Source organism: Nannobrachium achirus (genome assembly GCF_963921795.1).
Source record: "Nannobrachium achirus genome assembly, chromosome: 18".
Taxonomy (NCBI): Eukaryota; Metazoa; Chordata; class Actinopteri; order Myctophiformes; family Myctophidae; genus Nannobrachium; species Nannobrachium achirus.
This window is the reverse complement of record NC_137825.1, coordinates 11,820,924-11,893,012: the sequence shown is the minus strand read 5'-3', so window position 1 is coordinate 11,893,012 and position 72,089 is coordinate 11,820,924. Positions and strand designations below refer to the sequence as shown.

Below are 72,089 nucleotides of genomic sequence, written 5' to 3'. Positions count from 1 at the left end.
TCCTTTTGAATAAATGTACAATTCAAGCATTTAGCAGACACTGTCTTAACCCAGAGTGACTTACAATGAGCAAGGACAGCTAAAGGTAAAACTTCACATGCAGAGCAATAGTAATCTAGGACAGGGTTTCCCAAAGTGGGTGACGGGGCACCCTAGGGTGCTGTGATGTCAGTCCAGGGGTGCCTCAGAATACTTTGATCATATTTGGAATTCATCAATATCACTACATCAATATCACTACATCAATATCACTACATCAATATCACTTCACTGCGCTTAGTAAAACACACCTGATTTGCACTGTAGGCCTACTTGAGTTATTTTTCCATCTACGGTCAACTCTCTTCACCAAAAATAACAGATCTTCAAGTAGATCGGCGATTTTTGGTGAACCTTCCCCCCAGAATAATAATCGGTTCAGTTATCAAAATAAACTGACCAAAACCCCAAATAATGCACAAATCCCATAACCATGGGGGACCAGACAATGGAAGAGGTTGAGACATTTACATAAAGTAATTGACGGTGGGACAGAGGAGGATGTGAAGGCAAGAATAGGGAAAGCAAGAATCACATTCAACATATTAAATAAGATCTGGAAAACCTAAAACATCTCACTCAATACCAAGCTCAGCATCTTCAACTCCAATGTCAAATCCATACTGCTGTATGGATGTGAAACCTGGAGGACCACCAATAACATCGCCAATAAACTGCAGACATTCAAAACACTGCCTGAGACTCATCCTAAGGATCTTCTGGCCAAACCACATTAACAACATCTACCTGAGGGAATGCACCAAACAAGAACCAATAGAGGTACAGCTGTTGAGGAGAAAGTGGAGCTGGATTGGTCACACACTGAGGAAAAGCAAAACGTCAATAACCAAACAGGCTCTAAGGTGGAACTCACAAGGCAAGCGGAGCAGAGGAAGAGACAAAAACACCTGGAGAAGAAGCACAGAGCAGGAAGTGAAGGAGAAGGGACTGAGGTGGAAACAGCTGGAGAGGATTGATGGCCCAAGACAGACCAGGGTGGAAACCATTCATCAATGCTCTACGTTCTGAAAGAAATATAAAGGCCCAAGAAAAACTAAAACATTTCGGATGACTAAAATGTGACTAAAACTAAATATAATTATATTCAAAAAACTATGGCTAAAGTTAACACATATGGTGCCAACCCCGAGTTTCCCGAGTTTGTTTTCAAATAGACCGCTGTGCCAACCCCGAGTTTCCCGAGTTTGGCCTTAATTACTTAATTAGGTTAATTACACTCTCACCCATCTTGTGACAAAGTTTGTTGCTTCTGTGATAAAAAAATAAGTCAGAAATCACATATTCAACAAGTAATGTGACCAAAAACAAAGACAAATGCTTCCCATGAACCACAATATTGCTAAACCATGGCTCAAATGGCTCAAATATGAAATTCATAATAACTCGCTATGACGAAATGCTTTTCAGTGCGTCCAGGCCATAGAGTATATATAAAAGGTCCAGGCTAGTCAATTTCACCTTTATTACACACGATGGCGCCATTGTCAGATTAGTGTACCCCCTGCTGAAGTGAAACCAATGGACTGAAGCAAGCCAGCCAGGGTGTGTGTTTGTGACACACTATCTACTTGTGTTGTGATCATCACCCACCAACAACTCTAGTCTGCCTGCCTATCATTACATTATTCTGCAGCTTCATCATCACATCAAACAAACGAGTGGGTCGCTGTAATTTCTACTTCACCATCAAAGATGGCGACGCTGCGCTACAACAGCAGCGGGACTATCCATTTTACTCATCATCATCATGATCACCGTTTGAGCGCTGCTCAATCAACTCCAACGGTGCAGACTGCTCCAAACGGCAAACGGTGATAGTTCGCTGGGTAAGTGGCTCAAACGTGCTGGCTGCGGTGCCGCCGCCGCGTCGCCGGGCCGGTTCTCCCCGTCCCCGATCAACTCCAAACGGGCAGTCTTCTCCAAGCGGCGTCGCGGTGCCGGGCCGGTTCGGTTCTCTAGACGCCGATCAACTCCAAGCGGGCAGGCTCTTCCAAACGGTGACGCGGAGCCGGGCCGGTTCGGTTCCAAACGCCGTGATACGGCTCCTTCGCGGGTCGCCGTCAAGTCGTCCTGGTCAACGTACCACGATGTCCCGATCACGCACCGTGATGTCCCGGTCCTCACGCTGCTTAGCCGTCGGCCGGACCGATTGTCCGCACGCCGTGATGTCCTGGTTCCTCCTGGTCCACTCCAAACGATTGTGGTTCATCATCACCTCAGTAACCTTACCTCAGTAACTAAAAACCTGCCCACGCTAGCCGGAACAGCGGCCCGTCGGGATAGTGAGCGGACCCCCACAAGAATTAGTCGGTCGCGGTGACAAACAACATATTCTTCATCATCATCATCATCATCATCATCATCATCATCACAACACACTCTAGTCTATCACGGGCTGCTGTGAATGTCCTGTTAGTGGGTCACTGTGACAAAAAAACGTGTTCTATTTCATTACAACAATGTCACCTCCTTCAAAGACGGTGGCGCTAACAACAGCAGCTGGTCGCGGTGGTGCGCGGAACCAGTCGCTAACGCGAGTCCATTCAGCTCTCAGAAGTCGCAGTCTAAAACAGCCGATCTACAAGCACACAACGCCAGCCGATCTACAAGCACACAACGCCTCGCATGGGGAGGCGTTGTGTAGTCCCCTGACTGACTCGGTGAAGAGTGGAAACCACAGCGAGATCGAAGGCACACATCCCATTCCCAGAGACCCAGACCACAACTTTCCAGTGAGTTTGTATTTTATATATATATAGCCTATATAATCGTCAGATGAATCAATTTATTTTTTATAATCTAAATCGCTCTGGGTAGGATAAATGTGTCTGCTAAAACTTTTAGGCTAAAGGTGTAAATTGATTTGTGTTTTTTTTCCTCCCATCTGGGAGGGGGAGAGAGAGAGAGGGCTGGAGGGATAGATAAATGTGTTTATTGTGTGTGTGTGTGTGTGTGTGTGTGTGTGTGTGTGTGTGTGTGTGTGTGTGTGTGTGTGTGTGTGTGAGTGAGAGAGAGAAAGAAAGAAAGGGAGGGAGGATAAAGCTCCATTGAATTGACTGTGTGATTGATTGTGTGAGAGAGAGGGTTAGAGAGAAATGTATTGTGTGTGTGTGTGTGTGTGTGTGTGTGTGTGTGTGTGTGTGTGTGTGTGTGTGTGTGTGTGTGTGTGTGTGTGTGTGTGTGTGTGTGTGTGTGTGAGAGAGTGAGAATGTATTGTGTGTGAGAGAAAGAGGAAGGAGGAAGAGAGAGAGAGAAAAAGTATTTATTGTTGTGTGTGTGTGAGAGAGAGAGGGAGGGGAGAGAGAAATAGTGTGTGTGTGTGTGTGCGTGCGTGCGTGCGTGTGTGCGTGTGAGACACATTGTATTGTATTGTAAATGGATTTTATTTTTCTATATTTATAGGTAGTGGTTCGTGCAGAGGAGCCTGCTGACTTCCCTTTGGAGAACTGAAAACTTTCCTTGGCCTGCCTGCTGTTTCTGACCGGCCTCATCTCAACTCACACGTGCACGCACGCAGCCTCTGAACTGTGAACATGCACATGCACACGCACACGAGCATGCATGCAGACTCTGAACTGTGAACGTGCACACGTACAGGCGCACGCATGCACGCGCGCAGACACACAATGTGAGAAACAATGTGAACAAGCCAGAGAAACACTGAACTAGCAAGAATACACTTGATTGAAAACGGTAAAGAAACAAAATAAAAAACACTTATTTGTCTTATTCTTTTGTATTTCTTTGAAGGAAAAATACTGTAAATACAATATTGAAGTCATTGAAATCAAAGCTAAAAAGATCAAGTGAGTTTTCAGCCTGATACAGTATCATTCACTAAAAGCTGTTTTTCTCAAAACAAGGTCTAAAAAGGGGTCATTTTTGGCCGTTTTTTTTTTTTGTCTGGCCTATAAATACAGAAGCGAACATCGTAGAAACATGGTTCTTGGACCGGGTGAAACTAGAGAATCTCCTCTTTCATTCGATGTGTTGTGTGATTTTGTCACGATAAAACTGAATGCGGAGGCTGTCTTCGAAGTTGGTCAAAAACATGGCAAGAGCACAGTACAGACAGAAATAAGCCATGGCAACAGATGTGTTAATACAAAAATATTGTCAAAATTAACACTGCACCACAGTAGCCTATAAAAAAATGGGTGAAATAAAAGAGCTGAAGTTTTCTGTGACTTTGCTCCAGATGTGGAGTATAAACACACGTTCGCAAAAGCAAGATTCTCCCCTCTCTCATCACACATGCTGTGATGCTGTTAGCTTGATAGCTTCACCCTCTGAGTCTGTGAGTAACAAACAAACTGTTGCAGAAAAGATATCTTTCTGCTAATTTGCCAACTTTCCCTTGTTATGGAGGAAGGAACTCACCATCATGTCGTTGTCTCCACGGCATTTCCAGGCTAAGGAAATGTTAATCCATCCCAGGGAAAGTAAACATGCAGACTTTAATGAATGTAGCATTATATTGAAAAATGTGACTTATAGAATATCGTTACCCCAGGAGGAGCTGTTATAGGCTACACATGGTCACATATTTCTGCGTGACACACTACTCTTGACATGCATCTTCTATCTACACCTCTTTCTGCTGAATGAGTACAGAGTGACAGCATACGCGGTGCTTAGATCCAATAAAGATATATATTTTGTATGTTTTTATAAGTTGATAATATTTTTTTGTATTCTCCCTGTAAAATAATAATAATAATAATCAAATAAATTCGATATTCGAGCCAATTACTAAGACCAATATTCAAATTTAATTTCGGAGGAATGTTGACAGCTCTATAAACCTATATGTTAAACCACATAATGTTTTATAAACCAACAGTTGTATGTTAAATCACGCCGGTACAAACTAGGGATGCCCGGTTGACAGTGGTCAATATAAAATGTTGTAATTCCAGTACAGAACACATTGGTTTCAAATATGACCATTAGATGAGAACACATTGGGTTATTGATTTATTGAGTAAATAATCCATGGAAGATGAAGATGTACCATCATGGTAAAACCTAGCCACAAATTGCAACACTAGATTTTTTTTTGTTTTACTTTTTTAACCCAGCGTAGACATGTTATGAGCTACTTTATTTCAAGAAATTCAGTTCAAGTGATAATTTTTTTTCACTCGTGGGAGGTCACTCAACGGTCCTGTGTACCACCTGGTTCTAAATGTCACATAGCCTAATGCAGTAGGCAGCGGCTCATGCTGGTGTTATAGAAGACGAGCGCGAAAGAAAAAACATGTCTGCTCGGATTTATTAACAGATATAACTCATAAATGTCTACGCTGGTTTTTTCTGAAACAAACACTTTGCAGATAGAAAGAGGATTCTTCAAACTTTCCATACAGCCCCAATATTGGTGAGTTTGACGTCATTTAATACAATCAGATAGCAAAAAAACTGTTTTGATGCAATGGCTGCCTATGGGAGTTATTGCAACCCTAGATTCAGCCGATTTAAAAACATTCTAGTGTTGCAATTTGCAGCTAGGTACAACCATATTACCGGAATCTATTTCATTACATTTTCTTTCCTCCATTAGTTTCATTACAGTCACACAAATCAGTCAAACCAAGTAATTCAAACACAAATCTAATCTAAAGCTAAAGTTAAAATCACTCTTGATTAAATATACTGTAGTTGCTGCCAGGCTGAAACCTCATATCTTCATGTTTCAACTGTTTATCTTTTATGATTTTTTCATAAATGATTCTTCTCTTTGTCATACAAAATAATTGCAACAAAACAAGCCAAAATAGCTGATCTATAAGCTCATGACGTGTCACAATGCATAGTGTTATGAGCTTGTAGATTGGCTAATAGCGTGTGACTAAATAATGTAATTGGATCCATTGGAACACATGGTTCTCTATTACATCTCCTGAAAAGTAACAGTTTTGGACATATGAGGTTTCAACTGGACAGAGACAATATGTGAACCAATGCAGCAAATAAATGGTCTTTGGAAAGGTTTGGACGTTAAACGTGTTGTTTGTTTGTTTGTTTCATAGAAGTTGATGACAGGGACGTGCAGAGAATGTTAGAGAGGCAGGGGCTGACATTTGTAAAAGGGCCTTTTGATGAAAATATCGAAAATAGCAGACCTCCAAGCTCACAACGTGTCGCAGCACGATGCGTTGTGAGCTTGGAGGTCTAACCCAATAGCTGTGGTACTGTACAGTTTACAGTACTGTAGCCTACTGTACGTCTGAAATTCAGGGAAAACATTTATTCAACAAATGAATAATGGTGGATTTTTGCGATCTAAATATAATTTAAATTATCCATTTATGAAACAATATGAAAACACAATAATTTAAATGTGTGCTCTGGTTTGAGGGTAACTTATATATGTTTTTATTTCAGTTCAAATTAAAATATCCCCAATAATTCTGCCAGGTTCCTTCCAGTCTGACATGTTTAAACACCAACAGCTGCTCAATATATAAGGTAGGCGAGGCTAGACAAGCCTAGTGCTTCTCCTTAGGCCCTGTTAGGACACCTGGACAATGCTGCTGTAGCAGCATGTAAAAACACTGTAAATGTATTAAATGTAGGCTTAATTATTCATGTAATGTGTCCAATATCTGAAATAAAACTAAAATTAACTGAAGATTATTTTGTGATCAATTACACTATCTCTGTCCAGAGTTCAGTGCATTTAACCCTAACTTTAATCTCTGCTAAATAATAGATCATTCAATCTGAATTGATATTAATGCATTACTTTGTTTACGCAACTGTTTAAGTTCTCACTCACTTTTAGGTGAATGAATATTTGAATATTCAGAATGTGTGTTGAATTGATGTTTTTCTGTGTGATGACCATTTAGTTGCTGTGTTGGCTCACATATTGTACATTAAATAATAAAATGATTGCATGTTATAATGATTGCAACTCATAAACTCTCACACATGATAAATGATTACATATAAATGATTTATGGTCAATTAAAAGATATGACCCTTTCACAGACATGGCTGACTATGGCAGAGTACTTCCACTAACATTTAGATGTTTTTACTGTTAATGATTGTGTCTAGACCAGCCCTGGAATGAGGTGCCAACCGCTGATACCAAGTCTGCTTATTTACTGACTTTTGGCTTCTTTTGTTTTTGTTACGGGTAAAAATTTAGAACTGCGGCTTGCTTTAAAAAAGCAGTGGCTTCTTTGGCAAATCTAACCAGCCAAGTCTGGTGTCTGGTGGCTCTACTTATATAGCCCTGGCACAAGCATGTGTGTAATGTTATAATAAATAACCAAAACATAAATTATTATACATAGTAATTATACTGATTTATGCATCCAATCTTTTTTTGTTTGTTTGTTACTTTAGAAATAAGCCATATCGTTGGGCTTGTTTTGGCTTTTTTTCAAGGTGAAATTTGGCTTATTTCTCTCGCAAGATTTGGCTTTGTTTTTGGCTAGTTTTTGGAGGTGGTGGTTTGGCTTATTTCTCTCACAAGAGATGGCAACACAGGTGCTATCTCATTAGCCTGCTTCCAGACCGGAGACCCCGCCCACTCTCAGAGTGGACTCTTTCTCTGGTCTGGAGCTTAATACATGAATCGGTTTTTATTTTCGGCTGCTCCAATGAGCGCGCGGGGTGGGGGTGGGTCTAACGAATATCCAATCCGCGCAGCAGTTGAAACGATTCAAACGAAGTTCACACACACAGGCAGGCTGAGGAAGGCACACACACACACACACACACACACACACACGCACGAGCGCATTGATTTCACCAAGCTGTTAATGTTGATTACAAGTTTCTGGTCGCAGTTCTGTGTGGAAGCAGTCACTGGCACAGACCGAGACACACACACAATCACACACACACTCCCCGACGGTGCGTCGCGTCCACCGTGCGTTGTATTTGTTTTACTGAGAAGATTAGAAATATGTTGAGGTTTAGACATAGTTTTACTGAGGTTAAGGTTAGGAATAGGGTTAGGTTTTGGCACTGTTTTGGTGAGGTTAAGAATAAGGTTAGGTTAAACCGTTGAGGAATAGGTTTAGGTTTAGACATAGTTTTACTGAGGTTAAGGCGAGTGTGTTTTGCGGTGAGCATTCTTGTATTGGTATGAGATAGTAGCCTGATTTCAGACTCAGCTCACGCTTTAGTCTGAAACTGCTAGCGTGCACGCGCACGCTAGCAAAAATGTCCCTCCCCCGTAAATCGCTCAGAATAGGGCACAGTTTCAGACTAAAGCGTGAGCTGAGTCTGAAATCAGGCTACTATCTCATACCAATACAAGAATGCTCACCGCAAAACACACTCGCCTTAACCTCAGTAAAACTATGTCTAAACCTAAACCTATTCCTCAACGGTTTAACCTAACCTTATTCTTAACCTCACCAAAACAGTGCCAAAACCTAACCCTATTCCTAACCTTAACCTCAGTAAAACTATGTCTAAACCTCAACATATTTCTAATCTTCTCAGTAAAACAAATACAATAATACAAGAACCGCCACACCAAGCGTTATTTTTTTTTAATTTATTTTTTACCTCTACGAGACCCAAACTAGTGAAACTAGTAGATCTACAAGCACACAACACGTCGCCACTGCAAAGCACAACTATAGAATTTGATTCGATGAAGGGTCAAGTTGCAATGCAACATTTAGGTCTTTTAATGTAGGAAACGAAAAAAAAAGGACATATTTACTCGTGGCCCATAAAAATGTATGGGTTCCGAGGTCCGACCCCTGGTTTAGGAACCAGCAGAAAAGGGTTTTCTGTGTCTTAAAATGAAGTGACAAGAAAACAATGACGGTTGGATGATCATTGCTAAATGCAACGGTTGTGGATGGATTTTACTCAAAACAGTAGCATCCACAAAACAGCTTATAATCATGTTTTAACGTGTTATGAACGTCCATTTGAATATATTTCAAAATATATATATTTTTGTTTAAATGAGCGTTTGTTATTAGATTAGGCCTACTACAGTATATATGCACTCTTATTGGCATTGGTGCCACACACTCCTATTGCAACTAGTACGTAACCTGCCTCTCTAAATTGCATGATCTTTAAATTAAACTTTAATATCTGTTCTGTCTTAAGACTGAACATGCTGTTTTGGAATGATTTGTCTGAACATAGAAAATAGAATTATTTGGCTAAGAAAATAAAAGAAACACAGTAAGACACTGTAATGTTAGTTGTAGTGGAGACATAAATGCTATTCTGACTGACATGCTGTGTGTGTGGGCGTGCGCGCCCCAATAGGACCTCACCAGTCAACAAAGACTGGAGAAGCCACTTCACAGCACAACCATAGAATATGATTCTATGAATGGTCACAAACAGCAAAACCTCCACATTAATTACTGTTAGCTTTGGTTATCATTTGAGCGAGTTAGTTTTTTGTTTAGAATACACATCTGTGGAAAGGGTTAATTAGGCTCTAAAGGGTTAATTAGGGTCTAAAGGGTTAATAAGGGTCTTAAAGGTCATCTTTGTGCTGATGAATTTAAAAGTTGATTGAACAGACGTGCATTTCCTCCTGTCTCCACCTGGGGGCAGCAACGACTAGGCTGCATCCCTGAAAACACAAGCTTATGGTTAGAATGACAGAGAAAACATTTAGAACCAACGTGTACTAGTTTTAACACTCTTATAAATGTGTATTCGTTTTAACACTCTTATAAATGTGTGTATTATATAGTTATGGGTGGAGCATATTGATTCTGCCTCTCATAAAACACAACAGACAAGCAGGACGACCAATGAATGAGCCAGGACTGATTGATTGACATATACACACTGATAGACAGGCTACACTAAAGGACTTTGAATGACAGATTGACAGGCAGGAATTATTAGATCAAATGAACGTTCAATCTAATCTCATACTGAGGATTGTTGCTGAATAGAAATAATTATCTTTTTACACAATTTTAACATTAGTTTAAAAAATAAAACATAAAATAACTGCTTCACAACAACAGTGCTGCTGTAACTACGGCAACGGCTGCAAAAGTTATAATAGCTTCATGGATTACATTAAGTACATTAACATGAAATTCCACATTCCATTGATACTTTCATATTTCCTGCTATAGGTTAAGACTTGACTGGCTTGAGTTTGGTTTGGTTTGGTTTGGTTTGGTTTGGTTTGGTTTGGTGTCTGGTTTCTGCTGTCTGGAATAATTTCTAGTTCAAGAGCCTGCAGTTCATTGTAAAAGTCTTCAAACAGTGATATTGAATAAGCAGCCGTTTTATAAACATAATAACATGTTAGTGGAAAGGTGTGAAGAGTGTAAACATTGTCACCTTCAGTTGGTGGTGGTCGGCACCAGGATACGACCTGATAGAAGACAAACTGTTAAAGGATATAAAGAGCTGACAGACAGACAGACAGACAGACAGACAGACAGACAGACAGACAGACAGACAGACAGACAATTCATGGATATTTTTGAGTTTTTGTCACATTCCTAAGCCAATGATTTGTGTCTCCATAGGGAACAAATGAGGCGCTTTATGCCCATAGCACTTACCGTAGTACTTGCCTACCCCCCAATGACCATACATGAAAGCTCAATATCATTTCTTTTATATTAATTTTTTTAATGATTGGTCTACCTTCGTTATTTTTGTCTAGATTGACATTTCTATGCATTTGATGTATTGATGTTTATGTATTGATGTATTACCTTGCTTATTGTATTGATGTATTACCTTGCAGTCTAATTAAACTCTAGTAAACTCTACTCAGTCTAATTAAACTCTAGTCTAATTAAACTCAACCTAGCATTACATCAAGATCTAACCTTGTTTATTCCACTGGTGGCCATAATTAATTAAAGGTGTTAATTAAACATGTAAATAACCTCTTTTCTTCCACTGGAAGTAGATGAATCCAGTCAGGAACAAGACCAGACCCAGAACCAGACCTGATGCTCCGATGGCCAGCTTGTTCTTCACCTGCTCTGGCATGGAGTCATCTGACAATACAATACAATACAATACAATACAATACAATACAATACAATACAATACAATACAATACAGCAAAGCACAGCACAGCACAGTAACCTACATATGGGCCTTGGAGATTTTGTGATTGCACACTCACAATACTGTAATTCCCATACAGGGGAAAATAGATATATTTTTTAACTGTCGTCCCTAATTTAAGCATGTCATTAAAGGCACATGTCTTTTTAAATGTCATTTCCTCCATACATTTAAATAAAACAGTGAAAACAGCTGATCTATAAGATCACAACACAACACATCACATTAGAGTAAGTAGATTAACTGACCCCAGTGGGCAAATATGGGCGCGGTCAGGCCGGGGTGTTCCACCATGCATGAGATCTGCTCTCCTGATCTGTGACAGGAATGCACCCACGCACGCACACACGCGCGCGCACACACACACACACACACACACACACACACACACACACACACACACACACACACACACACACACACACACACACACACACACACACACACACACACACACAGTGTATTACATTACTTATTATGTCATTATAATGATCTGTCCCTCTGACTGAATTACAACTAAATAATGATATTAAAAGAATATAGAATGTTAATTACTTTACAAATTAAAAGCTAATTTCCTCTTCTACCACAGATTTGAACCCAGTTTCCTGCGCAAGTTCTGACATTTTTACCATTGAGCTAATAGAGCCTGCCTGCTTGCTCAGGGGATAAATTGAATCTCGACCATCAGGTTAGATCCTGTGTCTGTAAGTGTGACATGACCTTTGACATGATCTGAATGTCTCAATAGAAGAGCAGGGAGACAGAAGTTATATTGTATTACTCTACATACGGATTGTACAGTTAGTTATTGAATCAACATTACATTTATTCAGTAAAAATGTGAAGCGGTAAACTTGTGTTCTAGAGCTATGAACTCTGTGTTCTAGATCTATACATTCTTCCAATTCTGAATGAATGAATGATTTTATCTGGAGGGCCGAATTGTCATGTGAAGCTTGACCAATCCTCAAAGTATGATATGATAGTTACCTACTCCTCCCGCGAGGGAAATTCGGGTATCGCAGCCCAACCCAGCTGCTTTTTTTTTCCAGCTTAACCCAGCTGAACCCAGTGCAGCCCACAAGGAGCGCCCTGGAGCGGGGAATCGTACCTGCGACCTCTGGGGTCTCCGGAGTCCTAGGTATGGACACTAACCACTCAGCCATCACTGCTCCAAGTATGGTCTCATTGGACATTTTTAATCATCCAATCATCAGACCGGGACAGACATTACACACATATTCTGTACGTACGGGACAGATAAAACCTGTTCATTCTGGACTGAAATTACCATATATGGACATGAACGGGACACACATGTATTAGGTGTGTACCTGGGTGTGTACTCCAGATAGGAGTGGTACTGGTAGTACCAGTAGAGTTGTGTATTTCTATGTGTAGGTGACGGTGTCTATTAGGTGTGTACCTGGGTGTGTACTCTAGGAGTGGTACTGGTAGTACCAGTAGAGGTGTGTATTTATATGTGTAGGTGTCTATTAGTTGTGTACCTGGGTGTGTACTCCAGGTAGGAGTGGTACTGGTAGTACCAGTAGAGGTGTGTATTTCTATGTGTAGGTGTCTATTAGGTGTGTACCTGGGTGTGTACTCCAGGTAGGAGTGGTACTGGTAGTACCATAGAGGTGTGTATTTCTATGTATAGGTGTCTATTAGGTGTGTACCTGGGTGTGTACTCCAGGTAGGAGTGGTACTGGTAGTACCAGTCTCCATCAGGCAGCAGATCAGTAGAGGTCACACCAGAGGTGATTATTTCTTCTCCTCTCAGCCAGGTCACCAGGATCAGATTAGGGTAGAAGCGGTAGCTGCTGCATCTCAGCATGTGAGTGTGTCTACCGCCACCAGGGGGCGTCTCTGAGGCCAGTCTCACGTAGGGCACCACTGCAGGAACAAGATTATTATCATTACCCTGGCCTTATTATTATTATTGGTTCTAGAAGGTCTCAGATGTTCTAAGTATTCAATACAGAGACCTTTACTATTTTACATCATCATCACTATCAAAAGTACATTTCAGTACAAGAGGCTCTTTTTAAAATTCACTTATTTATTTATTATTATGTATATATGTTTTACCACCATTAATCATCTCTGAATAGCAATTATCTATTATGATTTCATGTTATTGTTTAAGAGGTGATGATGAGTGAGTAGTGCTGTTCTGAGATCAGCTCACCAGTCTTCTCCAGAACAATGCTGTAGTAGGTCTCAGCGTTGGGTTTGCAGTATCCTGCTGCCTGTGCTCTCATCTCAGCCAGGTATCCAGGTTGTTTATTATAGTAGTCTGCCTGCTTCATACCAACCTCAGTGTAGCCGACATGCTGCCCCACCCTGCTGTCAAACCTGTAGAGCTCCTGTTTGTTGTAATACCTTGATCTGATGAACTGTATGTCCTTCAGGTCAGTGGAGTTGAACACACACTCAGTGAGCTCATAGTTAAGAAATCCATCTGGTAATAGAAAAGTAGAAATATCACCAATCTGTCAACACAGACATCGTTCACTAATCGCCTGGTTCACTAATCTTGGGTACGCACAGATTTTAAACAAATATGCATGTTTCCACGACTGAGTCTGATTAATCATTATATTTGTCTGTGTTTTTTGGTGACAAGTACACTGAAACTGAGGCAGCAGTGCGTGCCATAAATCATGCGTATAGCTGATATTTGAATACCTTATTCTTATTACAATAGTGTTAAACCTTAAATAAAATGTCACAAGAAATTAACGTATGTGAAATTATTTATTGCTTAGATGCAAATGGGCTTGATCTCATGCACATTCATGTATTATTTCTTTCAGTTGACACATTTAGAGCTGAATATATAATATGTGTCCATTCCCAGTCCTGATGTAGAATACACTATAGGTGATTTCCCCTCAGTGATCAATAAAAACGATCCATAAGCTCTCAGCTAGCATTCCAATATACTCCTGGATTCTAGCATCATCTTAGTTTTTCCTTCTCTACCTCAGCAACAATGAGCAATTCTTGATACTTACACACTATAGTTTAAGAGCACATCAAATCAATGTTTTACACCAGTTTTCATGAATCGCATGTCAGACTTTAACAACTAAAATCTACAACAGACATTTACAAAGAAACGTGTGAATGAGGCCCAATATGTGCATTATTAAGTCATTAAATAAAATGTACCTGCTCCATGGAAAGAGATGAAACACAGTGAAACACAGAGCCAGAGATTAGTAGAAGTCATGATGAGTTGATATTTTTCAGAGTTTAGTTGACATGTTGATGAGTTGAGATGTTTCAGTGTTTAGTTGAAGTGTTGATGAGTTGAGATGTTTCAGAGTTTAGTTGAAGTGTTGATGAGTTGAAATGTTTCAGAGTTTAGTTGAAGTTGTGTACGTCGATGAATTCTGAAGTGGAAATGAACACTGACTCACTCCTCCACCATCAACGCTCTACAACAACCAATGAAAAAACACCATTCACGCTCATCACTTGTTACCAGGTAACTACACTAGATTGTTAGATCTAGTGTAGTTTAGATCTATCATGGTTAAAATGTTTTTGTATTTAAGTGAAATATCCCTTTTAAATAAAAATAAAACATTTTAACCATGATAGATTCAATGATAACACCCATCCTTTTTTTCTGGTGACTCCTGATGCCCTTCTAATACACGAACAGGCAGTGTTTTTTCGATAACCTTTTTAGTTTATTTTTAATAGTTATTTGGGAAAATGAAAAATAAATAAATACAAAAAATAAATTATTAAAAATAAATGAAAGGAGTTATAGAAAGAACAAGGCCAGCTCACGTATTAGGAAGGCGTCAGGAGTCACCAGAAAAAAGGACAGATGTTTTCATTAAATCTATCATGGTTAAAATGGAGTTTGAAGTTACAATGGGTTTGTATAGGAAGGGGGCGTGTCTGATAAAATGAATATCAAATATCTACATCTAAACTGAATCAGACAACTCAAAAACCGTCCTGGGTGTTCTCAAACGTTTGATTAGACGATAAAATTACTAAAGGTTTTTTGAAAGTGAAATATCCCTTGAAGAAATCTATCTATAAATGCGAGAAGTCTCTGTCTGCGTGTGTGTCTGTCTGTCTGTCTGTCTGTCTGTAATCCGCGTATCTCGAGAACCATTCGTCCCACCGGCTTCAGATTCGGCACGCTCGTTCCCCGCCGTGGCGCGGAGTGCAGTGCCGGGCCTCGACCCGACGCGCGGTTTTCCAGAACCGGCGCGAAACGTTCGGAATCTCCTTATGCAGGGCTGATTGTTGACATCAGGCTGTTCCGGAGGAAATCGGCGCAAGCGCTGACTCATTGTGACATCACATCATAAAAGGCTCCGAGATCACGTACGCCACATGAGTCAACAAAAAATGCCATGGTTACGTATTCTGATGTTCCAATATGGGCATAAAAGGACACAGGCAAACATATGGTCAAAACGGCTCTTATGACAACAGGTATAATGGGGTTTGCATTAAAGGGTGGGGCATTCATTCCCCATTTCAAATTCGGCACGCGCGTTCCCCGCCGCAGCAGGTAGTGCAGTGCCCGGCCTCGACCCGATCCGATATGCGATTTTCTGGAACCAGCACGAAAGGTTCGGATTCTGATGTCTGACATCAGGGTTTTCCGGAACCGGCACTGTGTCTGCAAAGATCTCCATTTATGGGCATAAAATGGATGCAGACAGACAGATACGGATATCTCCATATATGAGCATAAATGGACACAGGCAAACAGATGGTCAAAGATCTCCATATATGGGCATAAAATGGACGCAGACAGACAGATAACTCCATATATGGGCACAAATGGACACAGGCAAACAGATGGTCAAAACGGGTCCTACAGAGATCTCCATATATGGACATAAAATGGACGTAGACAGACAGATATCCCCATATATGGGCATAAATGGACACACAGGGTTTGCATTAAAGGGCGGGGCATTCATCCCCTATTTACATTGTTCCCGAGTTGGCCAGGGCGCCGACTAGACGCTCGGCCGCCCGAGCTTCTAGTAGTTTAAAATTGACAATTCGGCAGCTATTTTGTTATGCAAATAAGGTCAAAAACTCAACATTTTGCCTGGGAACCATTTTTTTCAGATTCAGCACCCTTGAATTGTGTAAAATAGACTGGTTCCCAACTTTTACCCCAAAATGCCTCTAGCAATCACATTTTTCAGAAATTCCACTACTAGACTATAAAGCCTTGTTCAAAAGTCTAATTACATTAGTCAGGTGGAAGCTGTTCCTAAACCTGGTGGTCTTGCCCTTGATACTGCAAATATACTGTAAAATATAGATACAGTACCTTTGTTTTATTTTTTTATTCTCTCTTTTCCCCTTGCTCCATATCCCTGATTTTTTTGGATTTGGGTTGAATTAAAAACTTAAATGGATTATTATCATCATCATCATCATCATTACTACTCCTATAGTGTTTAGGCAAATATTTCTCCTCCCCCTGGAGCAGTGTTGTCTTCAGTTTCTTTCTCTTCATTCATACTCCAATAATGATAATGATAATGATAATGAATTTTATTTATATAGCACCTTTCAAAACAAAGTCACAAAGTGCTGTACAAGGCAAGATTAAAACATCATAAAACAGAGACAATCATTTATAAAACATGACGCAAAAAACACAAATCCACAGAGCAACGAACCCGCACAAATCAAATCACAAATCAAAGATTTAAAACTGGGTACTAACACATCACTACAATTAAAGGACAACTTTGTTTTTTTACAACAAGGGTTCATATTTTAGATTGTAATTAGAGAAAAGAAAAAGTGACTGTTAAAATGTTTTCATTTGCTTCGTTCTATTGTTTTATCGCGTTTACCGTGCTAAAATGTGGGGCACGTACGCATGGGGGCATGCGTACAAGTGGCTAAATATGTATTTTTAGACACAATAAGCCAGCAGTTTCTTTATTGTTATTTACAGTAACACTTTTAGCCCCCATAAGTCACATCCAACCATGAAAGGTTGCGTTGTATCTTGGGAATGGGCTTATTCTGTGTAAAATGACATATTAGCCACTTGTACACATGCCCCCAGCCACTGAAATAAGAATCTCTAAAACAATAGAAAGAAGTAAATGAAATTATTTTAACACTCATTTTTAATATTCTTTCATTACAATCTAAAATATGAACCCTTGTTGTAAAAAACTAAAGTTGTCCTTTAAGAAAAACATTTAGTAAATAAATATGTTTTAAGCAGTGATTTAAAAAGTGGCAGAGAAGCTGCTAACCTAAGGTGCACTGGCAGTGCGTTCCACAACTTGGGTGCCCGGGCATAATAAGTACCACAACACTTTTCAATGGGAAACAGCAAATGCACTGTGCGAACACACCACCCCTCCACCTCATTGCCAGATATGATATGACACTAATAATAATAATAATACAGAAGACCAGTTATAGTTGCACTTTAGCTTCACTTCAGTGTAAAAATAGAATGCAGGTTACACAGAAGTACATCATGGAACTGTCTGCTCATAATTCCGACTAATTTATTCCAAGGTCGCAATAATCCGGCAGAGTGAGTTTATGATCAGGTTTAGTAATAAGGTTAGTTATGTATACTGGTAGTGGTAGCCTGATTGTGGTAGACTAATATATTTTGTCTGTTTTTCCAGGCTATTATTTACACTATGAATTACATGGAAGTCTATGGAGACAACATGGCATCTTGGACATTCAAAGAGATTTTTTCATTGCAATGATTGTGTTAATGAATAAACTAAACAATGTTATCCTACAGATCTGTTAATTCATAGTTAACTGCACTGCATGTGTTCAATGAAGATGATGTTGATGATTAAATTATTATATGAACTAGAGAAGCACAATATTGAGATTTTGGCCGATATCCGATTATATACGATATATTTCAGTATTATATATTATATTCATATTGAGCTCTTTGTTGTTTTATTTTTAAAGCCATTAACAGTCACATAAATATCACGCCAACACCGGTGAAATATCAGTCAATATCTGTGATTTTTTGGGGGGTATTATCAAGCAATGCTAGCGATAATATCGTGCTTCACTAAAATGAACACATTAGCAACTTGAGTATCTGTGACTTGTTTAATTCATATTTCATTGATGTTTTAGTTGCACTGGATTCCTTTGATGAGGAAGAAGGTTCCCATGGCAATCCCCAGCATTCCCAGGGTCAGCCCCACCCCACAGAACACATCTGGACCCATGCTGGGTGGAGCTGGAAGGACATGGTCCACATCTGGAGACACACACACACACACACACACACACACACACACACACACACACACACACACACACACACACACACACACACACACACACACACACACACACACATACACACACACACACACACACACACACACACACACACAAACACAAACACATTTTAAATGCTTTATTTATGTCCACATAGGTACATAATTGCAATGGACATAAATACTAACAGTGCAAAATTCCTCTGGAGACATTCAGTTACATTGTGACTGTGCACAGCGATCAGTATACCCCTACAAAATTACAGCTCGCAACAGTAGCATTACAGTATTACTGTACAAAAAAAGAAAGAAAGAAAGACTGTATCTACCTCATGGGTACAGAAAGCAGCGCCTCCTCCATACAGAGCAGCTACCAATAATGGCAGATATAGAGCAATATCTTGCTAACTGTTTGGCCTTCCTCTTCGAGAGACCAGCTATCTGAAGGCCCCTAACCACAAGCTTGTGAACATGGCCCAGGCTGCCAAATATAAACACAAGAAGGTTACACTTGTAGCCTAGCTGTAAGATGGTCTGCTTCAGCTGCTGGTATTTCAGCATCTTGGTTAGAAAGGCCTCCTCTAGACTGTAGTCAAAGGTACAGGCAACCTCTAGAATGAGCACCTCCCTCCTACTCTCATTAACCAACACAACATCAGGGGTGTTTGCTGAGATGTTAGAGAACACATCCGAATCATCATCACACAGACCAAACATAGTGGGCTTTACAGTAGAGTGATTGTACAGTGATGCAGAGGGACCAAAGGTAGAGCTAATATCTTTTGATAAAAGATCCACAATTCTGTCATGTCTACATATATAAAGCCCCTTGTACGCAAAGCATCCGTTTAGGATATGAGCCATGGTTTCAGTGATCTGTGTGTGGCCATGGTGTATACAGTGTGGGCTGTGACTGTCAGGAAGCCAGATGGAGAGATTCAGCTTAGTTGGTAAAACCTGCAGTCTGGCTTTTAGAGTGAAGATGGTAATGCTCTCGTCCAGAGCTACATTCTTAAACACTGCATGGGAGACACAATGATCTGCAGAGGTGAGACAGGCCAGCTTCCCCTGCAGTCTGAGCTCAGTCCAGTGTTGACATTGACGTTGTTGCTGTGCTGACAAGAGATGACCACGGGCGTTGGTGGGTGGGAGTTCACGCTCTGCTCCACAGATGTTAGTGGTGGCCCTCACAGATATGTTAGGGTCAGAGATGATCCTCTCAGAGACATTAACAGCCTCCGAGTTGGGCCCCACCCACTCCAGGGCCACGTTGGACCAGCCGCAGAGGTCCCCAAATCCTGGGGAGCGGGTGTCCAGCTTCCCACTGGGCTTCCTCCTGTAACCCAGGAAGTTTGGTTCCGACCTCCTCGCCAGGGGGACCTTGCGCCTTTGCAGGTCCAGGAACAGAGAGGCTCTGGCCTGCTCCCTGATGTGCTGGTCGTCACTGTTCAGCATGTTAAGGAGATGGCTGAGCCTTGTGGCAATGTAGGTCCATTCAAAATTGGGAACACCCAGACCACCCTCCTGCTTGGAGTGGAAAATGATGTCCCGTGTTGTATGAGTGTTCAGTCCAGTCCATTGCCTCACCATATGTACGGTCTTATTATTCAGATCACAAAGAATATTGCGAGGAATATGTACATTGGAAAACAAATGTTGAACTTTGTTACATCCCTGTAATTATTGTAGTTCTATTATGTGTCTTTATCTTATAGTTATTTAGTATATTCCCAATATTGCTTGCTTGTGTAGCCTATACTCACTCTAGTATCAGTTTAGGTCTTGGCCTTTGTGTGGAGTGGGAGGAGACCTGAGCCTGATGAAGAGCTACGCCCTCCTCCAGCCTGAACCAATCACAAGATGGACTCTCATATAAAAGACCTGCCACACCTGAGCTCCTTGTCAGTATGTTTCTCCCTGCCCATGGGGTAACATGCTGTCCACCTTCATACTGCCACTCACATGCTGCAACTTGTTTGGGAGCTACTTCATAGTAGTTTATGTGGTGATTTTCTTCACTACTTCTGTTGGACATTTTGCTCTTTATAGGCAAGGCCTACATGTGCCAACTCTGTTAGGTAGTAATTGCTACTCTGTGGGTTATGGTAATATTCGTTACTCAGTGGTTTTATGTAGTCTAATATTAACTACTTTGTGTTCTGTAGCAATTTAACTACTATGTGGGGTGATGTTTAGTACTCGAGTTTCATCGTCCTACTCGTGATTATGTTGGACACCATATGTGTTAGTCTAAGTAGGTGTTCAACCCTGTATAAATGGGTCCCATGGTTTTGAGTTCTGTGTCCCAGTGCAGGGGGCGTCTTTATAGGCATGCTCCTCACTAGAGTGTAGTTGAGGCTACCTCTTTTGTATTTTGTAAGTGCAGGGGGCGTCTTCATAGGCGTGCTCCTCACGAGAGTAGTTGAGGCTACCTCTGAGGCCTGAAAGAAGGCTAATTCAGCATACATCTTGTATATTCACTCAAGTTAGTAGGCCTACCTGTTGTGAATTGTGAAAATCTCCTAAATCCAGTATCTGACTGTTTTCAAACATCAGATGTTTGATTTTGAGGGTGGGGGTGTTACATCCCTGTAATTTTGATTATTCTAGTTCTATTATCTTTGTCTTTATCTTATAGTTCTATTTAGTATATTCCCAATATTGCAGGCTTGTGTAGCCTATACTAACTCCAGTGTCAGTTCAGGTCCTGTGTGGCGTGGGAGGAGACCTGAACCTGATGAAGAGCTACGCCCTCCTCCAGCCTGAACCAATCACAAGATGGACTCTCTTATAAAGGAGCTGCCACACCTGAGCTCCTTGTCAGTCTGTTTCTCCCTGCCCATGGGGAAACATGCTGTCCACCTGCATAATGTCACTCACTTGTTCTAGCTGGCTTTCGGGAGCTAAAAGTTTAGCCTCGCTCTGCCTTGACATGACTTTGGTTGTTGAGCCCTGCTAAATCTCGAATCATGACTTTGTGAGTTTGAGCTCAGCATATTTGGGAACTTTATGTTTACCGTTGTTTGTTTCCACAACTAGGTTGTGGAAACAACCTAGTCCTTCAGTACTAGTACCTGTTCTTCAGTACTATAATTACCAGCGCCAGCTTTTTGTAACCGCTCATGTTTTGGAATAGTTTGGATTAGAGTAGTCATGTTAGTTTAGAATAATTACTGTAATTTTGATTTGGTCTAGTTTAGTTATTCAGTGTTTAAAATACAAGATTAGGGTTTAGTTCTTTTTGATTGTTTCTTTGATTTGCGTGGTAGTTATTTTGCATTGTTAATTGTTCCCTTATTTTGTAACCTTATTTGTTTGTAAATATGTTTTAAATACTTTTCTTAAAAACAACCACTACAACAAACAGAAGTTTAATAAAAATACTTCTTTCACCTGCCATTTGCCTTATTTATGTTACATATCCTTACCCCTAGACCGGGGCATGTAACAAACTTTAACCAGGGCTATCTGTCTGACTGCTTCATGTTTCATGATGAGTGGCAGGGGCGATGCATTAATTAAATCTAATCTGGTGGAATAATCAGAGATAATTACATCGACTTGCTCCTTCCACTCCCCTGCCACGTTAAATTTATGACCCAGGTAAGTGTATGTCTCGTGTCTTGAGTAGACCCTCAGTGGCTTGTTGTAGACTGTAAATGAGGGATCGACCTCAAATTTTGCTCGATACCAGCGGTTCCCCCCAGACCGTCTTTCATAAAGAACTGCACATTTTGAGTCTTTGACCTCTAATCCAGACCACTCTAAAGGCTCATTCCCACTGGGCCAGATAACAGATAAAAAATCTCTTTCTCCAGATATTTTTCCATTCAAAGTGGATGGTAGATACAGATAAAAAAAAATATCTACCACAGATATTTGCCACAGATACTTTTATCTGTGGCAGCTATTTTTTTTATCTGTATCTACCATCCACTTTGAATGGAAAAATATCTGGAGAAAGAGATTTTTGTATCTGTTATCTGGCCCAGTGGGAATGGGCCTTTAGAAGGAGTCGGTTCTGGAGAGCATGGTGTTTATAACTTACACACACACACACACACACACACACACACACACACACACACACACACACACACACACACACACACACACACACACACACACACACATAATATATGTTACAGTTAGTTTGAAAACCCGGTTAGAAATGAGCGCTTGTTTTAGTTCACCTGGAAGTGGAAGAAGCCCATGTCTCAGTGGTAGAGCATTTGACTGCATTGGTCCGACTTCTCATTGTTCCTCCATTGTTCCCATTAGTCCCACGCTGGTGAATGCTAACCTGGTGAATGCTACTATGCCTAAACCTAACCCTAACCTCAGTAAAACCAGGGCCGGTTTCTGCTATAAGCAATATAAGTGGTTGCTTAGGGCCACAACCACTAGGGGGGCCACATCAGAGGATGGTTTTGCTGGGAGTGTTAGGTATAACTGTCCCAACATGCAGTTTTCTATGCATTTTGGGGAGTTTGACCCCCCCTAAAGATTTTTGGCCCTGGATATACATTATGGATAGGCTTGTGCACCTGTCCCGGATGAAGTATTTCTGCTTTTATGTAGATAAGGAGTCTTCAATGTTTTTCCGGCCAAGGACCTATTAGCTGATAGAGAGATGAAGCAGGGACCCCATACTGTATATTCGTTTTTCCTAGAATGCTTTCCATTCTGTCATACAGAAACGTGAATGGTGCTTGCATTGTAGTCTTGCATAGAACCTTAACTTTCTGTGCAGCTCCAGACATCATCATTGAAATTGTCAGCCAGCTCTGTGCAGTTAATTTGGAGAAGTAAAAACTCCTGACTAGATACATAACTTAAAAATGTGTGACAATGTAAAATCCATCAAGCCTCAGAATGGTGAAGTAGAGCAGTGTGTTCTTCACAGCTTCTTTGCAGCTTTCATGACATCTGACAATTCAGCAATTTCATTGGCAGTGACTGACTTCCTAGTCCGTGTGTAGCATGCAGTTTAACCTGTGACCTGTCTAGCATGCATTGCCTCAATTGGGTGCTGGTGCACATATAGGGGATATAATGGATTCCCATTAGCTGATGTTGGAGCAACAGCTAATCTTCCTGGGGTCCATAGAAGAAACATACGTACAAATATCCTATAAAAACATGTAAATACAAAATTACAATGCATAATAAAAAAAAATCAATGACAGTCTTGTTGAACCACAGTTGCTCTCCACCCTGCTCTCATTCAATACAATGTCTGTAGGTTAGGTTGCTTTGCTTTCTCATCCTGATATGTCTGAAAATGTTTTAGTTGAGCATGGCAGTCTCCATGTTTCTTGTTAAAACCACAGAGCATGAAAATATAAAACTAAGTTTTCAGTAGGCTACTTTTTAAAACACGCAGCAGAAGAAGGAAATGTTAACGCTTCTCAGACATATTTGAGTGTGAAGTGTGGTTTACATTGGATATTATGCAACACTCAAAAGTGTGAACTTGCTACTGTAGGTTCTTTTGACATTCTTTTTAACAGATTAAACTATCAAAATGATTGGATCACTATCATTCATTTTCAGATTTCATTATGATTTTTATTCAGCCGCGGCCAAGAGGTGTCCCTGATTTTCATCTCCGGGAGTTCCGGCAAGAACTTCAAGCCACTTTCACCCCTGGTTTTGGGGGCCACCAAAATAAATCAAGAATAGGGCCACCAGAATCCTAGAACCGGCCCTGAGTAAAACTATGCCTAAAACTAACCCTAACCTCAGTAAAACTATGCCTAAACCTAACCCTAATACTAACCTCAGTAAAACTATGCCTAAACCTAACCCTAATCCTAACCTCAGTAAAACTATGCCTAAACCCTAAACCTAACCCTAATACTAACCTCAGTAAAACTATGCCAAACCTAATCCTAATACTAACCTCAGTAAAACTATGCCTAACCTAACCCTAATCCTAACCCTAACATCAGATTCCTAGTTCCCCGAAGGAGCAGTTGCTCCACCTTGTGCCCAAAAACGAGTGCTCCTGTTCTCAATCTAAATGAATCTCAAACAAACTGTGACATATATACACAGTTACTATATACAGTACTACAAAATACAAACAGTCAGACAGACAGACAGACAGACAGACAGACAGACAGACAGACAGACAGACAGACAGACAGACAGACAGACAGACAGACAGACAGACGGCAGGTTGAGATGGTTTGGACATGTGCAGAGGAGAGATGAGGGAGAAGACACTGGGAGAAGGATGCTAAAGATGGAGCTGCCAAGCAAGAGCAGAAAAGAGGACATGCAGATGACAGAGAGGACATGGAGTGAGAACTAGCGTCCCTAAAAAACAACCAGAGGGCTCTGCACTTTCGCGGCCGCAGCCCCCAGGCTATGGAATAACCTGCCCTTCTCGATCAGGTCTGCTACAGTTATAAGCGTTTTTAAATCTAAACTAAAAGGTTTTCTCTAGCTTTTAATCTCACCTGAGGTCTTTTACTGTTTGCTTTTATACTGTATTATGTGTTTTTGTATTCTTCTTGACATGTGTTATATGTACATGCTCATGCTTTTATTGTTTGCTCCTTCTCTGTACAACACTTTAGTCAATTTCGGTTGTTTTAAATGTGCTTTATAAATAAAGTTTGATTTGATTAATCTAATCTAATCCTATTATATTAGGGATTAGATTTTATTTATGGACAGTGTTTATTTATAGGCAGTGTTTTATTAAACATATCAGGACAGTGTTCTTACCCCACATCCTGGTCTCAGGTCCAGGCAGTGACTGGTGGTTGACTGTACAGCTGTAGATGTCTCCCTGCTCTGGAGTGAACTTCACACTGGAGAACTGGTAGAAGGTTCCATCATCTTTGAGGTATGGGACGGTGGTGGTGATGTCAGAGGTCAGGTTGAGGTTGTTCCTGGTCCATGTGATGGTCACTGGTACAGGATAGAAACCAGTCACATGACAGGTGAGAACGTTGGACACTCCCTGTTGAACCTCGTCTCTGGTGTAGATCATGGTGTCAGGAGCATCTGAAGACACATAAAATATAAAGACACAGAGACATTATGTACCTCATCCAGCAGATCCAGGGTCTGATTGGAGCCCCTCTCTTTTTCATGAATGTGTTATTAGTTGTCATTACAAACACATCCATGCCTTGGTTGTCCCACACAAGCCACCACAGTCTCGTAAATCATGTTTTGGGTATGAGCATTTGACAACTGCCAATCAAAGTGACTGTACTGGCCAAACAAGTAAAACGTGTGTTTTTCTTTTTCTTTTTGTGAAATATCCCTTTAATACTATCTCTATCTGAGATGCAATAAGCCTGTTCATCTCTGAGAAACATGACTCATACTTGATATGTTGATGACGTCATCAGATATCTCCCCCTCCCCCTCTCCCTCTCTCTCATTGAGCACCTTGACCATATTCATATTTACGGGTGTCGCTGTCCATTCCGACATGTCGACACTCCGAAATTGACTTCTTATTGTCGGAGTGGCGACACTTCCATAGAGGTTAAGTTTAGGGTAAGGGTTAGAGATAGGGTTAGTGTCGGAATGGAGACATGTCGGAAAGGAGACATGTCGGAGTGGCGGGGTGTAACCCATATTTACACCCCTTCATTATAAAAACAGTTTTAAAAACATTTCAACATAGAACCCTAGGTGTGTGGTGCGTCATATTATATTCATGTTAATTCATGTCAAATTGATGTTCAACCGTTGTTGTGTTAATATAGTATTTCTGTACCTTGTTCCACTGGTGGGTTCTTCAGAGCGGTGCGAATGTTGTTCAGGTTGCGTTTGCAGACCTCCTGATCAGCCACAGCTTGATGGTAAGTTTCAATATTACCATCTGGGTAGGGGGCTGGATCTGCAAACGTAGGCAGAGTCATCACCCCCTTCCCCCGGTTGAAGTCAGCGTACCACCTCACTTCACCATCCAGTCCAAACATGTATTCTTTATTTATGTTTTTATCTGAGTCTGAACAGCCTGTGACTCTAATGTCCTTGTGTACGACTGGAAGGAAAACACAAAGAGACATGGCCATCAGATGTTAAATACTAAAAAATAAAAAAAATAAAAAATGCAAACGCTTATATCATATTCTGAACAATTGCATAATATTCTGAAACATGTTTTGAAACACATATACCGGTACAAAACAAATACATTAAACAAAACATAATTAATTATATCCGTGGACTTAAAATCGTCTTAATGCCCTGAAATGTGGCCTTGTGCCCACACAATTGACTTTAAAATGACATTAATGCAACACTTGCCTGTGCCTGATGACCCCCTTGGGCCCTATCTGTGCCTAATAGATATATCATAACAATACAATTATAATCATATAATATAGTTCTATAATAACTTAACTCTGATGTACAGTACTCACCACCTGGGATGGCTTTGACATGAAGCACACAGGAGAGGATGAGGAGGGTGGCTGTAATCTTCATCATCACAGATACAAACTGAACTGAACTGAACAGAATAAACAGTGTTTACTTCAACAGAACTTCTGGTGACTGAGGAAAGGAGGACGGAAGATTTGTTCTGTGGTTTAGACGAATCAGCCAATCAGATTAGAGATACAGTGTTGCGTCACCTGTCTCCAAGCAGACAACATTCTGAATTGTTGCAGGTAAACATAGTTAGTCAGAGGGTGTGTAAGCAGGGGTCTTCGACGATATTAAGGCCAAGGACCCCCTTATAGCCGAGAGAGAGGAAGCAGGGACCCCATATAGCTGAGAGAGAGAGGAAGCAGGGACCCCCACCACATATATTGTATCAAATTAAACTCTTTCATTGATTTCATAGATAGCTTCATAGACTTGTGTTGGATTCATGTTAATGTGTATTCTCAGTTAACCAGTTGACCAGTTAGTATACTTAGAAAACTTGTACTTGGTCTGCTCTTTTTTTCCCACCACACCACCAAACCTCTTTGCCGAAAATAGTGGATCTACAAGCTCACAACGACTCGCGCTGTGAGGCGTCTTGGGCTTCAGCTATTTCTGGCTAATGTTCCCCTCAGAAAAGATTGCTCGGGTTCAAATGGTTGAAAAAAAAAAAAGCATTTCCTATCACACAGATTTACCGACCCCCTGTAGTAACTCTGAGGATCCCCTAGGGGTCCCGGACCCCCTGTTGAAGACCCCTGCTCTGATGGTATAAGGTTTCAAGTTGCACTGTCACAATAATGTTCTCATTTCACACAGACAGACAGACAGACAGACATACAGACAGACCTTACCCATCCCATGTAGAGCAGGATAAAACGGAGCCTTTAAGCCTCGTTTTATTTTATTTTATGGGGGAAATTTTTTGTCGACCAAACATTTCATTTATAGAGCAATTTCAAAGTGGAAATAAATAATATCTTAAAATAAAATCATACATTATTGGCCTTAGATATGAATATTTAGCAGAAAATGTAATTAAAGCAGTGATTTGTAGGCCTATGTTATCAATGAAATTAATGAATAATATTGTTTGTGCCACTGAAAAAAACGACAACACAGCTTCTATCTGGTCTGGAGATGGGCTTTGATTCCATGCAGCTTTGATTGATTGATTGAAGACTTTATTAGAAGTTTGTGTAGCAGGATGGGCGTTGGCTACCACTCTGCCCATCCTCCTCCCACTAATCAGTGGGCTGATAGCTGACACTACTTAAGCAGCACACTTTCTGTAGCCTGATTTCAGACTCTGCGCTGGAGCTTGAGTCTGAAGTTGTCCCTATTCTATTTGATTTCAAAGGGGAGGGGATTTGAAATTTGAAATTCCCAATCACAAGAGATCTGGTGGGAGGGGTTGTGTTTGACTTGTGTACACAAAACATTCTCCCCTCCTGCGAGTCACCCCTCCCTCCACTGTTTCTGTTGATTTTCAAAAGTTAGACCCACCCCTCCTCCGTCTTGCATTGATTTCATTGGTCGGTGCCGGTCGGTGCGCCAAGACACCGATAGAAAAACGCGCGTCATATGACGACTCCAGACCAAGAGAAGCAGTGGGCGGGTCTATTGGCTTGAGCCAGGCAACACTTTCTTTGCTTGTCAGGTGTCTCCCAGGAAGCTGGCCTGTTGGGCTGCAGCTGGCCATGCTTCCCACAGCATGTGCCTTTAAGTTTAAACTCAGGCTGGCCTGTTGGGCTGAATGGGCTCTAGCGTCATATGGTGCAGGTATGTGTCTGTCTAGCTGCTAAACAATCGTACATGTGTTGTGGTCTTGAACTGACCTAGTGTTATTTTCTGCTAACAGCTACAAACACTCCTTTTGGAGAGCCTGCCTGGGCGTGCGGCGTCAAACCGCCATGCAGGGTTAGGGTTAGCTAACCCATCCTACCTGGTGTCCACCGCTGCGAGCATTGTGACCGGTGCGGTGCACTCTGCTCTCACCAACGTGGTATGTTATTTATTGTCATCTCTCTGCTTAGGCTCTGAACTTAAACATTCATTATAAATGGTAGTTTAACACGGCCACTTGTCCCTCCAGGGCCAGTGGCACGTCCTGCTGCTTTGCAGGGAGTTATACTCCAGACCTAAATGCACACCTGATGGGCTACACTCCTCATCCTCCCTTCTCAACCACTGCGCTGTGGAAGTGGCTAAATGCACGGCAACTGGTTGTTGTTGCAATACTCGCTGACCGGAGTTGACGGACAATTCAATGTCACCGGCAAACCTTTGGTTAATTTAGTTTCTTTTCATTTGTTTATTTGTATTTAGTTATGATTTCATTGGTTATTTAGTTGTTTTTTTTATACAACTTAAGGTACTGTACCGGTTGACACCTCCTATATTGGAGTGGAACACATACTGTTCTGGACACTGTTCTATGACATCTCACTGAAGTACTTTACCTCTTCTTCTTACAGTACCGGTACTCAGTGGAGGAGTAACGCTGGGCTCTGGTGACGGCCACCCAGTGGTAATGGTAACCCCCCTTTTCGTTGTGTTTATTGGTTGATTCATTTGTTTGTTTTGAGTTGCTTATTTTGATTTGCTGTGATTGGGGTTGCCATTGCCCTGGGTTGGTCGGCCAACCTAGCCCTCCCCTTCCCCCTAATACCGGCTTGTATAGTGTACATGTCACGTGTATTAGTGCTCAATGTGATGATTGACTTTTAATCCTGTGAATGCATTCCTTCTTGTTGCTATGGTTATGACAATGATGATGATCTGACTTTAATTAAATAAATGTTTTTGTACTTTGTCAAGATCACGCTTCTGCCTAACTTTATACTTTGTGAAACGAACCTGGGTGTGGAGTAATCATTGTACAGGTGTTGTACAGGTGTTGTCAAATTAGATATCTCCATAGCCTTTATAACTATTTCCTGGGGTGTAATTGCCCAGGTGGCATTGTCTGGCAATTTATTAGATACCACCCTGTTACACTAAGCAACAACTAGAATGAACAGAAATAAAAAAGATGAAGGAAGTGAGGCAGAAACGGGTAAAGATAACTTCAAGTGAAGCCTGGGTGTGGTCACACTGCAGTGTTGGTGTCATGTGTGGTCAGAGTCAGTATGAATAAATAACGTGTTTTAACTTTTGGCGTTTTCTTTTTTGTAAATACTGCATCACACAAAAGCATTCAAAGTAACAGATCCACTTTGCACCATGCTTAGAGCTTGTAGATCTGCTACTTTTGAATTTAATCCTGAATAGTTTTTGACCTATGAGGTTTCCCCTGGACAGAGACCATATAGCTAAAGTCTAAAATGACACAGACGCATGCTTTCCAGGTTTTAAAGAACTGGAGAGGAGGGGAAGACCCCTGTAACAATGATTAATGTCAGAATAGAGAGATTAAGAGCTGTAATCAGCTGTCAGTCAGATCCTTTCCTACTCCTCATTCACGGATCTGCTAATGATAACATCAGTCTGTCTAGTCCATTCAGAGTCTGGCATAGGCTCAAATGCTTACAATTGTATGTCTGTTGATTCAAGCTAATATGTCAATGTATCGCTATTGTACTATTGTATCCTATGGATGAGTTTTGCTTAATGTTCCCCGATTTTGCTTATCAAGTATGCATGTACAAAATTCAGGGAACATGTCCAAACACGGAGCCCTTTAATGCCAAGTCAAACTGTATAACTGTATTCTGTTGCAATAAATGGTTAAATCTACTTTGACGTGAGTGTTCCTGTCTAACATTGTGTTGAAGTTGTATGACACAAAGTTATATGACGCATAAAGTGTCCAGTCACAAGCATGTTCATTTGAATGTTGTTGTTACCAGGCAAAAGCAGCCATATACACTCTTGCACACACACACACACACACACACACACACACACACACACACACACACACACACACACACACACACACACACACACACACACACACACAGGAAGTAGCTGCTGCAGTGTACTGTTGGTCCTTCTGTGTAAACGGGAAGTGTTGTGTGGTTGTGGCGCAGCGCTTGCCGTTCAGACAGGATGTCATGAGTGGTTGTGGCGTAGCACTCACGGTTCGTCTCGGCTGTGTTTTGCAAAGCATCTTGAAACCATCTTAGAAACCTTTTAATTACAAGGATCGCCATACACACAAATGGAACCAAATGAACCCTTACAAGTCTATATGGTTCCATGTGTGCGCGCCGTCCATTGTTCATTCCATGTGTGCGCATGGAACACCACTTTGAGAACCACTGATTTAGCTCACATTTAGCTTTCCTGCAGTGCCTGTGGTCTTTATATATAGAGAGAGACATTAAACCTAACAGTACCAATAGCAGAATAAGCTGCTGTTTGGTCCCAGCAGAGAAAAGCCAATACAACTGAGATAACAGATACACTCTGTCAATGATTCACTACAAACCATGGGCCTGACATGACTGGAGGTGGAGAGAGAGCGCTTTCTTTGTTTTCTCTCCTTTTCATGAAAACTGCAAATGATGGAGGGCACACAGAAAACACAAATGCTTATCAGTGCAGAAACTGCAGATGTATGAGAAGCAATACAAGTGTAAAGAAGAGGGAAGGGAATGGTTAGAGGAGGAAAAGTAGAGAGTAACATGATCTTTTTGCAGTCCAACCTCATGTGGGAGTCAAGCAGCACTTATTGGATCTTTTATGGTCATATAGAGTTCATCATTTGAAGGATCTGCTATCATCAGGAAGAAAGTGACCATTTGAAGAGAAGAGACTTCACCAAAACACCCGACCTGAGACACTCTGCTGGCGTCAAAACGTGAGATCACTTTATAACCTTGAGTTCACTGTTCAATAGAACATTGAGAAGAGTTAATTGAGAAAAATGTTTTGTTAGGGGGCAGGGGCGCACGGTGGGGCAGTGGCGCAGCCTCACAGCTAGAAGGTCCAGGGTTCGATTCCCGAAGGACTCTCCCCATGTTGGCAGAGGGAGAGCAGCGCCCAGGATACAGCTTAGGCAATTGGTGAAAAAATGTGTTACAAATTGTGGGATAAAGATTAAAACAAAAGAAAGAAAATGTTCAAGTTGCTCTCAAATCCATCCATTATGTTTTGCTCTTCTGTACAGGTTACAGGGAACACACACTGAGCCTAAATATGAACGACACACTGGAGAACGGCACCGTCCCCTCATTATCCTCAGAGGACGCCAGCGGTCTGGCTCTACAGACTGCTGTCCACTCCATCAACCTCCTCCTGGGTCTCCCCATCAACGGCTACGTCATCTGGCTGATCCTGAGCGGAGCCGGCGGGACCATAGCCTCCGAGTTCTTCTATCTCAACTTGATCGCGTCCGTGATCGTCTCCTCCCTGGCCTCGGCCTTGCACGCGTGGCTCTTCGCGCACGACTTTGCCTTTCAAATGGTTTCGTACTTCACGTTCGTCGCCTTCTTCGCCTTCTCCGTGCCGTCGTTCCAGTGCTGCATCTGCGTGGAGCGCTACGTGGCGGTGCTTCACCCCCTGGTGTTTCGGAGGCACGGGCGCCGTCTCCGGTGCCGGGCGGCCTGTTGCGGCGTCGTCTGGCCGACGGTGCTCGCACTCAGCTCCTTCGTCTTTTGGTCGCACGCGGTGGCGTGCTACGTCTTTCTGGGCTTTTGCGCCGCGTGCGTCTCCGTGGTTTCCTTCTGCTGCCTCTCGGTCCTCGGAGCTCTGAAGCGGCCCGGACCGGGAGAGGGACAGAAGAGCGACGGCGGGGAGGGACAGGACGCCAAGAGAAGGGCGTTCAGGATAATTCTGGTCAGCTTGGTGCTAATGTCAGCGACCATAATGAGCTACGTTCCCAACATTGTGTCTCAACTGCTGAACAGCTCCGTCCCGGCTGCCATGTACGTCACATATGCTGTGGCCCTGTTGATGGCGTTTGTTCATCCTTTGCTCTACCTGCACAAAGCCGGGAAACTGACGTTCTTACAAATCAAATCCAAGTCTCCCGTTCTGTCAGAGACACGCATTTAAATAACATTCTAAGACGGCTAGTTCCATTCCTTGATTCTGATTGGCTGGTTTCCCTTTAATTGCTGTGGTATATGAGACTATAATTCACACCTTAAATCAGTTTATATCAAACCCAGGTGCATTATTTCTTTCCACAGTGTTCCAATTATCTGCACCTGTGTTGTTGGCAAAAAAAGCTAGGAGCTACTTTCTTGTAGCTAAGAACTACTTTCTTGCAGACCTTGTAGTGAATTATTAGTGAAATAGAACAATTTTAATTGGTAGGCCTACATGTCTATGATTTTTCAAGTTGCCATATTGTAAAAGCAATATAAGCCACGCGAGGCATGCGGTTACCTGTATTTTATTTTATACAGGTAACGGCTCAGAGGGTCATAAAATACTAGGTAACCACATGCCTCTTGTGGCTTATTGCTTCAACCACCTACTGTATTAGACACTATAGCAACCTCACATATTAGATCATAGCAACTGTCTATTATAGACCCTAGCAACCACTGATTAAACCCGGAACCACCTGTTAGTAACCTAACACTATAGCAACCGCATATTAGACCCTGGCAAGCACTTATCAGCCTATAGCAACAACTGTTTGGTATTATTGCATCATAAGTAATCAAAACCATACAGCATTATAGAAACTAGTCACTGGCCAAATTGTCAAATGATAGGCGATCTACAGGCTCACAACGCCTCGCGCTGCGAGGCGTTGTGAGCTTGTAGATCTGCTATTTTCAGCAAAGAACTTTGGTGTAGAGGGGAAAAAGAGCAGACTAAGTACAGAGTGAAAGTTCATGTTTTTTTAAGTATTGATGGTTCAAGTGGTTAAATATCTGAAAACAAATTGACATGATTCCAAAACACACTGTCAAAAGACAGTGCTGTCAAAAGATGAAACTATATGGAATCTATTGACAGGTTGTGGGGGTCCCTGCTTCATCTCTCTCTCTCAACTAAGGGGTCCTTGGCCTGAAAACAACTGAAGACCCCTAATCTAAAGAGGATAAAAAGGATCATCGACCTAAGAGATCTGGATGCTGTGGCTTTTAAACAGATTGATACAATGAAGGTAACATTTACTAAGGATGCACCATATAGAGAATGTGGCTGTTATTCAGTCATCGATATTTGCATTGTCAATTGACCGATACTAAATGCATGTTTCCTGTAGGGTTTACCTATAGGCCTACACCTGTTATGGTGCAGCTGCAGAATTGGAACAAACAGAGCGCTCTCATTATGTATTAGGCCTACTGATGCACATTTGGGTTCAAACGACATATTTTCTATTTAACTTGGGATACTGGCTGAAGAACTGAGCGTCCATTCCAGGTCATTTGAGTTCTATAATTGAGAGGTAATTTATTGTCATTGCAAAGCTGAATAACATGGGCTAGTCTAGCATAAACTCATAATATTCACACACTTTTAAGTACAGCAGTCCATCAGAAGCAGTTTGTGATAGTGGTGCCATAATGTTACACACTACCACCACCTAGTGGTTGACCCATTAAGAGCTGAGGTAGATTCTACAACAATTCTTATTCTACATAGATTGTTCTAAATTCTTCTGAGGTTTTTGAAAAACATGTTTCTATAATCAGTGGTTCTCAAATATTTTCATGTCAAAATGAAATGTATTTGGCTGCGGAACTATCAAAATGTGTTGTTCCAGGGACCCCCGGAAGCAAAGATTTGAGTTTGCTTTAAAAAAAATAATAAATAAAATCAGTTATTGCTTTTTCATTAATAGGCAGACTTATTTGCTTTCTTTTTGAACCTTGGATTTACTGTATTATGATTTTTTATTAAGTGAGTTAACCAGCTGACCTGAATAAGATCATTGTATATTGTATTTCCTAACTTACTGACATCTATTTTTGTACCAACATCTTTATATCGTATGATATTTATTGTGTCTGCAGACTTTTGGACAATGTGCACCATTGATTTTAACAACAACAAAAAAGACATTAAAACATCTCACTCTTTTGCAAGTCAATTGGTGTCCGTTTAAATGTGTTATGACTTTATACCCCTGGTTTTGCGGGTGGCAACATAATTATGGGCATTCAAAGACCCATGTCCACCATTACTGCTTCCAGAAAGGGACACTGGGCCTGGAGTTTTAGTTTTAGACCACTTGACCTTTGGTGTTGTCAATTTCTGGAGGGCACAAATAAAGTCCAAATAGGGGAGAGCGGAGTAAACTGAGACACCGGGTAAACTGAGACACCCCATTTATCTTGGCAATGGAACACATTTGTTGTCACGTGACCATTATATTTTCAAGCCCCTTGAATTTCCCACTTGACATGAAAAGAGAGACCTGATAGTGCTGTAGAAAACATGCTTTTTTCACAAAAATGTGTTTTTTGCATGTAAAAGTAAATTTTCTTGCTGTCAACATAATCAGCTGTTGTGTCAAAGCAAATTGATGCAGGGAGAACATTTTATATCATACATGTTGATGAACTACCAACTTATCCATGTGATAGATGCTAGCTGAAGATTACCCTGAATTGATTAAAATATCCCTTTTCCCAAAATGTGGCTGTGGGGTAAAGTGAGACAATTGCTTCGGGGTAAAGTGAGACACTATCTCACATTATCCCAACATGATATACAGGGAGAAAGCTGTAAAAACCTGATTAAAGGGTGTACCAAACTAGTCTCAGTTGATTGTTATGTATTCTCCCCTGTAGAATCCATTTCTGATTATATTTCTTTGTATTGTGCATAATTAATGAGATAATTTGCATTTTGACTACATTTGACTAAATATGCTAATTATCTCATTCGTTTGCACAATACAACAATATACTTTGCAGAAATATATTCTACAGGAAAAGTTACATTAGGATCAACTGAGGAAAGTTTGGTAAACCCTTCTATCACTTTTTATAGGGTTTTTATTTTTTTCCTTTCTGCCCATGTGTCACATTATTTGACACATGGGTGGAAATGACAGGACAAAGCCTATTAAAAGAATGTCAGCTATGTACATTTTTGTATTGCGCATATTTAACCCGGTTAACCGGGTTTTTGTGTTTTTATGGTAGTTTTAAAGTGAAAAAAGTGAGTGGATCACTTTACCCCATTGATTTCTCTGGTCTGTCTCAGTTTACCCCGGTGCTGGGACACAAGATCACTTTTTTTAAAACAATCATTTTTTCTCTGCCTTTTGTCTTGAATATGTTCTGATATCTTCCATTGTTAGGAAACATCCCAAATTACTGGGAAATGTGTACATTTTTACTGATATATCTTTTAGTTCGCCTAGAGGGGAGCAAATGTAAAAAGTGTCTCAGTTTACCCCGCTCTCCCCTACCAGGGCAGGAAGGCCATCAAATGAAACAATTCATTTCATAAAATCTTTATTTATTTCATTGATAGTTTTTACATATTTACATAATTTTACTTTAACTTTTTCCTTGTTATACTTTTACATATTCCATAGATGAAAAGGAGCAGGATGAAGATAACTCTTATTTATAACTGTCTCTATATACAAATTAAACATCGTCAAATAATAGATGCTCTGTCCAATGGCTACCAGTACATCACCATGATACAAAGATGACAGGTTAACAATGAGACACAACCGCTTCAGTCATCTGGCAGTGAAGCTGCTGTGAGACACTTCACTCCTAGTCTCTCTGCCTCATGAACCTGGAATCCCTGCCATTGTCATCATGTTCTACTTCATCCCAGTGTTGTTTTCATTCTTTTTGAGCGGTGCTCCTGCAAGGAGCCAAGCGCTCCTACATCTGGCTCTGTCCGTTTGTACGCCCACCCAGGGTCACATTGGCCAAGCTTCGCTCCGGACGCTTAACGAAATTAACTCATAAATAGCACCACTCACTTCACAATGGGTGTGATATGTCTTTAGAATGTAAACAGCAGTCAACAGACTGTAAGGGATGTCCTTTAGTAGGGAAAATGGACGACACTTTATTGAAGGTGTTCCTACACAGGCGGACAGGACTGGGAGTTTACTTCAGTGCACCGTGGGTTCAAGTTCATCCCGAAACGTACGCCTCTGCGAGCATAAGAGCGCGCCGCTGGGGTCTTCAATAGGATTCAATGGACGCCGAGTGACGTTCGTGACGTAATTATATCTCGATGTAAGTAAAATTTACAAACTTTTGTTTCCACAATGCACCTGGATTTGCTTCTTCCGGGTGCTTCAAAACGCTAATGAGCACTTGCATTAAAATAGAATATCTGGGGGAAATTGAATAGCTGGGGGCGGGGCTATCCGCTCTCTATATTATATATAACTCTATGGTCAGAGGTCATCCGGTTGTAGGGATGTGTCCAGGAGGTCAGCGGTCAGCCAGGAGGTCAGAGGTCAGCCAGGGTTTCAGCTCTCAGTGGGAGATAAAACAGCAGGATTATCAGCCCTGCTCTTCTGCTGGGATATGAAAACAAACAAAGAACAAACGCACGTCACACAGAATTCCAAACAGACTGGACTGAAAGAGCGATATATATTTTTTACATATTCTCTTACCCAGATCTTCAAGGAGAAAGGATTCGTGCTGCTGCAGAGCATCGTAGAATACTGACATGGCTCGTTTCCCTTTAGGCTGCACAGTGTCAAACAGTATTCTCATTTGTTCTTGACTGGTCTTTGTTTCCTTGATGCAGGCATACGTCGCCGCTGAGAAAATGTGTTCGCTGAGCAGGTCATCTGCCACACACAGGACCTCTCTGACGCGTTGGATCAGAGCAGTCCTGTTCTTATCCACAAAGTCAGCTTTCATGTCTGTCAAAGAAAAAGTCAGACCATTATAATACTCAACTTCTAGCAAACTGAGTATTCTGTAGTTGTTGGTTTGACATCAGGGTCAAACATAAAGGTCAGAGACATACCAATCTTACCTCTTGTCTGACTGATCTGAGGTTCTTTCACAGCTGATGCACCTGAGAGAAAACAACAATCAGTTTGTAACCGAAATCACTTTCATGATGAAAACAAACAGCTTCTAAAGCCACTATATACATCAAACACTAGTAGACACACTATTTAGTGAACCACTTCACTAAATTACATCATCAGGGAGAATCAGAACATCTGATCAATTCAATACACAGTAATCGTATATTCCATATCCATTTATTTAAATATAGGGATAGGGAGGGGCTTAGACTGTGGAAGTTGCTCAATACTTTACAATTCAATCTTGATTACCTGGGCTTATAGTGATTCAGACTGTACGATATTATGTTCTCAAATAAGGGTCTGTGTCCACCAGACCATTTTGTCCTGAGGCTAGACTATGTTCTGAATTGTTTCAATTGGAGCGCTGCATATACACCACACTCCCCATGAGTTGAATAATGTTCAACTTTGAGTAGAAAACAGCTCTAATCACTGCCACATTTTAAACAGACATCCAATCATAGTGTATGAGGGGCGGGACAAACACCTCATTGTCACTTAATTGTCTCGTATAGCCAGACAATCAGTGATGCCTATTACAAGGTTGAATTTTGCAACAATAAGAGTCCATGGATTGGTCTTTTTTTAATGCTGCAGTTATCTGTCCGGAATTAATTTATCTTGTGAGTAAAGACTTTTAAACTCACCTGGCTCATTTAAGAGAAACTGTCTCTTATTGGTTCCTTCACCTGATGAATGCAAACTCTGCTGTTTGTCTGTAAGAGAGATGGAAATTGGGGTGTAATGTGAGGATATGATATGATATGATATGATATGATATGATATGATATGATATGATACGATACAATAATTTAAAATCAATACTATTTCGCAAGGAGTATGGAGAGAGCCGTTTTAAGGGAACATTTATTATTATGGATATAAATAAGTAAACACAGAGATTATCTGGCAAATACTTGGACATTGTATTTGAACACATATGGACAAACCTGCATCTTGACATGAATGCAGAGATTACACAAGTGTAGCTACAGTATATGGAATGGAAATGTAAGTAAACCCCTCTTTCTCTTTTTTCTTCTTAAAATTGCTAAATACTACGCACAAGTACTTAGTGTGGATTCAAACTCCACTTTTAGAGCCTAATTTATTTCGTTTCGGCTCTGTCTAAACTATGATATGGCGTCATTCAGAGGATTGGGGAGGGGGGGGGGGGAGGGGCGGGTAACGTCATTAATTCGGCTACAAATGACGCCATATCATAGTTTAGACAGGGCCGAACAAAATAAATTAGGCTCTAAAAGTGGAGTATGAATCGACCCTTAGTATCGATTATTTGCAAGTCAAATGATACGAAAGGATTGCAAATTATTGAAAATTAAAATCAGTCCATCGATGCTGTTAGTGTATCGTTTCACAAATTAAACCTAATAATGATTGATCTCACTTACGCATTTTCCTTTTGCTTGAGCCTGGCTGATCAAGTAGTTGTCGTTTGCTTGGCTTTTTCTCTTTGAAACCCGCCAAGTCACCTGACATGAGAACAAATATATAGGCATCACCATTCAGAAATAAATTGCATACTGTAGGTACAAACATTCCAGTAGACAGGTGACTGCATGTGTACATATGGAAGGTACCTTGTCGAATGGTTGCAGTCCATGCGGTGTCATCAGTACCACTCACTTTAAGATCAAAAGTGAAGGGAGGTGGCTGCTCATGGTATGCTTCAAAGAAACCTCTGATCTCCATTGGTTTCAGGGTGAATGGCAAGTACTGCGAAGACACATAACACTTAATAATTATCTTACATCACACATTCATAACAAATACATACATCATGTTCATAGCAACACCTGTCTACACACAACCTATTCACTGACAAAGTATTGTCAGTGAATAGGTGCCGGATCCCGGGCTGCACGTATAAATTGTCGAGCACACGAAAATTTACTGTATTTTCTTTTTCTTTTTTATTTATCTTTTTGACCTAAATGTACGCACCAAGTATAGGCCTAACATTTGGCACACATAGTCCATCAGGACACTGGTAGTCAATTTGGAATGATCAATCTCAATAACTGGCATATTAAAAAGGTTATTATTGTGGGCTCGCCTGTAAGGCGAGCACACTTTAGATATTGTCATTATTTATCTATCAGGCATACTATACTAGTCATATCAATATTCTCCTGCTCCTCAAAACTTTGGTTCCTTTCTACTCCTACATACTCAGGCAGAAAATGAAAATAAAAACATCAATGTGTTCAGCTTACAGTGGCAACGTGTGCTATTATTTTTTACAGCAATCGGCCAAATGGTGGTGCTGTAGGAAGCCTTCGAAAGTGCAAACTTTGAACAGGTAGAGCTCATGCTGTGTTTGAGGTACAGCCATGAAACCTGTATACACGTATGTGTCTCCTCATGCCGAACAACTTTTACGCTCTGACTTTTGACCTCTGACCTTTAGATCCCCCAGAATTTTGAATTATATGAAAAACAGTAAAAATCTATCTCCTTCTGGGATTTTTGCGTTACGCGCACAAAACTTTTTTCACATGAACTTTGGACCAATACGGTCAAACTGATCAACCAGATCTTTTTTAAAGTGAAACTTTATTTTTTAATAATTCACTTAATATTGCAGTTTTATGCAAATTATTCTTTTGCCTCTAAATCATACATGCAAAGTTACACGTTCATGGCATTTGGCAAAGATGTAGAGGGTTACTCCAAATATCACTGAAATCAATCTTATTCCAATTGGCCAAAGGGGGGCGCTATACGAAGCGTTTTTAAATTCAAACTTCAAACGGGCATAAGTCATGACTCGTTTCGTTTGAAGACATGCAACTTGCTTACACGCGTGCTTTGACTCAAGCGGAAGACATCTGTGTCTTTGTTAAGTAAGCTCCGCCCTTAGATTATCCGCCATTTTGAGCTGTTTGTAAAACACTTAAACTCGCTTTTATTCTGGAATTTTCGCGTCACGTGCACAAAACTTTTTTACGTGAACTTTGGACCAATATCTAAAGATCTGTCAGATCGGATTTCTTTAAAATTGAAACATGCTTTTTTTAATAATTCAATGAATATTGCAGTTTTATGCAAATTATTCTTCTGCCTCCAAATCATACATGCAAAGTAACATGTTCATGGCATTTGGCAAAGATGTAGAGTGTTAGTCCAAATATCACTAAAACCAATCTTACCCCAATTGGCCAAAGGGGGGCGTATATCATTTTGAGCATTTGTGAAAAGCTTAAACCCGTTTTTATTCTAGGATTTATTTTTAGCAATTTGCATTAAACATTCTACACACAATCTAAGGACCTTTATCTAACATGCCTATGAAGTGCACAAAAAAATAAAAATATAATAATGATAGATATGGCTGAAAGCAGCGATAAAGTGGCCAAAAACACCTCAAATCATGAACACAGCCTGTGATGTGCGTGAAATTTTGCAAGCACATTCCCACTAGGACAAGGAACAGATGCCACCCTTCACACATTGGCCTGTTATAGCGCGACCAGCGGGTCAACTTTTGCATAACACATTTTTGGAACAAAATGCCTCAAATCATGCATGCAGCGTCCGATTGCGTCAGTAACGTCAACGAGAGCACTGCCTGTGATCTTGACATTTTTTACTTTTATAGCCATTGTTTTTTGGCTTGAAGCGAGCCCACAATTGTTTCGAAGGAACAATATTTTCTAGTTGTTAACAAAACTCTATGACACCATGAATGTCTGTGTATAAAGCTTGTCTATTGTGTGTCACTGTCACCTATGAAGCACCACATTAGAATAATTACTAGAAATTTAACACAAACATAAAAATATAAAGTAAAGAAAAATGGTGCAGCCAAAAAGGATGAAAACATAAATGACCAAACAGCACTATTTTGATTGACAGGGAAGGTCCTGGGTCCAATCAAATACTGTAGGTGCCGGATCCACTGGATCCAATCAAATAGGCACCAGATCCACCGAATCCAATAATATATGTGTCGGATCCAATCAAAGGGGTGAAAGAACATGTTCCCCCTCAAATTAAGAACTGCTTACCTGAGGGTCAATTTCTCCTCTTGGCTCACTCATCAGATGGTAGTTCCCATCTCCCAGGAGACAGAGTAGATTTTTGTCAACCCGATTGAAACGTCCCTTCCTCACCTTCCTCTTGATGTCCTGCCAGGCACAAGGACAACAGGTGGACAAGGTGATGAACAACAGGAAAGAAGGAGGGAAGACAAAAAGACTAAGGCTGGGACTTTAACTGATTAATTGTGATTAATTAATTACAGAAAATTAACGCGATTAAAAATATTAACACGTTTTAATCGCACATAGTTTTTGCACCACAGAACCTTCAGTTTCGGGCATACTGATCAAAGCGATGCACCAACCAAGAATAGACAACAAACGCAAAGGGAGAAGTAGCCAATCAGAGCGCTTTGCTTGGCCCAGTGGATGTGAAATTTAGATTTAAAAAACTCACTTGTTGATTCACTCAAAATGTGTTTTACTTGAAAAATAAAATAAAAATGCTTCTCAGGTCAAATATCGATGTGCGATTAAAATGTGATTAATTGCGATTAATTAATCACAGAGTCTGTAATTAATTAGATTAAAATTTTTAATCACATCCCAGCCCTAAAAAAGACATGTTTAAGTTTTACTCAAAATAAGAACACATTGATTCGAGTGATGGAGGCTGGAGAATTAAATGTAAGAGAATAATTTAGCTTTGATTATGTCATTTGTGGGAAAATGTAAAAAAGAAACATAGGCTTAGAGCTTTTGTGTTATTGCTTGGTGCTTGAATGTTTGATTTGTTCTCTTGCCTTTGGCCATCCAGCCTGGTAGAAAATAAACTCTAGTTGAGAGTTTATTGACAGCTGGTCATTGATCACTTTGAATGCTAAAATCAAAATAATTAAAGCCTTTAGTCAGCCTTAGTGTTTTATGTCCAAAACAGCTCATATTGAGCACTCTTAATCATTTTCATTTAATATTTCTCTTGATTTCAGCATTATATTTGGACTGGAAGTAGTGTTTATACAATAGTCAACAAAGACAATGCCTGTTAGTTCAACTAGACTGGCTGCTAGATTGCTACAAAAGTGGAGTTATCTGATGAGTGGAAGCCAAAGTTAAACTGACTGGGTGGACACTGGACAGGTAACCCTCATATCAAAAAGAAAATCTGTGACTTCACATATATAGGCAGGAAAGATCTGCAGGTAGATCTGAGGTTGATATGCATTATTACATGTACGCTACAACTTCCTCTTTTCACTTTTCAGGGAGCTCCTTTGCAATCTACCCTACAAAAGAGTTCTAAAGATGTTATTGTTTTAAAAGTTCACATGATTCACGTGATTATAGTTATAATACAACAACATTTGCCTCCATCTCAGTGGCCTCCTCACTTTGATATGAGATGCATTGCAGCAGGCGAGGAAGATGCGGAAAGTGTGAGTGTTGAGAGTACTCTCCAGATCCTCGTAGACCAGCACCGCTCCATGGTGTTTCGCCTGCTCTGTGTCCAGGACGATGCCACCCACAGGTGACAGGGAGGACACCGGCCACTTCAGATGACTACCAGAGGACTGGACTCTCTCAATGACGGGATCCTTGCCTTTGATGTGTAGAACACCAAAGACCATCTCTTTCTCCTGGCCTGGGTGAAGATACAGAGAAGGAGGGATGGAGGGACAGTTTTATAGAGACAACAAGACAAAATGCATGGACGCTGAAGACAGACAATAATCCCTAAGACAGTCTATAAGCCCTATTCACGGCCCGCCCACTCAGCAAATTTCTCAGCATCCCCCCGGTGCTGAAGTCACGTTTTGAAGGGTAAAACCCAACACAGAAATCGCAGATTTAATGCAATTTCCGAATAGTACAGTATAAAATATGGCTAGCATGAACAAGAATAGATAGTAAAAGGCACAAAGCGTTATAATTTACTTTACCGTTCGAAATAATGATTTGTTGGCTTTAAGTCCAGCAATTTCTGTATATTTTACCCTTCTAAACTGACGTCAGCACCAGGAAGTTGCTGAGAAATTTGCTGAGTGGGCGGGCCGTGAATAGGGCTTATAGACGAATAATGTAACAGAAATATCACTTGAAATGTAAACAAATACAGGAATATGTTTAGTTTTACATTCAATAATAAATATGTCAGAGCCAGCATATATTCTCACCAGTCAGGCACAGGGAGTGGGGAAGCTGGATGAGCTTGATGGCAGATGGATCCTTGTCAACTGTCTCCACGTTGAATATGGGCCCAGCAATCCTCCAGGGGTCCTTGATGAACTTGTTGAACTTGGACCAGGACAGGATGGAATAACGCACCAGAACTCCCTCCGAAGCATCAAATATCAAGCCTGTTAACATGCACTCATATGTCCCCTCTCCTTCCAGATGAGCCCTAATGAATGCAGACACAGACACACACACACACACACACACACACACACACACACACACACACACACACACACACACACACACACACACACACACACACACACACACACACACACACACACACACACCAAATTGAAAATTCTTATAAGGAATAAGTCATAATGAAACAAGTCATATAATGAAACCAGATATGCAATTGATTTCAAAGTGATGTCCAAACTCACTGCAAGCGCCCTCTGGAGAGTTTCTCAGGAATGATCTTCTTACTGCCGTAGCTCTACCAGGCAAACACACACAGGAGGGCATTGAGGATCACCAGCAACCATACATACGTATATCAGGGGCATGCAATTCGCGGCAAATTATTTACGACCCAGGAAGTCTGGCCGAGCCAAATCGGTCACATATTTGTCTGGCTTCTGCCCAGGCTCGGCTCAGGCAGTACATTTATAGACTACATAATGCTAGCAGTGCAGCCTAATAGACTTTTATATTACAAGCCTAGGACACAGCTGCAGTCAGTCTATGTGCAGCCTGTGAAGCAGGCAGATCAGCCTGCCACTGAGACTGAGACTGTGTTGGGGGAGAGCTACAGTAAATACAGTTATCAGCTAGTATTTCAGGAGGCTAAACGTGAGACTGAAGCATATATTGTATGAATCCAACAGTATGGTAAATGGTAAATGGTGCATTTATATAGCGCTTTTATCCAAGGCGCTTTACATAGATTGTGCATTACATTCACCCACATTCATACACCGGTGGTGGAGGAAACCATGCAAGGCACCAACCTACTCACCGGGAGCAACTAGGGGTTCAGAGTCTTGCTCAAGGACTCTTCGACATTAACTCAGGGGGAGCCTGGATTCGAACTGGGAACCCTTCAGGAACCCTTCGTGCTCTAATAACGGTTTCTCTACCCCTGAGCTATGCCGCCCCAGTATAAAGTAAACATTAATGTTTGTCTTTTGACACGATAAATTTCAGTCTGTCACTGATCAGTGTACCTCCTCACATCAAAGGCATTGCACTCCTACAGTAAATTAATGTTAAATCCAATCAATAGCTACCGAGTGGGACAGGCAATTTTGAAAAACAGTATGAGCACAACTGCTAGTTGTGAGAAGATAGAACAGTTCTTCATGAATATCCAATAGGCTACTATTTAATGAAGAATAAAAAGGGCTGTGCTCACACATTTTGCACCCCAAGCGAGGTGTGTATGACACACATCAAGAAGAGTATTTGCCTTGATCAAACTTGCCTGCTGGACATGTTGGCATTTTTCACAGCATGGTCTGAAGTACAGCTTATCTGGAGGGACAAACACAATAGGTATACAATATTTACACAATATTACATTCATTCATTCATTCATTCATTCTCATCCCACCTACCATTGTCATAATAATCCAGATCAGGTCTCTTCAGCTCTGCAGGAAGACATTAAAGAGAAAACAGTTCATTATGTGTAATCCTTCATGTTGTATTCACACCAACACTCACAGTTCATTATGTGTAATCCTTCATGTTGTATTCACACCAACACTCACAGTTCATTGTAGTGTTAAATGTATTACCTTCCTCCCCACTTGTTATCTTCATCATCTTCATCATCATGTTCATGCAGTCGTCTGTAGAGTAAAGACAATGGACAGTTAGTGGATCAGAGGCAGCTTGGAGGCTTACAGTGTAAAAGATGAATATGATCCATGACTCACCAGAATCTTCTGAATCCTCTTCCTCTGATGAGATGTCAGAAAAATCCTAAACATTATGAGGAGAAATCATAAAACACAACTTCAGAACGTTTGGTGTTTTGTGGACATACAAGGTGCTGTGGGTGCCAGGCGTCCATGACCAACACATGACATCAATAAACAATGTAATGGCATTTAGTTTATGTGTATTAAACATAAATAAATCAGTGTTCTGAATGTTGACGGAGATGGAGAAATGTGATGGAGAAATTACACAAGTAACATTGAACTGAGATTTTTGTTGAAAAAGAAAAACAGATTTTCATGACTGCCATACTCCAATCAAAGCTCTCAATCAGTAGGGAAGGCTCCTTTAAATATGGCCTGCTTCTCTACCAATGCTTGGTTTCCGAAGCTTCGGAATCATTTGCTGCTTGCTGCCTCCTCCACCCCAGCCTCCACCTATTTGCACTGTCTGGCTAAACTCAAATACTTGGTGATTGTCTGATTAAGTTACATGTCAATGTGGTTAAGCTCAAGTACCGTGATCTTGACTAAGTTTCATGTCAATGTTGTTAAACTCAATTCTGTGATTTTTGACTAAGTTTCATGTCAATGTTGTTAAGCTCAATACTGTGATTTTGACTATGTTACATGTCATGGTTATTGCTTGCTATTATTTTGCTATTGTATCCCTATTGGGGGTATTGTTTTGCGTTCCCTGGTTTTGCTTAGCATGCTCAGAAAAGCTTGCACAAAATTCAGGGAACATCTCCGAACATGGAGCCCTTCAAACGCCAAGATTAACTGTATTCCATTTATGCAATAAATGGTTAAATCTGCTTGAACTGTATTCCATTTATGCAATAAAGGGTTAAATCTTCTTGATGTGAATGTTCCTGCCTAAAATATTTAATATTAATTGTCTTTTGTCAGGTGTGTGCTCTGATTAAACACAAATAACTCATTACCAAATGTAACCAGACGTGCAAGGTAAAAAATACAATACAATAAATAGCCTTTCTTTGAGCTATAAAATAGTCATGTTTGACGGTGCTGGCCGGCCGTTTATAATACAATTTAGGAACTAGAAAATATTGTTCCTTCGAAACAATTGTGGGCTTGCTTCAAGCCAAAAAAAAAAAACAATGCTATAATATAGCTGCAAGCAGAAATGAAGTGGCCAAGCCAGGAAAAACTAGGAAAGGAAAAATAAAGCAGTGGAAAAAAGCAGGAAAAAGAAGAAAAGTGGGAAAATAAATCAAAGAAAAACTAGAAGCAGTGTTCTTCCGAGAACAGGTCTCCGGCAGGTCAGGTAGGTTTTGTTGGCCTCCTGGTAGCGCTATAATAGGCCAATGTGAAAAGGGTGCCACGTGTTATTGGGCCTTTCACGGCAATCGGGCGCTGCATGCGTGATTTGAGGCATTTTGTTCCAAAAATGTGTGATCCGCTGGTGGCGCTATAACAGGCGCTATAACAGGCCAATGTGCAAAGTTTCACGCACATTGCAGGCTGTGTTCATGATTTGAGGCATTTTTATGAGGGGCCGTTTGAGACAAAAATCATGAAACACTTTTACACACACAAATGAGACAGCCTTATACGTATTGTACTACTGAAATGCTTTTACATTCAATATTGAGACTCGAGACTTTGACACACACTGTTGAGACACTCTTACTCTTGCACGCATACAACTTAAACATTTATACATAAATATCTGAAACACTCACACATGCACCCATGAAAACGCTGCATATATATTGCTGAACACTGAACACACACTACGTTTACTACTGAATTTCTGGTATTTCACATGTGTTCATACGAGTAGCTTCAGTAGTATGTATACAATAATAATAATTTCAGTATAATGTATGAAAGAAAATAAATTTCTGTTATATATATATATATATATATATATATATGTATGTGTATATATATATATATATTCTTATTCTTTTCAATATTTAAAAAAGAAATCCGATAAGACAGATCTTTAGATATGGGTACAAAGTTCATGTAAAAAAAGTTCTGTGTACGTGACGCGAAAATCCCAGGATAAAAACGTGTTTAAGTGTTTTACAAACTGCTCAAAATGGCGGTACATCTAAGGGCGGGGCTTACTTGACAAAGACACATATGTGTTCCTCTTGAGTCAAAGCACACGTGTAAGCAAGTTTCATGTCTTCAAGCCAAACAAGGCATGACTTATGACCATTTAAAGTTTGAATTTTCAAACGCTTCGTATAGTGCCCCCCTTTGGCCAATTGGAATAAGATTGGTTTCAGTAATATTTGGACTAACCCTCTACATCTTTGCCAAATGTCATGAACATGTGACTTTGCATATATGATTTAGAGGCAGAAGAATAATTTGCATAAAACTGCAATATTCATTGAATTATTAAAAATATGTATTTAACGTACAAACTTCTCACCCCATAGCCTGTGTAGATATAGGTCCAAATTTCATGTGAAAAAGTTGTTTGGCATGAGGAGACGCATATGGGTGTCTAGGTTTCATAGCTGTAAGTCAAACAGAGCATCAGCCATACCTGTTAAAAGTTGGCACTTTCAAAGGCTTCCTACAGCGCCACCCTTTGGTCGATTGTTGTAAAAAGTAATAGCAAACGTCGCCTCAATAAGCTGAACACATTGATGTTTGAATGGTGATTTTCAGTGTAAGTATGTAGGAGTAGAAAGGTGCCAAAGTTTTGAGGAGAACTTAGATAGTATAATTGAATAATGACTTGGGAATTCGTTACATTATACTGATTATGTACATTTTGAGTGGCTTTTATTATTAGCTTATTGGCTTTTTATTATTAGTCAAATATTTTCTTAAACTTAAGTTTCACTCATGTCTCACACTCACCATCATGTCAGCGTCTGACTGGGTAGGAACTTCACTCATGGTGCTCATGGTCTCATATCCTGAAGAGGACGCAGGATGCATCCTCATCAACCAATCAGAGACCTTCTTGTCAGGTGACCAGCTGGATACACTTCCCGCCTCAGATGGTGTTTCAACACTCACTGGAACACAAGACAAGCGACATTTACAATGATAACTAGAAATACTGTTCCTACGAAACAGTGTGGGCTCGCTGGTAACACCATATGGGCACAAAGATCTACCCTTTGGCTGCACCTCAATGGCACCTCAATTGCAAGTGTGGTTGCCGATGTGATATTGATGCAGCTGGACGACCTAATGTGTTAATATATTTGTGTGATGTATCTTTGAGTTCTCAGCAAATAGCTAATACTATTGTTTAGTTGGTTCTATTCTCCTGCAGCAAGGGTTATAACCTTTAAGTAGCCCAGGTCAGTGGGGATGGTCAGACATTAATTGGATTAGCTGACCATAGGCACTTAACATGACACGTAAATTAAGAATTGTCTTGTGGAGCTTTTAGCATGGTTAACTTTTCAATGTATTGATTCTCATATGTATTTTGACATACTATGCTGGGGCTCGGCTGAGCAATCAGCTGATGAGCTTTACTATTTCTCTTTTGTGCGTGCCTGTTTTATGGTGTGTTTTATGGTCTGGTTTGAGCCATAAAAAGAATGCGCAACTGAGAATCTGGGCTCATTCCCCAGAAATGTTAGTGGGAATGGCCCTCCGTATAAATAGCTAATACTATTGTTTAGTTGGTTCTATTCTCCTGCAGCAAGGGTTATAACCTTTAAGTAGCCCAGGTCAGTGGGGATGGTCAGACATTAATTGGATTAGCTGACCATAGGCACTTAACATGACACGTAAATTAAGAATTGTCTTGTGGAGCTTTTAGCATGGTTAACTTTTCAATGTATTGATTCTCATATGTATTTTGACATACTATGCTGGGGCTCGGCTGAGCAATCAGCTGATGAGCTTTACTATTTCTCTTTTGTGCGTGCCTGTTTTATGGTGTGTTTTATGGTCTGGTTTGAGCCATAAAAAGAATGCGCAACTGAGAATCTGGGCTCATTCCCCAGAAATGTTAGTGGGAATGGCCCTCCGTACCTGGAGCTAAATTCTAAATAAATTCTAATTAGAAAATATGCTATGTGCTGAGAATTGAAAAGGAACCTCAGTAGAAGAAGATTTTTACTTTGATCAAGGCTTTATACTTTTGTTTGGATGATGAATAAACAAGGAGAAACATTTAATTTTGAAGTTCTGTGGACAATCCCTATTTTTTGATATTAGTATCTATTATTAATATCAGTATTATTTTTCATGTCAGGTGCTACAATATATTTATATTCTATATTCTGCAGCGAGCTAACTGTCATGTGAAGCTCAACCAATACTCGAGCTAGCACCACTCCCAAATGTTTTTCCACCAATTTCCAATTGCACCTCATTGGCTAAGGGCCCTGCCTTTATACTGTCGGGAAGACCTTGATAGATAGATAGATAAATAAATAAATAAATAAATAAATACATAAATACATAAATAAATAAATATTAATGAAGATAACATAGTGTCCTCACCTTTCAGGCGAGCCCACAATAATACAACAACAACAACAATTAGATTGGAAATTGCAAGTGTGGTTGCCGTGACTATTAGGCCAGTCAATCTAAGCTAAAAAAGGGCCTGACCCAAAAGAAATTGCAATAGTAATGGTTCAAGGTTTTTTATGATCCTTAGGGTCATCCAAATAACATATTAAAAGTTGTAAGTTTAGTAAGGGGAACATGAGAAAATCTGCTAAGTAAATCCTTACCAAGAAATTTCTTCACCAATGTGTTTCTAAAGGTGTTTAGAGGTGTATAGAGAGTGCCAGAGGAAATGGGAAAAAAGTTTGGGAATACATAAATAAACTGACAGGGAAATACTATAAGCAGGATAATAACAACTTAGAACTTAAAATAGATAATGTCCTGGTGAAAGATCCCCACACGCTTGCTAGCAACCTAATGCTGTTTTTTCTAAACTCTGTGTATGAAATCACACAATTGTTCAGACCCTCTAAGTTTGTTCCACGCCCTGTTCAAAATGATCTCCCCATTTTTAATTTGGAGGAAGTCACAGAAAACGAGGTGACAAACATTGTCAGATCACTAAAAGCATCCAAAGCTAAAGATGCACATGGGCTTGACACAAACTTTCTTAAAACAAATATTGACTCTCTGGTGGCACCAATCACACATCTGGTAAATCTGTCCATAAGAAAATGCACTGTCCCAACTCAGTGGAAAGCTGCTGTTATAACACCTATATTCAAATCTGGCTCAAAAACGGACATATCAAACTATAGACCCATAAGCATCTTACCTGTTATATCAAAAGTGGCTGAAAAGTGGATTGTAAAGTCTCTGGTTAAACATCTAGACAAAGGCTACACCCCTCTGCATCCTATGCAGTTTGGGTTTCGAGCCTTCCACTCCACTGAGTCAGCAAATTGCTTATTCATTGAAAAGTTAAAGTGTGCTTTGAACAAAGCCCCATGCGCAATGGCAGTATTTTTGGATTTCAAGAAAGCATTTGACTCTGTCAGCCATCAGGTCCTCTTGTCCAAACTAACACATTTCAACTTGTCCCCAGAGGCCATCAAATGGTTTACATCATACCTATCAAATAGAGAACAGTGTGTTAGTATAAATGGCATCAAGTCTCCTTATCACACTTGCTCGGTTGGTGTCCCCCAGGGATCAATAGTAGGACCAATTCTGTTTTCTCTGTTTATAAACGATCTACCTGATGTATGTAAAGATGTACATATTCAGATGTACGCAGATGATGCTGTTATACTGACTCATGGAAAGAGCTATGCAGAGGTGTCAACGGTTTTAACTTCTGTTCTGACCAGCGTTCAGGACTGGCTTACAGACTCATGCCTGCTCCTGAATGCAAAAAAGACGGTCTGCATGGCTTTTTCCAAAAGACCAGTTGTGATGGAATCATCAAATGTGTTTCTGGGTGGAGAGGAACTTGAACTTGTGTCAGAGTTCAAGTACCTCGGGGTCATGTTAGACTCAACCCTAACCTTTAAAAAACATGTAAAAAAGGTTACAAACACAATCAAGTTCAACCTTCAGAACTTTAAACAAATCAGACCTTTTTTGGCAGTTAGTGCTGCTAAATCGTATCTCCAATGCATGATCCTATCACACATTGAGTACTGTTTCACAAACTGGTCTTGCGCAGGTATAACGACTCTCAAACCCATTGAACAGCTATATAAGAGTGCGCTTAAGGTATTCGATAGGAAACCCCACTCATATCACCATTGTAATATTCTTCAGAGGTGCCGTTTTTTGAGCTTCGCTAATTTTAAGGTTTTTAAACAGGTCAGTATCATATATAAGACCCTAAATGGTCTATGCCCACCTCCCCTAAAGGAATTCATAAAAAGGAAGCCTGATAGAGGACTCAATACTAGAGCAATCACTAGAGGGGATTGCGAAGTACCGTACCGGGTAACCGCTTTTGGAAAAAACACCCTTTCAGTGCAGGGATGTTCAATCTGGAATGACCTACCTCTAACAATAAGAGACTGTTTGTCATTTCCATCCTTCAAGTTCAATCTAAAAAAATGGTTAGTTGTCAATCAAACCTGTGACCATGTATAGTTCTAAGAGTACAGCTCATGCCATGTACGTATATTTTTAACTATCCTTTTTTAATGTAGGGTACTGTGAGTAATATGTGTTGTTTTGTTGTTTTTTTTTTTTCTTGGTTCAGGAAAAATAGTATTTGTATGTATGTTATTAGGCGCCCTCTCCTAATGTAGGGTTACTGTTTGTTGGTATGTATTGTTTTGTCTTCATGTGGGGACTACGGATGAAATTTAGCATTCTTGCTAATTCCGGCTTATTTACATTGCATTCATGTAGTGTTCATTAATATGCATTGTCCCGTCTAAATAAACAAATAAAGTAAAGTTTAATAATATGTACTAAAAGGTTGGAATTCAACTGCCAGGGGAAACCTCATAAAAAAACGATTCATGTTTGTGTCCCATCTATACAGGAAGAAAATACAAAAAATAAATCTGCTTTAAGTAACATGTGAGGGGTCAAACTAGGTTTTTTTTTATGATGCTGAATCCATTGCAAGCATTGTTTTGCACGAAAAACATTCCGTGGGCTACAAATGGCCCCCCAAAACGGTGAAAAGTGATGATTCATCACTAAACCATCGTTTTGTGGGTCCGATTTTAGCCCAAGGAATGTTTTTCGTGCAAAACAAATGATAACAAGCATTTGTTTTGCACGAAAAACATTCCTCTGGCTAAAAACGGACACCACAAAACTATGGTTTAGTGATGATTTTCTGGGGTCAGCTCCGTTTTGTGTTTTTTTTTTGTGCAAAACAAATGCTTGCAATGGATTCAGCATCATGAAAGACCCCTAGTTAGACCCCTCACATGCTACTTATAGAATATTATAGAATATTTTTTTCCTGTATAGTAAGTGAAGGGACCCAAACTTGAACCCCCTGAATTTACCTTGATCCACTAAATATATAATTCACAACTTTTAATATGTTATTTGGATGACCCTAAGGATCATAAAAAATCAAACCTCGGTTCGAAGTGAAGCGGTGAACTTTTATTCTATGTGTTCTAGAGTTATGAACTCTGTGATCTGTACATTCTTTATATTCTGAATGAATGAATGATTTTATCTGGAGGGCCGAATTGTCATGTGAAGCTTGACCAATCCTCAAAGTATCCAATCATCAGACCGGGACGGACACTACGTACGGACGTACGGACGGACGGACGGACGGACGGACGTACGGACGGACGGACGGACGGACGGACGGACGGACGGGACAGATAAAACCTGTTCATTCTGGACTGATATGACCATATATGGAAATGGGACACACATTTTGTTTTTGAAAAACCCTATTCATTCTGGACTGATATTCTGGACGTACGGGACAGATAAAACCCTAACCCTGTGGGGGTGTGAACATTAAGGGGACGGACTCTACATGTCCTCTGGGCCCGTCTCTGCACGTGGACACCACTTTTTCGCCCATCAGTCCTACGGATGACCCATACAGATTTGTTTTTCCTTTGTTTATGTTTTAGTGTACTATCCTGCAGTTCATGCATAATTTCAGTGTGGCAGGCTATGAGCCAAAACTATTAGACATGTGCTCTGTGTATTATTTAATTTAATTTCAACCTTTATTTAGTTCTCGGTAACACACTGAAGGCTTGTACCCTCTTTTTCAGCAGTGCCGAGATTACAACAAATGTACAAAACATAGTTATACAAAACACAACAACAATATGCAAAGGATATTAGAATGTGATCAGTGTACACGTCCCACAGTGTGCTATGGGACCTCTGGAGATCAATGAAAGGTTTGCAAGGGTGTCCAGGGCTGGTTCCCAAAGTGTGGTTCGGGGTATAGCTTGGATCGGGCCTAAAAAAGTGAGCCCAGCCCAACCCAGCCTGACAGAACTTCAGCCCGGGACAGACCCAAAGCCCGATACACAACTGACAATTAATTGGTGACCGACACAGCCCGCAGCCTGAGATTATAAATCTCTTCTAAGCTCTAGTTCGGGGACCTCTGGGGGTCCATGAGATGTTTCAAAGGGGGTCCATGGCTGGTTCCCAAAGTGTGGTTCGGGGACCTCTGGGGGTCCATGATGGGTTTCCAAGGAGGTACACGGCTGGTTCCCAAAGTGTTGTTCGGGGACCTCTGGGGGTCCCTAGGGGGTTTCCAAGGGGGTCCATGGCTGGTCCCCAAAGTATGGTTTGGGGACTTCTGGGTTTCCAGGGCGTCCATGGCTGGTTCGCAATAAGTGTAACAGTGTAATAGGTGTAATTAGTGTAATAGAGTTATAGTGTAATATTGTAATAGGTGTGATAGTCTAATAGTGTAATAAGTCTAATAGTGTAATAATAATAATGATAATAATAATAATAATAATGATGAATTGCATTTTTATAGCGCTTTTCTAAGCAAGTTGCGAACTCAAAGCGCTTACAATGGTCCATTCATTCATACATTGGGAGGTGAAGCGGCGAACAGTCAACGCCAGCGTCCTCACTTCCCACATTCACACACCAATGGTGGCAACTGACAAGCTAACACCATTGGAGGCAACGCAGGGTTCAGTGTCTTGCCCAAGGACACTTCGACATGTAGACAGGAGTAGCTGGGATGTGAACCGCCGACCCACGGATCATTGGCCACCCCACTCTACTTCCTGAGCCACAGCCGCCCCACAATATATAATAGCGCATTACGTGTAATATTGAAATAAATGAGATGGTGTTATAGTGTAATAGCGCAATAAGTGTAATAGTGTAATATTGTAATAAGTGTAATAGTAAAATAGTGTAATAGCGCAATAAATGTAATAGTGTAATATTGTAATAAGTGTAATAGTGTAATAGGTTTAATAGTGTAATAACAAAACATGCATGTAGTGCCGTGTACACAAACTCATGTAAAACTATTGCCCGTGTACACAGGGGTTAATCGCATGTGCAAGGAGCTACAGGGCTGTCGGGAGCCTGGAGCAGCACCCTGGTCTGGCCTATTCCAACTTGTGGGTATGATGATGATGTCACGCGTATACCTCTATAGCACAACAATGGAGTTGGCATAATAGTCTAATACACAAAACTGTGGCCAACTGGCAAACACACCGAGGGACCTAATAATTCAGCTCTAAATGCATCAATTGATAAATAAATACAATTTGGTTTGAATATGCATCATGTCTAATATGCATTCGAGCAATGGATCGTTTGAAAGTCATCTTTTTTCTTTTCTTTTATATGTGATGACAAATGTTGGGCACACAAATATTTTATTTGAAGTTTGCCACTTTTAGGTAACTCTGTTTTTTTTCTGTTTTTTTTCTAAAATCCAATAGGCCACACGCTGTGTTCGTCAAATAAGGAAACCTATCACAGTACACTATCTATCTATGTAAAAGCAGAAATACGTCATCCCATAGCCATATAAGGATAACGCCAAGATAGCCAAGCTCTCTAGAGCACGGCCATATCTTAAGGCCATGTTTGAGTTTGCAGGAGTGAAAAAAAAAAAAAAAAACGCGGACACAGACAAAACGGTGTATATTTTCAAATCTTATTGTGTTTACCGAAGAAAAACTACATATCTGTTTACAACAACTCCACGCCCAAGGTCCTATAAATTAATTGTGAAGATATTACTTAATTGATGTGAAAAATAAGATATTTAAGCTGGTTGCACACTGCACTGCGTGTTGTCATTGCGTTTTGGAAATCCAGAGGCCAGGGAGAGAGAGAAAGGAAAGAGAGAGAGCAAGGGACTCATTAGCAACAGTAGCGAAAAAATCAACCCTGGTCTGAAAATAAATACGAAACGGGTGGCAGTGTGCAAACGTAATTGACATAAGGTAAGGTTGATTTTTTTATTTGTGTTCCGAAATTCACTCCAATATTCGGCCGGAAACACGCAGCAGTGTGCAAAGACCTTTACTCTTACTTTAAATATTTTTAAAAGCATGTTCTCTTTTAAGTACATTTAAAAGCAAGTAACTTTTTAATCTTACTCAAGTAACATTTTGCCTGAGCTACTTTTACTTGTAAAAGAGTAAACTTGACATTTGTACTCTTACTCAAGTACTCTTACTTAAGGGTTGAGTACTCCATCCATCTCTGGAGAGGGTCTGATGAGCCGGATGACCTTGAGTCATGGTATGCTGATGTCCTTCCATGCCTGAGGCACCTGAGAGAGAAGAGAAAAAGAAAACACTTGTTTGTTTCCATCTGATGATAAGATAGTGTACAATTAGCAGTTCAAAGGCGGCTTGGAGGCTGTGTTCACATACTGTATAAGCGTTAAAGGAGTAGTTCATCCAAAAGATTACTTATTTTCCATCAATTACACACCCCATAATTTGGGGGGTGAACTACTCCTTTAAGTAAAAGCAGGAAGCTAAGCAAGATGCAAAAACAATTGGCCTGTTCAAGTTTATGAGTCACTCATGTATGCCGGCTTGGTGTGGTGAACAAATGTACTGCATGGACAGGAGCTATTTCTTGTTTTGTTTTTTTACTTTTAAATTGCATCTGTAGATGTGAAAGTAATCTATTGATTGACAACATAATCTAATTATACGCTAAAATGAATAGATTGTTGAGCGGTTCATGGCGCTAAGGAAAATTTTGAAACGTCTGTTTACATATATTGCATTGAAACTTGAAGCTAGTCTTTTGCATCACACTGTTGTGTGACTGTGAACTGGATTAAGGTTGTTTCTCATCAGAATCCTCACCTTTATTTGGACTTTCTGAGGTTTCTGAGACAGACAGAGACCGCACCTAAGAATGATGAAGCAAAATCGCAAAACAGAATTTCAGCCAGTCTACAGCATCTTTCTAAGTGACTACCGTAAATCTATGAGTCTCGCTCAAGTGTATACTTAATGTGAAACTATTGTACTGTTTTTATGCATCTGCACGAAGAATTATTTAGGAGGTGAATTAAAGAAATAAGTATCAAAATATGATTGACATCAAACTTAATGTCTCACACTGATCATTTCACTCATGGTGTCACTGTCAAATTCCATCTGCCTCTTCATATCTTGAACAGTAGACACATAACTTCTTTCAGATGGCGATCTAACACTCACTGGAACAAAAGACAACAGACAGCAAGACATTGATGATGATGAGGAAGATGATACTACTAATAATAATAAATTACAGTTTGTAACCTACTAATGTTTTTATTGTAGATTTTACAATAATACTGTATATTCCCAAAGAGTATAGGCATTTATTTCACAAAATCGACTTGGATCCCATGCGTTTAAAAGAACCAGGCGGCTGTTTGCTGCAGGCGACTTTTTTCACATTGGTCTGTTGTAGTGCCACCAGGAGGCAGATTTTTCTATTTGTGATTTGTTGTTATTTATATCAGGTCGCACTTGTTGGTGGTTATGTCACAGAGAATGCTGCTCCCTCATTTGCTAAAGGCCCTGCCTTTGTACTGTCGGACGGAAACATAATGTAATGTGGCCACACGCACCTGTTCATTAAGCATACCTGGTTTTCAGGTGGGTGGTGACCCAGCTGAAGTTAGACAAACAAAAAAGAGGAGGGGATGATTTTATGATGTCATTAAGGCGGTGTATTTCTTGGGCCTTTTGACTTTCAGCTTTCAGGAAGAAACAAAAAATCGCACCAGAGCGAAGTGAGCGGTGCAAAAATATTTAGGGAGTATGATATATTGTGGACTTCGATTTTCAAGCCTTTTCTTTAAATAACTAGACCAGGTCAACCTGGTTGTGCCAGACCCCGGTTCTGCCAACCCCCTGTCTGTCATCATCATTTATGACATCATGCCTTTTGTAGGCATGTCATCATCATGTCATCATCATATATACCCTTTATATAGAAAACCCGGACAGACAGACCGACATTTGCTTATGTAGGCCTACCCATTTCATGGGTCTGGCAATCATAAATGCTTTTCCCTTTTAAATTGAAGATATTAAATAATATCTTTATTATTACACACATTACATATAAATGTGGTTAATATGTGTGTGTGTGTGTGTGTGTGTGTGTGTGTGGCCATGATCAATCAATAGCTAGCTGTTCTAACCATAAATTAGCCAAAATTCAACACTAGCAGTTTAGTATTCACAATCACCAAGTCAGCATTTATCAGCATCGACAAGTTAGCATTCACAATCACTATACATCATCAATATAAACCAATTCTATTCAATCATGTACATGATGTCATGTCTACTTCACAATAGATGGTATATAGTAACTAGACCAGGTCAACCTGGTTGTGCCAGACCCCCTGTCTGTCATCATCATTTATGACATCATGCCTTTTGTAGGCATGTCATCATCATGTCATCATCATATATACCCTTTATATAGAAAACCCGGACCAACATTTGCTTATGTAGGCCCATTTCATGGGTCTGGCAAACATAACATAAGCACAACCAGCACCAAAGCATGGCGCAGAGGAAGAGGGCAGTGACAAAGAGGAAGCATCCAGTAATGTAGATATCTCTTTTGAGCCTGTTGTGTCACTGCAAAGGGTGGAGACCAAGTCTGGTGAGGAGGATAAGGAGATCCTCTTCAAAGATCGGACCAAGCTGTATCGCTGGGACCGGGACATTAATCAGTGGAAGGAGCGTGGAGTGGGCAAAATCAAAATTCTCTTTCACCCTGTCAAACACTTCTACCGCATCCTGATGAGGCGTGAGCAGGTGCTGAAGGTGTGTGCCAACCACACCATCTCCCAGGCCATGGAGCTCAAACCCATGAGATCATTAGCCAAGGCCTTGGTCTGGACCGCCAAAGACTACTCAGAGGGCGAGGGCCAAGTAGAACATCTGGCAGCAATGTTCAAGACCACTGACTTGGTTGAATCTTTCAGGAAGACCTTCTGTAAGTGCCCGAAGAGCATGGGCCAGCAGGCTCCGGAAACACAGACCCTGGGCAAGGAGACAAAAGAACCACAGACCCTTGTCGAGGAGATTCCAGAACCACAGACCTTGAGTCAGGATGTTCTAGAAAAAAAGATCCTTCTTCAAGATGGTGCAGAACGACAGAGGCCAGAAGATGAATATTTTAGTTTGTCAAGGTCTGTTCGTCATTTTTCGTCAGTTAGTCGACCAAGCTACAAATTGTAACTTGTAATAGTGTCATAAAGATAAGTGACCTTATTTACTTCGAGAGAGGCCTCCAGAGAGGCCAGAAGAGGCCAGAAGATGAATATTTTAGTTTGTCAAAGTCTGTTCATTTGTATTTTAAACTTGTATTAGCTGCCTGTCGTTTATAACCTGTGAAATTATCCACAGTCTGTCTAAAAGTGTGGTTATGTTATTGCTTATCAGTGATATTCATCTAATACAATTTTGAAATTCAAATTCAATGGCCTAAGCTAAAGGGTGAACCAATCGGGTCCCTCCGTGTCTATGACATCGTTTTTTATGACTTATTTTCTGCGGCCTAAACGCGTTCTTAAATCAGGGTAAACCAATTGGGTGCCTCTGTGCCTATGACATCATGGACAAATCAACAGAATCGAAGTGTTTCATTGGTCTAGTTAACTCATGTTATCATCATTAGTGACATCATCTTTTTTTTTTCAAAAGCTATTTATTTGTATTTTAAACTTGTATTAGTTGCCTATCATTTATAACCTGTGAAATTATCCACAGTCTGTCTAAAAGTGTGGTTATTTTATCGCTTATTAGTGATATTCATCTAATACAATTTTGAAATTCAAAATTAATGGCCTAAAGGGTGAACCAATCGGGTGCCTCCGTGCCTATGACATAATTTTTTATGACATATTTTCATAATTGGTTTGATAATGAATATATGTTGAAAACCTATCTATTTCTCTTCTCTAGTTTTTGTTATCGTTATAAGTAAAGCGTCATGGTCGTTAGCTGTGTAATATGTATGAACTGTATAGAGAGGGAAGACAGCCTGCGCAAATCTTCATTGCAACCGGTCATGTTTGTGTGTTACGTCAGACCAGAACTCCTGGTCAGTATATATAAGGTGTGAAGATGTATATTTTGTCACTTACAAGACAGGGGCATACTATAGAGGGAATGCTACTGGGGAGAATAGACTCTGCCCTCTGACTTTGCCTAGATTTTGGGCTGGTGTTGACTGGGTGTAGCCTGGGATCTGAAACAGCAACCATAATCTGCAAGTGTAATGTAGTGTGGTCGCTGTCTCGGATCCCAGGCTACACCCAGCCAACACCAGCTTGAAGGAGAGACAGGCTCTTGCTGGCTTGAAGTTCGGTTTGAAATTCAGGAAAGGTCCAGGAGATGGGGTTGGTCAGACTTTACCCTCTGACTTTGACTGACGGCCAACGCTAAGAAATGCCGGGTTGCTCCCTCTACCTCTACAGAGACATACTACATAGCTTGAAGTTCGGTTTGAAGTTCAGGGTTATAAAGCAAGAGGGAGACAGAGGAAAAACAGACAGGAGGTCAGACAAACAACCTGGCCTTACGCACAACACGTCATGGACACCGCAGGATTTTGATTGGCTAAGACAGATCTAAATTGGCATGAACAACACAGCGTTTGATTGGTCTGTTCTAATGTTTAGTTAATCAACTAGCCAATCGATGATGAATGAATGAATCGTTCCGTGCTAAAATGTTTTAGCTAAACACGCTACAAAGTGAAATATAGGAGTGGTTTGCACCGCTCAAAAATACACAGAGATATTATACCACACCTGTTAACTCCATAGACACATTGACAGGCAAAATCCCTCAACAGCGACACCCGCAGGCAATTATTATTATTGTGAGTTCCGTCGCAGACAGTACAAAGGCAGGGCCCTTAGCCAATGAGGTGCAATTGAGTTCAGATTCAGATTCAGATTACTTTATTAACCATTTGTGTAATACACGTAGGAATTTGCTTTGGCATACTACATTTTTGCGTTCAAATCAATTTTTTCACATATAACATAAACAAACACAAAACAACACCGACAGAACGCAACACACGTAGTCACCACAGCAGCCATGGGCGGCGCCATATTGGAGAACCTGCGCAACAATTCAGTGCGGTGGTCTATGACGTCAGACATCGTTGATGTCAGATGCCCATATATGGATATATTGTGTCAGTCTCGTGTGGTCTATGACGTCAGACATCTATGATGTCAGATGCCCATATATGGACACATTGTGTCAGTCTCGTATGGTCTATGACGTCAGACATCTATGATGTCAGATGCCCATATATGGACACATTGTGTCAGTCTCGTGTGGTCTATGACGTCAGACATCTATGATATCAGAAGTGTCTTGGGTTGACCATATATGAAACATGAGGTGTGACCAAGCCCGGGGCGCCCTGAAACCAAATGAACATGGTGGCCGTTTTGAGGTGCAGTTGGGGCCACTAACCACATGAACGCGCATAGGCTTCTTTGTATTGACGCGCGTTCATACCGGAAGAGCTCGTTCATGAATTTGAGCCCCAGCGCGTCCATGAACACAAACTATGACGAAAAATGCGTCACAGTGGCCCCACTACGTCGCGGTTTTACTACGCGGAAGGATTGGTGAAAACGCCTCATGCGCTGGGTGAGCAACTCAATGCAAGCGGACGGGCGGGGATATCTGGTGTCCTCTCTATTCTTATTATAACTCTATGGGTGTGACAGACATGAGTTGCAAGTTTCCACTGATTATGTCACTGCCTGGTATGCATGTTTCTAAACTATCCACAGCCCCCTGAGACACAGAGTGAGTACAACTAGAAAGATGCAATTGGAAATTGCAAGTCTGGTTGCCGACGTGACTATATTCTGCAGCAAGCTAACTGTCATGTGAAGCTCAACCAAATGATTCCCACTCCCATTGATTCCCTATTGATTCCCTATCCCATTGATTCCCATTCCCATTGATTCCCTAATCAAGGTAAAAACCCATTCACAAAAAAAGTTTATCTAGAAGAAGAATAAATAAAGTTTCCCCAGGACTAAGGACTCAGATATTTTTCTCAAGTAAAAGTGAAATTATCTCAATATAAATATAATATATTTTTATTCTACCTATATGAGGATGGATTCTGCCAATGAATTTCCTCATATAGGTAGAATAAAAGTGCAGTGTGACCGTAGCCTCACACATTTTATAGCCGCTTCCCACTTTTGACTGTGTGTGTCCCTATGTAGCACGAACAGCTTCAATGCCGCTGGATGATTTTTTTGGTATAGACTAGAGTCGTATAGTCGTCATTTGATCCTCCCGATTGTAATGTACAACCCGGTAATTTACAACCAAACGTAGAATCGTTACTACAACCATGGATTCTAACACAATGCAAGGGTTAACATGATTGTAAATGCTGCCACAACAATAGTTTAACATTATAAAACATTGTCATCACGTGACCCAGACAGATGGAGAGAGGCAGGGCTTGCCTCCTGGCAGAGATTTGCCCTCTACTGAGCGCACATTTAGTTATACAGCTCATCTGCACAGCCAGCGAGCGAGCGTTCCGACGGCGATGTTGCGCGAAATACTGTCCTCATATGGAATGTCAGCCATTGCGTTGCAATGTAGCCTGAACCAATCAATTACATAAACCAGTAAGACGCCTATGGGTGAAAAGCGAATGGGAATACCCATATATGAACTTTTATTTTATTTTATCCTTAATTAATATATATCGGACCAGTTATCCTTTATTGGAGATCCCTGATACCCATATATGGATTGGAGATCCATGTATATGGAGATATAGGCAGATTGTCTAGACTGACAATTACTATATATACGGTATATATACTAGCCTACAGCCCCTTGGTGTGAAGCAGACAGACTCAAACACACGGGGCGATTCTAATTAAGGTTGTGGGATATATATATATATATATATATATATATATATATATATATATATATACACACACACACATACATACATACACACACACACACACACACACACACACACACACACACACACACACACACACATATATACTATAAACGACACATGTCTGTCTGTCCGTCCGTCCGTCCGTCCGTCCCATCCTAGGCTGAGCCTCCAAGCCGGCCTAGGACCAGCCACCACCACCAGGAAGGCAGGCAACAGCTAGCCACCAGGTCTACTCAGGAGCAGAGCAGCCACCACCACCAGGCAGGCAAGCAACTAACTAACAGCTAGCCACCAGGCCAGCCCAGGAGCAGGCACCACCACAAGAAAGAGTGGTCGCAAACAAGTGACGTCAGCGACTACACAAGTGAATGGCTGTTGTCGCCATCTCATGGTGAATACGCAGGGTGTGGTGAAATTCAAAACGAGCGCTCTTACCCAAATCTCACTGAGTTACCCAAACTGACTGTAACATATATATATATATATATATAAAAAGACAAATTCCCACTGCCTCTTTATAGGAAGGGACCGCACACTCCAATGAAGGATGATGAACAGGATTCAATGCTTCATTTCTTTTTTATTGAGAAAGCACGACGCGTTTCGCCGTGTGGCTTCGTCAGGTGCTATACATATATAGCACTATATCCTATATGTATAGCACCTGACGAAGCCACACGGCGAAACGCAACGTGCTCTCTCAATAAAAAAGAAATGAAGCATTGAATCCTGTCCATCATCCTTCATTGGAGTGTGCGGTCCCTTCCTATAAAGAGGCAGTGGGAATTTGTCTTTTTATACTTCATTTTGCCTACCAGCACCTCCACCCTAGATGTGCACGAGAGCTACCTGATTGTATATATATATATATATATATATATATATATATATATATATATATATATATATATATATATATACATACACGTCTTTTAAATGACAAAAATCCTCTCTCTCACACCTAAGCCAGTGTGCCAGTGATCAACAGTGGGTGAGCACTACCACTACTCACCTCCAGGGCGGCGATCATGTTGGAGCTGAGGTCCATCTTCCTCATGCTGTGGAAGTGTGCCAGTGACGGGGGGCTGAGACCCTGCAGCAGGTTGTGGTCCAGACAAAGCTCCTGCAGCGAGCATAGGCTCTGGGAGAAGAGCTTGGGAAGCCACAGCAGCTGATTGAAGCTCAGCTCCAGACGATCCAGGTACTGCAGGGACGACAGCGACTGGGAAACAAAAAAGAAAAGAAAACGATTGAGACTACACCACCACGCACACACACACACACACGCACGCACACGCACACACACACACACACACACACACACACACACACACACACACACACACACACACACACACACACACACACACACACACCCCAAATCTCAATCTCATAATGTTTCACCTGCTGATGAGCTGCTGGTCTGAACTGCTGGTCTCTGCTTTCGTTTCCTCCAGTTGGAAAACATTGTATCCAATTGGAAACACCTAAATGAACATGACAAAAATGAAAACATTGTATCCAACTGGAAACACCTTAAATGAACATGACATTAATGAAAACAACCTACAGTCTCATCATAACCTTTATTTAAACTCAAACTTTTGAGGGACATTGATTGATTGAATACTTTACAGTTTTGGGGGGGAAAAACATGGGAAAAGTACAGTTCAATACGAAGAGGATTTAAACCCACGAAAGCCTATGGCTCAGTTCATTGAAACATTTAATGACAGACAAATATACAATACTATGCAAAACATCACCAATTTTACAGGTATCAGGAGGTAACAATACAATAAAAACACAGAACTCTACCTCAGTGATTCTCAAACTTTCTTCATGTCAAGGACCCACAGATTTACATGGATTTGGCCGCAGACCCCCTTCTTTAAAGATTTTCTGCCAGGGACCCCAGAGGAGAAGATGTAGCCTACGTAAAAAAAAAGTTTGCAGATGCTTGTAGTTTTGTGTGTTAAGCTGCAATATTATCTATACTGGGGACCCTCTGGAAACCCCCCATGGACCGCTGGAGGTCCTCGAACCACACGTAGAGAACCACTGGGCTAGTGGGACAGACCGCTAGAATGTGCTCTAAAATTGCCTGCAGGCAATATAGCTATACTATGGGGGAGGTGTGTTTGCGTGTGTTCATTAGAAGGACAATGTTTTTTCAATTAATCTATCATGATTAAAATTGAGTTTTAAGTTACAATGGGTTTGTATAGGATAGAATATCAAACATCTGACTAGTCGTTAAAATGATCCCAAACATGTTAGAAAGTGAAATATCCCTTTGAGACTCATTAGACTCGCAGGGGTCTTCAACAGGGGGTCCGCGACCCCTAGGGGGTCCGCGGAGGTACTGCAGGGGGTCCGCGAAATTATTGCTTAAAAAAAAAAAAAAAAAAAAATGTTTTTTTTTTTTTTTTTTTTTTTTTTTTTCATTTTTCACATTTATGTTAAAAAATAAATCATGATTCTATCCATTTTGAATAGCTTGAATACATGATTACTATGCAATTGACAGATTGTTGATATTATTGACATTGGTTCTCAGTTAATAAGGTACGGCCCACCCTGCTCGCTGTAACTTGTACATGTTTAAAATAAAAAAAGGGGGTCCCTGCTCCATCTCCCCATCAGTTTGGGGGTCCCCGGCCTGAAAACGTTGAAGACCCCATTAGAGTGACCTTCATTTAATACTGTATGTTGTGACACGCACGCACGCACACACACACACACACACACACACACACACACACACGCACGCACGCACGCACGCACGCACGCACGCACGCACGCACGCACGCACGCACGCACGCACGCACGCACGCACGCACGCACGCACACACACACACACACACACACACACACACACACACACACACACACACACACACACACACACACACACACACACACACACGGAAGTGGGGGTTGGGTTACACAACAATGAGCTTAAAGGCCAGCCCAAAACGGAGTCTACTATCAACCATTATCCTGCAACCATTATTGCCCAATGACAGTTGCATTGGTCAGGTCTGGCCTTTAGATGCTGCTCCGGTATGCAACAGTTTAAATGAATCTCAAATAATACTAGTTAGGTCCTGAAATTGTTTATGAAACCCACAAACAAATAAATAAATAGGCTTTAGAAAAAGTCATGGTTGACCATTTTTGAGGATTTAAGTGATATTACATTTAGTAGTTTTCCACAACACATTATTATGACAGGGTGAAGGTTGTATGAAATGCTTGATTCCTACCTTGATTCAGAGTCAGACGTTGGATGTGGGATGTGTGAATGATGTCTCTCTGCCGTCACTACACTGTATACTGTTGACAAGCACATATGGAGCCTACTGCACTTCCTTCTTGATAGACTGGTTGGTCAATGATTGTGATTGGCTCCTTGGCTCCTTGGTGGACGTGTGTGTGTGTGTGTGTGTGTGTGTGTGTGTGTGTGTGTGTGTGTGTGTGTGTGTGTGTGTGGTGTGGGGGGGGGGGGGGGGGTCACATATGTCAAATACCTTGCATGTGTAGACAAGAATCAACTGGATAGACAAACAGATAGACAAAGAGAGACACCACACACAGAGGGAGAGAGACAGAAAGTGACCCAGATGCACTTCATAACAAGGCTCTCACACACAGAGAAACTCTAGAGAGATGCCCCCTCAGCCAACTGGTCCGGGAACTCTGTACACAAGCAGAGCCACCAGACAGACAATTCACTGGACTAAACCAAATTATAAAACAGCAGAAAGAAAGCTACCTGACAAATTGGAGAGAAGCAACCCAAACGCAGAGCAAACTAGAATGCTATTTGGCCCTAAACAGAGAATACTTTGTGGCAGAATACTTGAGCAAGGTGACCGACCCAAAGAAAAATCTTGACTAGGTACAGACTCAGTGAGCACAGTCTTGCAATCAAGAAAGGACGTCACAGGCCTACCTGGCTCCCTAGAGAAAACATACTTTGCACCCACTGCACACAAAATGAAGAGGAAACTGAGCTACACTTCCTAACCGCCTGTCCACTGTACCAAGACATCAGAGACACATACTTCCCACAGATCATAACCACCCAAGGAGTTTGAAAACATGACCAATGATGAAAAACTCTAGTACCTGCTGGGTGAAGTACAACAAGTGCAAACACAGCAGCAAGATTCGTGAGCAGCTGTGATAGGAGAAGGATATCAAATGGAATCCAACCACCTTTGTAAACATTGTATATATCCCTGCTCTGCCTGTACATAGTTTTTTCCGATTGTATTGTATTGTATTGTATTGTATTGTATTGTATTGTATTGTATTGTGTACACTTCTGCTTTGGCAATGTAAACATATGTTTTCTCATGCCAATAAAGCGATTTGAATTGAATTGACAGACAGACAGACATAGTTTATTAGAAGGGGGGGGGGGGGGGGGGGATAGCAGATCTACAAGCTTAGCGCCACGTTGTGAGCTTGCAGATATGCTATTCTCACTAGCTTGCGTTCTAAGAACCACAAGATACTGTATGCAATGTGATGACAAGGGTTTCTGTATTTATGCATTTCCAACTGCTTGATGGGGTCTCAGTTAACTGGAGCTCAGTTAGTCCTGTAGTTTCTTTTTGGGGATTTATTTGCAACATTTTTGACAGGTTACGTAATATGCCATGATATACTTGTTAATTGAGACAGATACAACGTTCACAAGTTTAAATGTGCTTGATGAATCTAATGACGAACAAAGGTCGAGTCGACGGTGAGGGATTTGACCCAACCTTGTAGTTAATGTTGATTCTTCTGCTGGTGGTTATAGGCTCAAGAATCCATTGGAGGCTGATCACACCATACACTGTTTTACCCTCTGTGTGTGTCTTGTTAGTGTGTTTGCCCCTGCAGGGCAAACATAGCCTGGATCCAGCCAATAGACCCGCCCACTCTCTGAGTGAACTGCTTCTCTTGGTCTGGATATGTCATATGACGAGTCTCTTGATTCGGTTCAAAGCCGTATCTTGGCGAACCGACCAATGAATTCAAAGCAAGACGGAAGAAACAGTGGAGGGAGGGGTGGCTGCGTGGCTCACCAGAGTTCTTAATTGCTCCCTTTGAACTTCAAAAGGACTCCGAACTGCAGGCATTGATTGAGCCATACAAGTGTCGAGTAGCTCGTTAGTGATTCTCTCTAATCAGTGAAACATCAAAGACACTGACCTGTTGGGTGCATGTCATTGAGGGGAGGGGAGGAGGGATTGTTTTGTGTGCAAAAGTCAAACACAACCCTCCCACCAGATCGCTTGTGATTGGGAATTTCACATTTTAAATCCCCTCCCCTTTGAAATCTCAACACAATGGCTCAGGCTCAGACTCTTAAGCTCCAGCGCAGAGTCTGAAATCAGGCTAGGGCAAACAGTACATCCCTTCCTAGATAAACTTGCTGCGCTACTCCTCCCACAGTTCTGTTGGCACGCACTTACGCCAATGTTGCTCAGTGGCGTTTGAAGCACCCGGAAGACTGCCGGAAGTATCTATACATTGCACGCTGATTGGTTGGCCTGCGTCTATGTGCCATATTTTTTGATTGGCCGAGGCACTGAGCAGGCGCACCAGGGTAAACATTAGCCTTAGCAGTTAGCATACGCACGCGCAGCAGTGTTTAACTGCACTCTCAGGTTTGACCACTAGGCTAACGGCTGCTTCCATGCTCTACCGTGGTTCTGGGGGCTTGCATAGACCTCATGTGACTGACATTATGTCCATATATGGGCATTCCAATAATATTGATGACATCAGCAATCTCCATATATGGGCATGAAAGGGACGAGGACTGACAGAGATCTCCGTATATGGCCATTAATTTATGTGTGAATTAATTTTCCCCATTGACTTGAATGGGGAAAATTCAAACAGTAAGACGAAATTCATGTTATGTTGGCTGCCTTGGCGTTGCAGGTCACCTTCCGTTTATGCACTCAAATGGAAGGTGACCTGCTCAAATTGATTGTTTTTTAGGGTGCCGCCAGTTGAAAAAATAATAATAATAACAAAAATATATACATAATATGCTAAAGGCGGTGAAAAGTGAACAGATACTGTATAAACATAGATACCTCATTGTTTAGGCCATTTGAAAATAGGCGATCTGAAAGTGCACAATTGAGTCGTTATGTGCTGCTTGTAGACCTGCTATTTTCTCTTTAATTTTTTTTATTTTTTTACATTTTATACATTAGAAAACGTGTGAAATGGGACATTCTGCATAATGAGCACTTTCTACTTTTGGTACTTTAAGTACATTTTGATACCAATTTGTTCAAGACTTTAACTTGCAACAGAGTATTTATATCATTGCAGTACTGATAGCCTGCTTTTACTTTACAGTAAAACCTTCAATTACCTTTTCCACCAGAGTTTACTGTAAACAGAACTACCAGAGTTCTGGAGTACCCTTCCAGAACTAAGCCATGCCTGACATCTAGTGGTCACTTCTGGTAACGCTGATGTAGACGCTAAAGGAAATGGAACAAATAAATACAAAAATAAACACATTTTAGATACAAAATTTAATTAAGCATTATATTAAACTCCAGTATGAAAACATACATTATACAATGAACAAGTAAATATAATATACATGATATTAACTTTATTTTAATTAACCACTGAATTTGGCAATCGACAAGTTCACAATGTGCTACATTTTACCACATTGTAAGCTTGTAGATCCGTTATTTTCAAAACCTTCATTTATTATTATTATGATTATTATTATTTAAATCTCACATGCCCCACAGTGACTCCAAGTTGAAATACTTGAGACCGATTCAATATATTTTACCCGCTTTCTGGAAAACCTACATTTCTATATATCAGTGAACTTTTGGTTAAAGTGGTTCAATCTAAAGTTCCTGGTTTCAATGGGTTAGAGCCAGTGGTTCTTAAAAGTCCAAAGTAACAAGTCAAAGTCCAAAGTCAATACATTTTTGTTCAAGACATATTAAAACATACAATACTATAAAATAAATCATCAATACTAGGAAAAATACAATTATATTTACACGAAGGAAAAATAAACCGTGTGGTTGGGGGGGTTTCTGGTTGGCAAGCTCGAGGACTTATCTAGGTGTTGTCCAGGTGTTCTTTTATGGTGGTTTTGAAGGAGGGTATAGGGGCAGGGAGTCACACTTTTGGTAGTCTGGTAGGATTGTTGTAGTGTTGTTATGTTTCTATCCTGAATGTTTTGAAGGTTTGCACTACATCCGGTATTGTCCAAGCTCAGATTCTGAGCCTGGGACAACCTCCTAGCCAGGAATATCATAGTTTTGGCCCAGAAGTTCTTCTTGCCCCCATAGTGGCGAAAAAAACTTCTGGGAGATTGCACTTTTGGTAGCCTGGCATTAGCCAGACTGACTCACTCAGACCTGATGAAGACCCCGAAGGGGGTCGAAACGTTGTCATGTTTTTAATCTAAATAAAGAATTACCTCTGGGAGCAACCAACCAGTGTGCGTACATCCTCTCCTTCCTATTAGCCATACTGATAACATGGATTCACTCACACGTTCCTCCACGGTATCAGTCAGGACTTCGGTCCATAGGGACCAATCAGAGACTGTGCTTCGACTGCTATCCATAAAACAGTGAAACGCAGTCAGACAATAGCCAGACAATTCTGTCTAATGCCAAGCAAACACTTTTTGATGGCAGTCTGTAGCCTGATAAGGAAACACCGGTAACACCGGTGAAGGAAATAAGGAGGAGGCCCAATTTCTCTCCAAAAGCTGTGCAAAGAGCCTATTATTTCCTTCCTTGACACGAAAAAAACAGTTTGACAACCCCCAGGTTCAGATGAAAGTGTGGAAGACTCGCGTCCTGAAGCTCTGGCTGCTGCGAGGGACGCTGCGGATGGAGAACCTCATGGCCTGGACCAGGCTGCCCCACCCGCCACCCACCCCGCCCGCTCCCAACCCCGCCAGGAAGGGCAGGGGTCTGTTGGCGTGGAGCTTCCACAGGGAGGACGGGCATCGCTGGAACACCTCGATGCTGGCGGCGTACTGCCCCGGTGCCCACTGGGAGATGCGCACCATGGTCACCTGATAGAGGGGACAAAAAATGTCAAACATGATTATCATTGCTGTCGGAATGGTAAACCTTGCATGGCCAAAACTTCCTTATAGTCACATCTCGATTCAACTTGTTTATGCTTGTTTAATATTCACATTTCTTTTAGAGAGATCTGTTACATTTACAGTACAGTACAAGCACAAGTATTTGTACTTCTTTCTCCCCTGTTGTTTAAAACAGTGGTTCACAACCTGTGGGTCGGGACCCCCAGGTGGATCCCCAAATTATTTTGGGGGGTCCACAGATGATTAACTTAATGTGACTGTTTTCTCACGCAACAGTAAACAAACCAACATAAGGTTAAGTGTATAGGAGGGTATCTGCACATTTCTTAAGTGACATTTTAAGGACCTTTTAAACCTCTAAAATGGCAAATTAAATATTGTCCAAATTGTCAAATATTAGAGGCAGAAATTGTGAAAATAGCCGATTGAGCTCGTAGATCTGCTATTTTCACAATAGAACCGTGTTATACTGTACAAAATGTAATGCCTCAACTCTTAGTGCTCGTCGGGGTGGGGGGTCCCCAGTTAAAATATGATTCAATATGATCAAGTGGGGCATTCATTTACAAAAACAAAAACACCCCCAAAAAATTTGAATATGTTTTTATTTTTTTCACACACACACACCGACGAGCCGAAGCCGCGCGTGGGCCCTGGAGGCGGCACCCCGCGGAACACCAGCTCCTGGGGGCGCGGAGACGCGGCCCT

At 40.9% G+C, this 72,089-nt stretch overlaps 1 protein-coding gene across 1 annotated transcript; it reads right to left on the bottom strand.

Moving 5' to 3' along the window:
• Positions 1–44,397: 44,397 nt before the first annotated feature.
• Positions 44,398–65,143, bottom strand: LOC308302876 (uncharacterized protein; the record flags this gene model as incomplete). The annotated part of the gene is made up of 12 exons (XM_080747194.1): positions 65,075–65,143; positions 64,661–64,743; positions 64,269–64,478; positions 57,382–57,482; positions 57,124–57,169; positions 56,493–56,573; positions 48,755–48,915; positions 45,899–45,944; positions 45,758–45,811; positions 45,575–45,610; positions 45,442–45,491; positions 44,398–44,454 (listed from the first exon to the last, which is right to left on the bottom strand). Exons 2-12 carry the CDS (start codon positions 64,722–64,724, stop codon positions 44,398–44,400), a joined length of 906 nt encoding a protein of 301 aa, XP_080603320.1. The 5' UTR covers positions 64,725–64,743; positions 65,075–65,143.
• Positions 65,144–72,089: the final 6,946 nt, after the last annotated feature.